The sequence below is a fragment of the Phyllobates terribilis genome, unplaced genomic scaffold (genome assembly GCF_046119375.1).
Source record: "Phyllobates terribilis strain yellow unplaced genomic scaffold, ASM4611937v1 Scaffold_11__3_contigs__length_659146591, whole genome shotgun sequence".
NCBI lineage: Eukaryota > Metazoa > Chordata > Amphibia > Anura > Dendrobatidae > Phyllobates > Phyllobates terribilis.
In genome coordinates this window covers 165,996,508-166,068,596 of record NW_027362771.1, presented here as the reverse complement: position 1 = coordinate 166,068,596, position 72,089 = coordinate 165,996,508, and positions in this window count along the sequence as shown.

Sequence of the window (72,089 nt, the reverse complement as noted above, 5' to 3'; positions counted from 1 at the left end):
ACCTCCATCAGGTTGCAAACTGAATATAATTTTTTTCTGCATATAGCTCTGAAAAAATATTTGGCCTTCTAGCAGTGTGTGGGACTTTCTCTATTAGTCCATCTATACTGACCTCCATCAGGTTGCAAATTAAAAATAATTTTTTGTCTGCATCTAGCTCTGAAAAAATATTTGGCCTTCTAGCAGTGTGTGGGACTTTCTCTATTAGTCCATCTATACTGACCTCCATCAGGTTGCAAACTGAATATATTTTTTTTCTGCATCTACCTCTGAAAAAATATTGGGCTTCTAGCTGTGTGTGGGACTTGTTCTATTAATCCATCTATACAGACCTCCATCAGGTTGCAAACTGAATATAATTTTTTTCTGCATCTACCTCTGAAAAAATATTTGGGCTTCTAGCTGTGTGTGGGACTTGTTCTATTAGTCCATCTATACTGACCTCCATCAGGTTTCAAACTGAATATAATTTTTTTCTGCATCTAGCTCTGAAAAAATATTTGGCCTTCTAGCAGTGTGTGGGACTTTCTCTATTAGTCCATCTATACTGACCTCCATCAGGTTGCAAATTAAAAATAATTTATATCTGAATCTAGCTCTGAAAAAATATTTGGCCTTCTAGCAGTGTGTGGGACTTTCTATATTAGTCCATCTATACTGACCTCCATCAGGTTGCAAATTAAAAATAATTTTTTGTCTGCATCTAGCTCTGAAAAAATATTTGGCCTTCTAGCAGTGTGTGGGACTTTCTCTATTAGTCCATCTATACTGACCTCCATCAGGTTGCAAACTGAATATATTTTTTTTCTGCATCTACCTCTGAAAAAATATTGGGCTTCTAGCTGTGTGTGGGACTTGTTCTATTAATCCATCTATACAGACCTCCATCAGGTTGCAAACTGAATATAATTTTTTTCTGCATCTACCCCTGAAAAAATATTTGGGCTTCTAGCTGTGTGTGGGACTTGTTCTATTAGTCCATCTATACTGACCTCCATCAGGTTGCAAACTGAATATAATTTTTTTCTGCATCTAGCTCTGAAAAAATATTTGGCCTTCTAGCAGTGTGTGGGACTTTCTCTATTAGTCCATCTATACTGACCTCCATCAGGTTGCAAATTAAAAATAATTTTTTGTCTGCATCTAGCTCTGAAAAAATATTTGGCCTTCTAGCAGTGTGTGGGACTTTCTCTATTAGTCCATCTATACTGACCTCCATCAGGTTGCAAACTGAATATAATTTTTTTCTGCATCTAGCTCTGAAAAAATATTTGGCCTTCTAGCAGTGTGTGGGACTTTCTCTATTAGTCCATCTATACTGACCTCCATCAGGTTGCAAATTAAAAATAATTTATATCTGCATCTAGCTCTGAAAAAATATTTGGCCTTCTAGCAGTGTGTGGGACTTTCTCTATTAGTCCATCTATACTGACCTCCATCAGGTTGCAAATTAAAAATAATTTTTTGTCTGCATCTAGCTCTGAAAAAATATTTGGCCTTCTAGCAGTGTGTGGGACTTTCTCTATTAGTCCATCTATACTGACCTCCATCAGGTTGCAAACTGAATATAATTTTTTTCTGCATCTACCTCTGAAAAAATATTTGGGCTTCTAGCTGTGTGTGGGACTTGTTCTATTAATCCATCTATACAGACCTCCATCAGGTTGCAAACTGAATATAATTTTTTTCTGCATCTACCTCTGAAAAAATATTTGGGCTTCTAGCTGTGTGTAGGACTTGTTCTATTAGTCCATCTATACTGACCTCCATCAGGTTGCTAACTGAATACAATTTTTTTCTGCATCTACCTCTGAAAAAATATTTGGGCTTCTAGCTGTGTGTGGGACTTGTTCTATTAGTCCATCTATACTGACCTCCATCAGGTTGCCAACTGAATATAATTTTTTTCTGCATCTACCTCTGAAAAAATATTTGGGCTTCTAGCTGTGTGTGGGACTTGTTCTATTAATCCATCTATAAAGACCTCCATCAGGTTGCAAACTGAATATAATTTTTTTCTGCATCTACCTCTGAAAAAATATTTGGGCTTCTAGCTGTGTGTGGGACTTGTTCTATTAGTCCATCTATACTGACCTCCATCAGGTTGCCAACTGAATATAATTTTTTTCTGCATCTAGCTCTGAAAAAATATTTGGCCTTCTAGCAGTGTGTGGGACTTACTCTATTAGTCCATCTATACTGACCTCCATCAGGTTGCAAATTAAAAATAATTTTTATCTGCATCTAGCTCTGAAAAAATATTTGGCCTTCTAGCAGTGTGTGGGACTTTCTCTATTAGTCCATCTATACTGACCTCCATCAGGTTGCAAATTAAAAATAATTTTTTGTCTGCATCTAGCTCTGAAAAAATATTTGGCCTTCTAGCAGTGTGTGGGACTTTCTCTATTAGTCCATCTATACTGACCTCCATCAGGTTGCAAATTAAAAATAATTTTTTGTCTGCATCTAGCTCTGAAAAAATATTTGGCCTTCTAGCAGTGTGTGGGACTTTCTCTATTAGTCCATCTATACTGACCTCCATCAGGTTGCAAACTGAATATATTTTTTTTCTGCATCTACCTCTGAAAAAATATTTGGGCTTCTAGCTGTGTGTAGGACTTGTTCTATTAGTCCATCTATACTGACCTCCATCAGGTTGCTAACTGAATACAATTTTTTTCTGCATCTACCTCTGAAAAAATATTTGGGCTTCTAGCTGTGTGTGGGACTTGTTCTATTAGTCCATCTATACTGACCTCCATCAGGTTGCCAACTGAATATAATTTTTTTCTGCATCTAGCTCTGAAAAAATATTTGGCCTTCTAGCAGTGTGTGGGACTTTCTCTATTAGTCCATCTATACTGACCTCCATCAGGTTGCAAATTAAAAATAATTTTTATCTGCATCTAGCTCTGAAAAAATATTTGGCCTTCTAGCAGTGTGTGGGACTTTCTCTATTAGTCCATCTATACTGACCTCCATCAGGTTGCAAATTCAAAATAATTTTTTGTCTGCATCTAGCTCTGAAAAAATATTTGGCCTTCTAGCAGTGTGTGGGACTTTCTCTATTAGTCCATCTATACTGACCTCCATCAGGTTGCAAACTGAATATAATTTTTTTCTGCATCTAGCTCTGAAAAAATATTTGGCCTTCTAGCAGTGTGTGGGACTTTCTCTATTAGTCCATCTATACTGACCTCCATCAGGTTGCAAATTCAAAATAATTTTTTGTCTGCATCTAGCTCTGAAAAAATATTTGGCCTTCTAGCAGTGTGTGGGACTTTCTCTATTAGTCCATCTATACTGACCTCCATCAGGTTGCAAATTCAAAATAATTTTTTGTCTGCATCTAGCTCTGAAAAAATATTTGGCCTTCTAGCAGTGTGTGGGACTTTCTCTATTAGTCCATCTATACTGACCTCCATCAGGTTGCAAACTGAATATATTTTTTTTCTGCATCTACCTCTGAAAAAATATTTGGGCTTCTAGCTGTGTGTAGGACTTGTTCTATTAGTCCATCTATACTGACCTCCATCAGGCTGCAAACTGAATACAATTTTTTTCTGCATCTACCGCTGAAAAAATATTTGGGCTTCTAGCTGTGTGTGGGACTTGTTCTATTAGTCCATCTATACTGACCTCCATCAGGTTGCCAACTGAATATAATTTTTTTCTGCATCTAGCTCTGAAAAAATATTTGGCCTTCTAGCAGTGTGTGGGACTTTCTCTATTAGTCCATCTATACTGACCTCCAACAGGTTGCAAATTAAAAATAATTTTTATCTGCATCTAGCTCTGAAAAAATATTTGGCCTTCTAGCAGTGTGTGGGACTTTCTCTATTAGTCCATCTATACTGACCTCCATCAGGTTGCAAATTCAAAATAATTTTTTGTCTGCATCTAGCTCTGAAAAAATATTTGGCCTTCTAGCAGTGTGTGGGACTTTCTCTATTAGTCCATCTATACTGACCTCCATCAGGTTGCAAACTGAATATAATTTTTTTCTGCATCTAGCTCTGAAAAAATATTTGGCCCTCTAGCAGTGTGTGGGACTTTCTCTATTAGTCCATCTATACTGACCTCCATCAGGTTGCAAATTAAAAATAATTTATATCTGCATCTAGCTCTGAAAAAATATTTGGCCTTCTAGCAGTGTGTGGGACTTTCTCTATTAGTCCATCTATACTGACCTCCATAAGGTTGCAAATTAAAAATAATTTTTTGTCTGAATCTAGCTCTGAAAAAATATTTGGCCTTCTAGCAGTGTGTGGGACTTTCTCTATTAGTCCATCTATACTGACCTCCATCAGGTTGCAAATTAAAAATAATTTTTTGTCTGCATCTAGCTCTGAAAAAATATTTGGCCTTCTAGCAGTGTGTGGGACTTTCTCTATTAGTCCATCTATACTGACCTCCATCAGGTTGCAAATTCAAAATAATTTTTTGTCTGCATCTAGCTCTGAAAAAATATTTGGCCTTCTAGCAGTGTGTGGGACTTTCCCTATTAGTCCATCTATACTGACCTCCATCAGGCTGCAAATTAAAAATAATTTTTATCTGCATCTACCTCTGAAAAAATATTTGGCCTTCTAGCTGTGTGTGGGACTTGTTCTATTAGTCCATCTATACTGACCTCCATCAGGTTGCAAACTGAATATAATTTTTTTCTGCATCTAGCTCTGAAAAAATATTTGGCCTTCTAGCAGTGTGTGGGACTTTCTCTATTAGTCCATCTATACTGACCTCCATCAGGTTGCAAATTAAAAATAATTTATATCTGCATCTAGCTCTGAAAAAATATTTGGCCTTCTAGCAGTGTGTGGGACTTTCTCTATTAGTCCATCTATACTGACCTCCATCAGGTTGCAAATTAAAAAAAATTTTTTGTCTGCATCTAGCTCTGAAAAAATATTTGGCCTTCTAGCAGTGTGTGGGACTTTCTCTATTAGTCCATCTATACTGACCTCCATCAGGTTGCAAACTGAATATATTTTTTTTCTGCATCTACCTCTGAAAAAATATTGGGCTTCTAGCTGTGTGTGGGACTTGTTCTATTAATCCATCTATACAGACCTCCATCAGGTTGCAAACTGAATATAATTTTTTTCTGCATCTACCTCTGAAAAAATATTTGGGCTTCTAGCTGTGTGTGGGACTTGTTCTATTAGTCCATCTATACTGACCTCCATCAGGTTGCAAACTGAATATAATTTTTTTCTGCATCTGGCTCTGAAAAAATATTTGGCCTTCTAGCAGTGTGTGGGACTTTCTCTATTAGTCCATCTATACTGACCTCCATCAGGTTGCAAATTAAAAATAATTTTTATCTGCATCTAGCTCTGAAAAAATATTTGGCCTTCTAGCAGTGTGTGGGACTATCTCTATTAGTCCATCTATACTGACCTCCAACAGGTCGCAAATTCAAAATAATTTTTTTCTGCATCTAGCTCTGAAAAAATATTTGGCCTTCTAGCAGTGTGTGGGACTTTCTCTATTAGTCCATCTATACTGACCTCCATCAGGCTGCAAATTAAGAATAATTTTTATCTGCATCTACCTCTGAAAAAATATTTGGCCTTCTAGCTGTTTGTGCGACTTGTTCTATTAGTCCATCTATACTGACCTCCATCAGGTTGCAAACTGAATATAATTTTTTTCTGCATATAGCTCTGAAAAAATATTTGGCCTTCTAGCAGTGTGTGGGACTTTCTCTATTAGTCCATCTATACTGACCTCCATCAGGTTGCAAATTAAAAATAATTTTTTATCTGCATCTAGCTCTGAAAAAATATTTGGCCTTCTAGCAGTGTGTGGGACTTTCTCTATTAGTCCATCTATACTGACCTCCATCAGGTTGCAAACTGAATATATTTTTTTTCTGCATCTACCTCTGAAAAAATATTGGGCTTCTAGCTGTGTGTGGGACTTGTTCTATTAATCCATCTATACAGACCTCCATCAGGTTGCAAACTGAATATAATTATTTTCTGCATCTACCTCTGAAAAAATATTTGGGCTTCTAGCTGTGTGTGGGACTTGTTCTATTAGTCCATCTATACTGACCTCCATCAGGTTGCAAACTGAATATAATTTTTTTCTGCATCTAGCTCTGAAAAAATATTTGGCCTTCTAGCAGTGTGTGGGACTTTATCTATTAGTCCATCTATACTGACCTCCATCAGATTGCAAATTAAAAATAATTTTTTGTCTGCATCTAGCTCTGAAAAAATATTTGGCCTTCTAGCAGTGTGTGGGACTTTCTCTATTAGTCCATCTATACTGACCTCCATCAGGTTGCAAACTGAATATAATTTTTTTCTGCATCTAGCTCTGAAAAAATATTTGGCCTTCTAGCAGTGTGTGGGACTTTCTCTATTAGTCCATCTATACTGACCTCCATCAGGTTGCAAATTAAAAATAATTTATATCTGCATCTAGCTCTGAAAAAATATTTGGCCTTCTAGCAGTGTGTGGGACTTTCTCTATTAGTCCATCTATACTGACCTCCATCAGGTTGCAAATTAAAAATAATTTTTTGTCTGCATCTAGCTCTGAAAAAATATTTGGCCTTCTAGCAGTGTGTGGGACTTTCTCTATTAGTCCATCTATACTGACCTCCAACAGGTTGCAAATTCAAAATAATTTTTTTCTGCATCTAGCTCTGAAAAAATATTTGGCCTTCTAGCAGTGTGTGGGACTTTCTCTATTAGTCCATCTATACTGACCTCCATCAGGCTGCAAATTAAGAATAATTTTTATCTGCATCTACCTCTGAAAAAATATTTGGCCTTCTAGCTGTTTGTGCGACTTGTTCTATTAGTCCATCTATACTGACCTCCATCAGGTTGCAAACTGAACATAATTTTTTTCTGCATATAGCTCTGAAAAAATATTTGGCCTTCTAGCAGTGTGTGGGACTTTCTCTATTAGTCCATCTATACTGACCTCCATCAGGTTGCAAATTAAAAATAATTTTTTATCTGCATCTAGCTCTGAAAAAATATTTGGCCTTCTAGCAGTGTGTGGGACTTTCTCTATTAGTCCATCTATACTGACCTCCATCAGGTTGCAAACTGAATATATTTTTTTTCTGCATCTACCTCTGAAAAAATATTGGGCTTCTAGCTGTGTGTGGGACTTGTTCTATTAATCCATCTATACAGACCTCCATCAGGTTGCAAACTGAATATAATTATTTTCTGCATCTACCTCTGAAAAAATATTTGGGCTTCTAGCTGTGTGTGGGACTTGTTCTATTAGTCCATCTATACTGACCTCCATCAGGTTGCAAACTGAATATAATTTTTTTCTGCATCTAGCTCTGAAAAAATATTTGGCCTTCTAGCAGTGTGTGGGACTTTCTCTATTAGTCCATCTATACTGACCTCCATCAGATTGCAAATTAAAAATAATTTTTTGTCTGCATCTAGCTCTGAAAAAATATTTGGCCTTCTAGCAGTGTGTGGGACTTTCTCTATTAGTCCATCTATACTGACCTCCATCAGGTTGCAAACTGAATATAATTTTTTTCTGCATCTAGCTCTGAAAAAATATTTTTACCTTCTAGCAGTGTGTGGGACTTTCTCTATTAGTCCATCTATACTGACCTCCATCAGGTTGCAAATTAAAAATAATTTATATCTGCATCTAGCTCTGAAAAAATATTTGGCCTTCTAGCAGTGTGTGGGACTTTCTCTATTAGTCCATCTATACTGACCTCCATCAGGTTGCAAATTAAAAATAATTTTTTGTCTGCATCTAGCTCTGAAAAAATATTTGGCCTTCTAGCAGTGTGTGGGACTTTCTCTATTAGTCCATCTATACTGACCTCCATCAGGTTGCAAACTGAATATATTTTTTTTCTGCATCTACCTCTGAAAAAATATTGGGCTTCTAGCTGTGTGTGGGACTTGTTCTATTAATCCATCTATACAGACCTCCATCAGGTTGCAAACTGAATATAATTTTTTTCTGCATCTACCTCTGAAAAAATATTTGGGCTTCTAGCTGTGTGTGGGACTTGTTCTATTAGTCCATCTATACTGACCTCCATCAGGTTGCAAACTGAATATAATTTTTTTCTGCATCTAGCTCTGAAAAAATATTTGGCCTTCTAGCAGTGTGTGGGACTTTCTCTATTAGTCCATCTATACTGACCTCCATCAGGTTGCAAATTAAAAATAATTTTTTGTCTGCATCTAGCTCTGAAAAAATATTTGGCCTTCTAGCAGTGTGTGGGACTTTCTCTATTAGTCCATCTATACTGACCTCCATCAGGTTGCAAACTGAATATAATTTTTTTCTGCATCTAGCTCTGAAAAAATATTTGGCCTTCTAGCAGTGTGTGGGACTTTCTCTATTAGTCCATCTATACTGACCTCCATCAGGTTGCAAATTAAAAATAATTTATATCTGCATCTAGCTCTGAAAAAATATTTGGCCTTCTAGCAGTGTGTGGGCCTTTCTCTATTAGTCCATCTATACTGACCTCCATCAGGTTGCAAATTAAAAATAATTTTTTGTCTGCATCTAGCTCTGAAAAAATATTTGGCCTTCTAGCAGTGTGTGGGACTTTCTCTATTAGTCCATCTATACTGACCTCCATCAGGTTGCAAACTGAATATATTTTTTTTCTGCATCTACCTCTGAAAAAATATTGGGCTTCTAGCTGTGTGTGGGACTTGTTCTATTAATCCATCTATACAGACCTCCATCAGGTTGCAAACTGAATATAATTTTTTTCTGCATCTACCTCTGAAAAACTATTTGGGCTTCTAGCTGTGTGTGGGACTTGTTCTATTAATCCATCTATACAGACCTCCATCAGGTTGAAAACTGAATATAATTTTTTTCTGCATCTACCTCTGAAAAAATATTTGGGCTTCTAGCTGTGTGTGGGACTTGTTCTATTAGTCCATCTATACTGACCTCCATCAGGTTGCCAACTGAATATAATTTTTTTCTGCATCTAGCTCTGAAAAAATATTTGGCCTTCTAGCAGTGTGTGGGACTTTCTCTATTAGTCCATCTATACTGACCTCCATCAGGTTGCAAATTAAAAATAATTTTTATCTGCATCTAGCTCTGAAAAAATATTTGGCCTTCTAGCAGTGTGTGGGACTTTCTCTATTAGTCCATCTATACTGACCTCCATCAGGTTGCAAATTAAAAATAATTTTTTGTCTGCATCTAGCTCTGAAAAAATATTTGGCCTTCTAGCAGTGTGTGGGACTTTCTGTATTAGTCCATCTATACTGACCTCCATCAGATTGCAAATTAAAAATAATTTTTTGTCTGCATCTAGCTCTGAAAAAATATTTGGCCTTCTAGCAGTGTGTGGGACTTTCTCTATTAGTCCATCTATACTGACCTACATCAGGTTGCAAACTGAATATAATTTTTTTCTGCATCTAGCTCTGAAAAAATATTTGGCCTTCTAGCAGTGTGTGGGACTTTCTCTATTAGTCCATCTATACTGACCTCCATCAGATTGCAAATTAAAAATAATTTTTTGTCTGCATCTAGCTCTGAAAAAATATTTGGCCTTCTAGCAGTGTGTGGGACTTTCTCTATTAGTCCATCTATACTGACCTCCATCAGGTTGCAAACTGAATATAATTTTTTTCTGCATCTAGCTCTGAAAAAATATTTGGCCTTCTAGCAGTGTGTGGGACTTTCTCTATTAGTCCATCTATACTGACCTCCATCAGGTTGCAAATTAAAAATAATTTATATCTGCATCTAGCTCTGAAAAAATATTTGGCCTTCTAGCAGTGTGTGGGACTTTCTCTATTAGTCCATCTATACTGACCTCCATCAGGTTGCAAATTAAAAATAATTTTTTGTCTGCATCTAGCTCTGAAAAAATATTTGGCCTTCTAGCAGTGTGTGGGACTTTCTCTATTAGTCCATCTATACTGACCTCCATCAGGTTGCAAACTGAATATATTTTTTTTCTGCATCTACCTCTGAAAAAATATTGGGCTTCTAGCTGTGTGTGGGACTTGTTCTATTAATCCATCTATACAGACCTCCATCAGGTTGCAAACTGAATATAATTTTTTTCTGCATCTACCTCTGAAAAAATATTTGGGCTTCTAGCTGTGTGTGGGACTTGTTCTATTAGTCCATCTATACTGACCTCCATCAGGTTGCAAACTGAATATAATTTTTTTCTGCATCTAGCTCTGAAAAAATATTTGGCCTTCTAGCAGTGTGTGGGACTTTCTCTATTAGTCCATCTATACTGACCTCCATCAGGTTGCAAATTAAAAATAATTTTTATCTGCATCTAGCTCTGAAAAAATATTTGGCCTTCTAGCAGTGTGTGGGACTTTCTCTATTAGTCCATCTATACTGACCTCCATCAGGTTGCAAATTAAAAATAATTTTTATCTGCATCTAGCTCTGAAAAAATATTTGGCCTTCTAGCAGTGTGTGGGACTATCTCTATTAGTCCATCTATACTGACCTCCATCAGGTTGCAAATTCAAAATAATTTTTTTCTGCATCTAGCTCTGAAAAAATATTTGGCCTTCTAGCAGTGTGTGGGACTTTCTCTATTAGTCCATCTATACTGACCTCCATCAGGCTGCAAATTAAGAATAATTTTTATCTGCATCTACCTCTGAAAAAATATTTGGCCTTCTAGCTGTTTGTGCGACTTGTTCTATTAGTCCATCTATACTGACCTCCATCAGGTTGCAAACTGAATATAATTTTTTTCTGCATATAGCTCTGAAAAAATATTTGGCCTTCTAGCAGTGTGTGGGACTTTCTCTATTAGTCCATCTATACTGACCTCCATCAGGTTGCAAATTAAAAATAATTTTTTATCTGCATCTAGCTCTGAAAAAATATTTGGCCTTCTAGCAGTGTGTGGGACTTTCTCTATTAGTCCATCTATACTGACCTCCATCAGGTTGCAAACTGAATATATTTTTTTTCTGCATCTACCTCTGAAAAAATATTGGGCTTCTAGCTGTGTGTGGGACTTGTTCTATTAATCCATCTATACAGACCTCCATCAGGTTGCAAACTGAATATAATTATTTTCTGCATCTACCTCTGAAAAAATATTTGGGCTTCTAGCTGTGTGTGGGACTTGTTCTATTAGTCCATCTATACTGACCTCCATCAGGTTGCAAACTGAATATAATTTTTTTCTGCATCTAGCTCTGAAAAAATATTTGGCCTTCTAGCAGTGTGTGGGACTTTCTCTATTAGTCCATCTATACTGACCTCCATCAGATTGCAAATTAAAAATAATTTTTTGTCTGCATCTAGCTCTGAAAAAATATTTGGCCTTCTAGCAGTGTGTGGGACTTTCTCTATTAGTCCATCTATACTGACCTCCATCAGGTTGCAAACTGAATATAATTTTTTTCTGCATCTAGCTCTGAAAAAATATTTGGCCTTCTAGCAGTGTGTGGGACTTTCTCTATTAGTCCATCTATACTGACCTCCATCAGGTTGCAAATTAAAAATAATTTATATCTGCATCTAGCTCTGAAAAAATATTTGGCCTTCTAGCAGTGTGTGGGACTTTCTCTATTAGTCCATCTATACTGACCTCCATCAGGTTGCAAATTAAAAATAATTTTTTGTCTGCATCTAGCTCTGAAAAAATATTTGGCCTTCTAGCAGTGTGTGGAACTTTCTCTATTAGTCCATCTATACTGACCTCCATCAGGTTGCAAACTGAATATATTTTTTTTCTGCATCTACCTCTGAAAAAATATTGGGCTTCTAGCTGTGTGTGGGACTTATTCTATTAATCCATCTATACAGACCTCCATCAGGTTGCAAACTGAATATAATTTTTTTCTGCATCTACCTCTGAAAAAATATTTGGGCTTCTAGCTGTGTGTGGGACTTGTTCTATTAGTCCATCTATACTGACCTCCATCAGGTTGCAAACTGAATATAATTTTTTTCTGCATCTAGCTCTGAAAAAATATTTGGCCTTCTAGCAGTGTGTGGGACTTTCTCTATTAGTCCATCTATACTGACCTCCATCAGGTTGCAAATTAAAAATAATTTATATCTGCATCTAGCTCTGAAAAAATATTTGGCCTTCTAGCAGTGTGTGGGCCTTTCTCTATTAGTCCATCTATACTGACCTCCATCAGGTTGCAAATTAAAAATAATTTTTTGTCTGCATCTAGCTCTGAAAAAATATTTGGCCTTCTAGCAGTGTGTGGGACTTTCTCTATTAGTCCATCTATACTGACCTCCATCAGGTTGCAAACTGAATATATTTTTTTTCTGCATCTACCTCTGAAAAAATATTGGGCTTCTAGCTGTGTGTGGGACTTGTTCTATTAATCCATCTATACAGACCTCCATCAGGTTGCAAACTGAATATAATTTTTTTCTGCATCTACCTCTGAAAAAATATTTGGGCTTCTAGCTGTGTGTGGGACTTGTTCTATTAGTCCATCTATACTGACCTCCATCAGGTTGCCAACTGAATATAATTTTTTTCTGCATCTAGCTCTGAAAAAATATTTGGCCTTCTAGCAGTGTGTGGGACTTTCTCTATTAGTCCATCTATACTGACCTCCATCAGGTTGCAAATTAAAAATAATTTTTATCTGCATCTAGCTCTGAAAAAATATTTGGCCTTCTAGCAGTGTGTGGGACTTTCTCTATTAGTCCATCTATACTGACCTCCATCAGGTTGCAAATTAAAAATAATTTTTTGTCTGCATCTAGCTCTGAAAAAATATTTGGCCTTCTAGCAGTGTGTGGGACTTTCTCTATTAGTCCATCTATACTGACCTCCATCAGATTGCAAATTAAAAATAATTTTTTGTCTGCATCTAGCTCTGAAAAAATATTTGGCCTTCTAGCAGTGTGTGGGACTTTCTCTATTAGTCCATCTATACTGACCTCCATCAGGTTGCAAACTGAATATAATTTTTTTCTGCATCTAGCTCTGAAAAAATATTTGGCCTTCTAGCAGTGTGTGGGACTTTCTCTATTAGTCCATCTATACTGACCTCCATCAGGTTGCAAATTAAAAATAATTTATATCTGCATCTAGCTCTGAAAAAATATTTGGCCTTCTAGCAGTGTGTGGGACTTTCTCTATTAGTCCATCTATACTGACCTCCATCAGGTTGCAAATTAAAAATAATTTTTTGTCTGCATCTAGCTCTGAAAAAATATTTGGCCTTCTAGCAGTGTGTGGGACTTTCTCTATTAGTCCATCTATACTGACCTCCATCAGGTTGCAAACTGAATATATTTTTTTTCTGCATCTACCTCTGAAAAATATTGGGCTTCTAGTTGTGTGTGGGACTTGTTCTATTAATCCATCTATACAGACCTCCATCAGGTTGCAAACTGAATATAATTTTTTTCTGCATCTACCTCTGAAAAAATATTTGGGCTTCTAGCTGTGTGTGGGACTTGTTCTATTAGTCCATCTATACTGACCTCCATCAGGTTGCAAACTGAATATAATTTTTTTCTGCATCTAGCTCTGAAAAAATATTTGGCCTTCTAGCAGTGTGTGGGACTTTCTCTATTAGTCCATCTATACTGACCTCCATCAGGTTGCAAATTAAAAATAATTTTTTGTCTGCATCTAGCTCTGAAAAAATATTTGGCCTTCTAGCAGTGTGTGGGACTTTCTCTATTAGTCCATCTATACTGACCTCCATCAGGTTGCAAACTGAATATAATTTTTTTCTGCATCTAGCTCTGAAAAAATATTTGGCCTTCTAGCAGTGTGTGGGACTTTCTCTATTAGTCCATCTATACTGACCTCCATCAGGTTGCAAATTAAAAATAATTTATATCTGCATCTAGCTCTGAAAAAATATTTGGCCTTCTAGCAGTGTGTGGGACTTTCTCTATTAGTCCATCTATACTGACCTCCATCAGGTTGCAAATTAAAAATAATTTTTTGTCTGCATCTAGCTCTGAAAAAATATTTGGCCTTCTAGCAGTGTGTGGGACTTTCTCTATTAGTCCATCTATACTGACCTCCATCAGGTTGCAAACTGAATATATTTTTTTTCTGCATCTACCTCTGAAAAAATATTGGGCTTCTAGCTGTGTGTGGGACTTGTTCTATTAATCCATCTATACAGACCTCCATCAGGTTGCAAACTGAATATAATTTTTTTCTGCATCTACCTCTGAAAAAATATTTGGGCTTCTAGCTGTGTGTTGGACTTGTTCTATTAATCCATCTATACAGACCTCCATCAGGTTGCAAACTGAATATAATTTTTTTCTGCATCTACCTCTGAAAAAATATTTGGGCTTCTAGCTGTGTGTGGGACTTGTTCTATTAGTCCATCTATACTGACCTCCATCAGGTTGCCAACTGAATATAATTTTTTTCTGCATCTAGCTCTGAAAAAATATTTGGCCTTCTAGCAGTGTGTGGGACTTTCTCTATTAGTCCATCTATACTGACCTCCATCAGGTTGCAAATTAAAAATAATTTTTATCTGCATCTAGCTCTGAAAAAATATTTGGCCTTCTAGCAGTGTGTGGGACTTTCTCTATTAGTCCATCTATACTGACCTCCATCAGGTTGCAAATTAAAAATAATTTTTTGTCTGCATCTAGCTCTGAAAAAATATTTGGCCTTCTAGCAGTGTGTGGGACTTTCTCTATTAGTCCATCTATACTGACCTCCATCAGGTTGCAAATTCAAAATAATTTTTTGTCTGCATCTAGCTCTGAAAAAATATTTGGCCTTCTAGCAGTGTGTGGGACTTTCTCTATTAGTCCATCTATACTGACCTCCATCAGGTTGCAAACTGAATATATTTTTTTTCTGCATCTACCTCTGAAAAAATATTTGGGCTTCTAGCTGTGTGTAGGACTTGTTCTATTAGTCCATCTATACTGACCTCCATCAGGTTGCAAACTGAATACAATTTTTTTCTGCATCTACCTCTGAAAAAATATTGGGGCTTCTAGCTGTGTGTGGGACTTGTTCTATTAGTCCATCTATACTGACCTCCATCAGGTTGCCAACTGAATATAATTTTTTTCTGCATCTAGCTCTGAAAAAATATTTGGCCTTCTAGCAGTGTGTGGGACTTTCTCTATTAGTCCATCTATACTGACCTCCATCAGGTTGCAAATTAAAAATAATTTTTTATCTGCATCTAGCTCTGAAAAAATATTTGGCCTTCTAGCAGTGTGTGGGACTTTCTCTATTAGTCCATCTATACTGACCTCCATCAGGTTGCAAACTGAATATATTTTTTTTCTGCATCTACCTCTGAAAAAATATTGGGCTTCTAGCTGTGTGTGGGACTTGTTCTATTAATCCATCTATACAGACCTCCATCAGGTTGCAAACTGAATATAATTATTTTCTGCATCTACCTCTGAAAAAATATTTGGGCTTCTAGCTGTGTGTGGGACTTGTTCTATTAGTCCATCTATACTGACCTCCATCAGGTTGCAAACTGAATATAATTTTTTTCTGCATCTAGCTCTGAAAAAATATTTGGCCTTCTAGCAGTGTGTGGGACTTTCTCTATTAGTCCATCTATACTGACCTCCATCAGATTGCAAATTAAAAATAATTTTTTGTCTGCATCTAGCTCTGAAAAAATATTTGGCCTTCTAGCAGTGTGTGGGACTTTCTCTATTAGTCCATCTATACTGACCTCCATCAGGTTGCAAACTGAATATAATTTTTTTCTGCATCTAGCTCTGAAAAAATATTTGGCCTTCTAGCAGTGTGTGGGACTTTCTCTATTAGTCCATCTATACTGACCTCCATCAGGTTGCAAATTAAAAATAATTTATATCTGCATCTAGCTCTGAAAAAATATTTGGCCTTCTAGCAGTGTGTGGGACTTTCTCTATTAGTCCATCTATACTGACCTCCATCAGGTTGCAAATTAAAAATAATTTTTTGTCTGCATCTAGCTCTGAAAAAATATTTGGCCTTCTAGCAGTGTGTGGGACTTTCTCTATTAGTCCATCTATACTGACCTCCATCAGGTTGCAAACTGAATATATTTTTTTTCTGCATCTACCTCTGAAAAAATATTGGGCTTCTAGCTGTGTGTGGGACTTGTTCTATTAATCCATCTATACAGACCTCCATCAGGTTGCAAACTGAATATAATTTTTTTCTGCATCTACCTCTGAAAAAATATTTGGGCTTCTAGCTGTGTGTGGGACTTGTTCTATTAGTCCATCTATACTGACCTCCATCAGGTTGCAAACTGAATATAATTTTTTTCTGCATCTAGCTCTGAAAAAATATTTGGCCTTCTAGCAGTGTGTGGGACTTTCTCTATTAGTCCATCTATACTGACCTCCATCAGGTTGCAAATTAAAAATAATTTATATCTGCATCTAGCTCTGAAAAAATATTTGGCCTTCTAGCAGTGTGTGGGCCTTTCTCTATTAGTCCATCTATACTGACCTCCATCAGGTTGCAAATTAAAAATAATTTTTTGTCTGCATCTAGCTCTGAAAAAATATTTGGCCTTCTAGCAGTGTGTGGGACTTTCTCTATTAGTCCATCTATACTGACCTCCATCAGGTTGCAAACTGAATATATTTTTTTTCTGCATCTACCTCTGAAAAAATATTGGGCTTCTAGCTGTGTGTGGGACTTGTTCTATTAATCCATCTATACAGACCTCCATCAGGTTGCAAACTGAATATAATTTTTTTCTGCATCTACCTCTGAAAAAATATTTGGGCTTCTAGCTGTGTGTGGGACTTGTTCTATTAGTCCATCTATACTGACCTCCATCAGGTTGCCAACTGAATATAATTTTTTTCTGCATCTAGCTCTGAAAAAATATTTGGCCTTCTAGCAGTGTGTGGGACTTTCTCTATTAGTCCATCTATACTGACCTCCATCAGGTTGCAAATTAAAAATAATTTTTATCTGCATCTAGCTCTGAAAAAATATTTGGCCTTCTAGCAGTGTGTGGGACTTTCTCTATTAGTCCATCTATACTGACCTCCATCAGGTTGCAAATTAAAAATAATTTTTTGTCTGCATCTAGCTCTGAAAAAATATTTGGCCTTCTAGCAGTGTGTGGGACTTTCTCTATTAGTCCATCTATACTGACCTCCATCAGATTGCAAATTAAAAATAATTTTTTGTCTGCATCTAGCTCTGAAAAAATATTTGGCCTTCTAGCAGTGTGTGGGACTTTCTCTATTAGTCCATCTATACTGACCTCCATCAGGTTGCAAACTGAATATAATTTTTTTCTGCATCTAGCTCTGAAAAAATATTTGGCCTTCTAGCAGTGTGTGGGACTTTCTCTATTAGTCCATCTATACTGACCTCCATCAGGTTGCAAATTAAAAATAATTTATATCTGCATCTAGCTCTGAAAAAATATTTGGCCTTCTAGCAGTGTGTGGGACTTTCTCTATTAGTCCATCTATACTGACCTCCATCAGGTTGCAAATTAAAAATAATTTTTTGTCTGCATCTAGCTCTGAAAAAATATTTGGCCTTCTAGCAGTGTGTGGGACTTTCTCTATTAGTCCATCTATACTGACCTCCATCAGGTTGCAAACTGAATATATTTTTTTTCTGCATCTACCTCTGAAAAATATTGGGCTTCTAGTTGTGTGTGGGACTTGTTCTATTAATCCATCTATACAGACCTCCATCAGGTTGCAAACTGAATATAATTTTTTTCTGCATCTACCTCTGAAAAAATATTTGGGCTTCTAGCTGTGTGTGGGACTTGTTCTATTAGTCCATCTATACTGACCTCCATCAGGTTGCAAACTGAATATAATTTTTTTCTGCATCTAGCTCTGAAAAAATATTTGGCCTTCTAGCAGTGTGTGGGACTTTCTCTATTAGTCCATCTATACTGACCTCCATCAGGTTGCAAATTAAAAATAATTTTTTGTCTGCATCTAGCTCTGAAAAAATATTTGGCCTTCTAGCAGTGTGTGGGACTTTCTCTATTAGTCCATCTATACTGACCTCCATCAGGTTGCAAACTGAATATAATTTTTTTCTGCATCTAGCTCTGAAAAAATATTTGGCCTTCTAGCAGTGTGTGGGACTTTCTCTATTAGTCCATCTATACTGACCTCCATCAGGTTGCAAATTAAAAATAATTTATATCTGCATCTAGCTCTGAAAAAATATTTGGCCTTCTAGCAGTGTGTGGGACTTTCTCTATTAGTCCATCTATACTGACCTCCATCAGGTTGCAAATTAAAAATAATTTTTTGTCTGCATCTAGCTCTGAAAAAATATTTGGCCTTCTAGCAGTGTGTGGGACTTTCTCTATTAGTCCATCTATACTGACCTCCATCAGGTTGCAAACTGAATATATTTTTTTTCTGCATCTACCTCTGAAAAAATATTGGGCTTCTAGCTGTGTGTGGGACTTGTTCTATTAATCCATCTATACAGACCTCCATCAGGTTGCAAACTGAATATAATTTTTTTCTGCATCTACCTCTGAAAAAATATTTGGGCTTCTAGCTGTGTGTTGGACTTGTTCTATTAATCCATCTATACAGACCTCCATCAGGTTGCAAACTGAATATAATTTTTTTCTGCATCTACCTCTGAAAAAATATTTGGGCTTCTAGCTGTGTGTGGGACTTGTTCTATTAGTCCATCTATACTGACCTCCATCAGGTTGCCAACTGAATATAATTTTTTTCTGCATCTAGCTCTGAAAAAATATTTGGCCTTCTAGCAGTGTGTGGGACTTTCTCTATTAGTCCATCTATACTGACCTCCATCAGGTTGCAAATTAAAAATAATTTTTATCTGCATCTAGCTCTGAAAAAATATTTGGCCTTCTAGCAGTGTGTGGGACTTTCTCTATTAGTCCATCTATACTGACCTCCATCAGGTTGCAAATTAAAAATAATTTTTTGTCTGCATCTAGCTCTGAAAAAATATTTGGCCTTCTAGCAGTGTGTGGGACTTTCTCTATTAGTCCATCTATACTGACCTCCATCAGGTTGCAAATTCAAAATAATTTTTTGTCTGCATCTAGCTCTGAAAAAATATTTGGCCTTCTAGCAGTGTGTGGGACTTTCTCTATTTGTCCATCTATACTGACCTCCATCAGGTTGCAAACTGAATATATTTTTTTTCTGCATCTACCTCTGAAAAAATATTTGGGCTTCTAGCTGTGTGTAGGACTTGTTCTATTAGTCCATCTATACTGACCTCCATCAGGTTGCAAACTGAATACAATTTTTTTCTGCATCTACCTCTGAAAAAATATTGGGGCTTCTAGCTGTGTGTGGGACTTGTTCTATTAGTCCATCTATACTGACCTCCATCAGGTTGCCAACTGAATATAATTTTTTTCTGCATCTAGCTCTGAAAAAATATTTGGCCTTCTAGCAGTGTGTGGGACTTTCTCTATTAGTCCATCTATACTGACCTCCATCAGGTTGCAAATTAAAAATAATTTTTATCTGCATCTAGCTCTGAAAAAATATTTGGCCTTCTAGCAGTGTGTGGGACTTTCTCTATTAGTCCATCTATACTGACCTCCATCAGGTTGCAAATTCAAAATAATTTTTTGTCTGCATCTAGCTCTGAAAAAATATTTGGCCTTCTAGCAGTGTGTGGGACTTTCTCTATTAGTCCATCTATACTGACCTCCATCAGGTTGCAAACTGAATATAATTTTTTTCTGCATCTAGCTCTGAAAAAATATTTGGCCTTCTAGCAGTGTGTGGGACTTTCTCTATTAGTCCATCTATACTGACCTCCATCAGGTTGCAAATTAAAAATAATTTTTTGTCTGCATCTAGCTCTGAAAAAATATTTGGCCTTCTAGCAGTGTGTGGGACTTTCTCTATTAGTCCATCTATACTGACCTCCATCAGGTTGCAAATTCAAAATAATTTTTTGTCTGCATCTAGCTCTGAAAAAATATTTGGCCTTCTAGCAGTGTGTGGGACTTTCTCTATTAGTCCATCTATACTGACCTCCATCAGGTTGCAAACTGAATATATTTTTTTTCTGCATCTACCTCTGAAAAAATATTTGGGCTTCTAGCTGTGTGTAGGACTTGTTCTATTAGTCCATCTATACTGACCTCCATCAGGTTGCAAACTGAATACAATTTTTTTCTGCATCTACCTCTGAAAAAATATTTGGGCTTCTAGCTGTGTGTGGGACTTGTTCTATTAGTCCATCTATACTGACCTCCATCAGGTTGCCAACTGAATATAATTTTTTTCTGCATCTAGCTCTGAAAAAATATTTGGCCTTCTAGCAGTGTGTGGGACTTTCTCTATTAGTCCATCTATACTGACCTCCATCAGGTTGCAAATTAAAAATAATTTTTATCTGCATCTAGCTCTGAAAAAATATTTGGCCTTCTAGCAGTGTGTGGGACTTTCTCTATTAGTCCATCTATTCTGACCTCCATCAGGTTGCAAATTCAAAATAATTTTTTGTCTGCATCTAGCTCTGAAAAAATATTTGGCCTTCTAGCAGTGTGTGGGACTTTCTCTATTAGTCCATCTATACTGACCTCCATCAGGTTGCAAACTGAATATAATTTTTTTCTGCATCTAGCTCTGAAAAAATATTTGGCCTTCTAGCAGTGTGTGGGACTTTCTCTATTAGTCCATCTATACTGACCTCCATCAGGTTGCAAATTAAAAATAATTTATATCTGCATCTAGCTCTGAAAAAATATTTGGCCTTCTAGCAGTGTGTGGGACTTTCTCTATTAGTCCATCTATACTGACCTCCATAAGGTTGCAAATTAAAAATAATTTTTTGTCTGCATCTAGCTCTGAAAATATATTTGGCCTTCTAGCAGTGTGTGGGACTTTCTCTATTAGTCCATCTATACTGACCTCCATCAGGTTGCAAATTTAAAATAATTTTTTTGTCTGCATCTAGCTCTGAAAAAATATTTGGCCTTCTAGCAGTGTGTGGGACTTTCTCTATTAGTCCATCTATACTGACCTCCATCAGGCTGCAAATTAAAAATAATTTTTATCTGCATCTACCTCTGAAAAAATATTTGGCCTTCTAGCTGTGTGTGGGACTTGTTCTATTAGTCCATCTATACTGACCTCCATCAGGTTGCAAACTGAATATAATTTTTTTCTGCATCTAGCTCTGAAAAAATATTTGGCCTTCTAGCAGTGTGTGGGACTTTCTCTATTAGTCCATCTATACTGACCTCCATCAGGTTGCAAATTAAAAATAATTTATATCTGCATCTAGCTCTGAAAAAATATTTGGCCTTCTAGCAGTGTGTGGGACTTTCTCTATTAGTCCATCTATACTGACCTCCATCAGGTTGCAAATTAAAAATAATTTTTTGTCTGCATCTAGCTCTGAAAAAATATTTGGCCTTCTAGCAGTGTGTGGGACTTTCTCTATTAGTCCATCTATACTGACCTCCATCAGGTTGCAAACTGAATATATTTTTTTTCTGCATCTACCTCTGAAAAAATATTGGGCTTCTAGCTGTGTGTGGGACTTGTTCTATGAATCCATCTATACAGACCTCCATCAGGTTGCAAACTGAATATAATTTTTTTCTGCATCTACCTCTGAAAAAATATTTGGGCTTCTAGCTGTGTGTGGGACTTGTTCTATTAGTCCATCTATACTGACCTCCATCAGGTTGCAAACTGAATATAATTTTTTTCTGCATCTAGCTCTGAAAAAATATTTGGCCTTCTAGCAGTGTGTGGGACTTTCTCTATTAGTCCATCTATACTGACCTCCATCAGGTTGCAAATTAAAAATAATTTTTATCTGCATCTAGCTCTGAAAAAATATTTGGCCTTCTAGCAGTGTGTGGGACTTTCTCTATTAGTCCATCTATACTGACCTCCATCAGGTTGCAAATTAAAAATAATTTTTATCTGCATCTAGCTCTGAAAAAATATTTGGCCTTCTAGCAGTGTGTGGGACTATCTCTATTAGTCCATCTATACTGACCTCCATCAGGTTGCAAATTCAAAATAATTTTTTTCTGCATCTAGCTCTGAAAAAATATTTGGCCTTCTAGCAGTGTGTGGGACTTTCTCTATTAGTCCATCTATACTGACCTCCATCAGGTTGCAAACTGAATATAATTTTTTTCTGCATCTAGCTCTGAAAAAATATTTGGCCTTCTAGCAGTGTGTGGGACTTTCTCTATTAGTCCATCTATACTGACCTCCATCAGGTTGCAAATTAAAAATAATTTATATCTGCATCTAGCTCTGAAAAAATATTTGGCCTTCTAGCAGTGTGTGGGACTTTCTCTATTAGTCCATCTATACTGACCTCCATCAGGTTGCAAATTCAAAATAATTTTTTGTCTGCATCTAGCTCTGAAAAAATATTTGGCCTTCTAGCAGTGTGTGGGACTTTCTCTATTAGTCCATCTATACTGACCTCCATCAGGTTGCAAACTGAATATAATTTTTTTCTGCATGTAGCTCTGAAAAAATATTTGGCCTTCTAGCAGTGTGTGGGACTTTCTCTATTAGTCCATCTATACTGACCTCCATCAGGTTGCAAATTAAAAATAATTTTTTGTCTGCATCTAGCTCTGAAAAAATATTTGGCCTTCTAGCAGTGTGTGGGACTTTCTCTATTAGTCCATCTATACTGACCTCCATCAGGTTGCAAATTCAAAATAATTTTTTGTCTGCATCTAGCTCTGAAAAAATATTTGGCCTTCTAGCAGTGTGTGGGACTTTCTCTATTAGTCCATCTATACTGACCTCCATCAGGTTGCAAACTGAATATATTTTTTTTCTGCATCTACCTCTGAAAAAATATTTGGGCTTCTAGCTGTGTGTAGGACTTGTTCTATTAGTCCATCTATACTGACCTCCATCAGGTTGCAAACTGAATACAATTTTTTTCTGCATCTACCTCTGAAAAAATATTTGGGCTTCTAGCTGTGTGTGGGACTTGTTCTATTAGTCCATCTATACTGACCTCCATCAGGTTGCCAACTGAATATAATTTTTTTCTGCATCTAGCTCTGAAAAAATATTTGGCCTTCTAGCAGTGTGTGGGACTTTCTCTATTAGTCCATCTATACTGACCTCCATCAGGTTGCAAATTAAAAATAATTTTTATCTGCATCTAGCTCTGAAAAAATATTTGGCCTTCTAGCAGTGTGTGGGACTTTCTCTATTAGTCCATCTATTCTGACCTCCATCAGGTTGCAAATTCAAAATAATTTTTTGTCTGCATCTAGCTCTGAAAAAATATTTGGCCTTCTAGCAGTGTGTGGGACTTTCTCTATTAGTCCATCTATACTGACCTCCATCAGGTTGCAAACTGAATATAATTTTTTTCTGCATCTAGCTCTGAAAAAATATTTGGCCTTCTAGCAGTGTGTGGGACTTTCTCTATTAGTCCATCTATACTGACCTCCATCAGGTTGCAAATTAAAAATAATTTATATCTGCATCTAGCTCTGAAAAAATATTTGGCCTTCTAGCAGTGTGTGGGACTTTCTCTATTAGTCCATCTATACTGACCTCCATAAGGTTGCAAATTAAAAATAATTTTTTGTCTGCATCTAGCTCTGAAAATATATTTGGCCTTCTAGCAGTGTGTGGGACTTTCTCTATTAGTCCATCTATACTGACCTCCATCAGGTTGCAAATTTAAAATAATTTTTTTGTCTGCATCTAGCTCTGAAAAAATATTTGGCCTTCTAGCAGTGTGTGGGACTTTCTCTATTAGTCCATCTATACTGACCTCCATCAGGCTGCAAATTAAAAATAATTTTTATCTGCATCTACCTCTGAAAAAATATTTGGCCTTCTAGCTGTGTGTGGGACTTGTTCTATTAGTCCATCTATACTGACCTCCATCAGGTTGCAAACTGAATATAATTTTTTTCTGCATCTAGCTCTGAAAAAATATTTGGCCTTCTAGCAGTGTGTGGGACTTTCTCTATTAGTCCATCTATACTGACCTCCATCAGGTTGCAAATTAAAAATAATTTATATCTGCATCTAGCTCTGAAAAAATATTTGGCCTTCTAGCAGTGTGTGGGACTTTCTCTATTAGTCCATCTATACTGACCTCCATCAGGTTGCAAATTAAAAATAATTTTTTGTCTGCATCTAGCTCTGAAAAAATATTTGGCCTTCTAGCAGTGTGTGGGACTTTCTCTATTAGTCCATCTATACTGACCTCCATCAGGTTGCAAACTGAATATATTTTTTTTCTGCATCTACCTCTGAAAAAATATTGGGCTTCTAGCTGTGTGTGGGACTTGTTCTATGAATCCATCTATACAGACCTCCATCAGGTTGCAAACTGAATATAATTTTTTTCTGCATCTACCTCTGAAAAAATATTTGGGCTTCTAGCTGTGTGTGGGACTTGTTCTATTAGTCCATCTATACTGACCTCCATCAGGTTGCAAACTGAATATAATTTTTTTCTGCATCTAGCTCTGAAAAAATATTTGGCCTTCTAGCAGTGTGTGGGACTTTCTCTATTAGTCCATCTATACTGACCTCCATCAGGTTGCAAATTAAAAATAATTTTTATCTGCATCTAGCTCTGAAAAAATATTTGGCCTTCTAGCAGTGTGTGGGACTTTCTCTATTAGTCCATCTATACTGACCTCCATCAGGTTGCAAATTAAAAATAATTTTTATCTGCATCTAGCTCTGAAAAAATATTTGGCCTTCTAGCAGTGTGTGGGACTATCTCTATTAGTCCATCTATACTGACCTCCATCAGGTTGCAAATTCAAAATAATTTTTTTCTGCATCTAGCTCTGAAAAAATATTTGGCCTTCTAGCAGTGTGTGGGACTTTCTCTATTAGTCCATCTATACTGACCTCCATCAGGTTGCAAACTGAATATAATTTTTTTCTGCATCTAGCTCTGAAAAAATATTTGGCCTTCTAGCAGTGTGTGGGACTTTCTCTATTAGTCCATCTATACTGACCTCCATCAGGTTGCAAATTAAAAATAATTTATATCTGCATCTAGCTCTGAAAAAATATTTGGCCTTCTAGCAGTGTGTGGGACTTTCTCTATTAGTCCATCTATGCTGACCTCCATAAGGTTGCAAATTAAAAATAATTTTTTGTCTGCATCTAGCTCTGAAAAAATATTTGGCCTTCTAGCAGTGTGTGGGACTTTCTCTATTAGTCCATCTATACTGACCTCCATCAGGTTGCAAAGTTAAAATAATTTTTTGTCTGCATCTAGCTCTGAAAAAATATTTGGCCTTCTAGCAGTGTGTGGGACTTTCTCTATTAGTCCATCTATACTGACCTCCATCAGGCTGCAAATTAAAAATAATTTTTATCTGCATCTACCTCTGAAAAAATATTTGGCCTTCTAGCTGTGTGTGGGACTTGTTCTATTAGTCCATCTATACTGACCTCCATCAGGTTGCAAACTGAATATAATTTTTTTCTGCATCTAGCTCTGAAAAAATATTTGGCCTTCTAGCAGTGTGTGGGACTTTCTCTATTAGTCCATCTATACTGACCTCCATCAGGTTGCAAATTAAAAATAATTTATATCTGCATCTAGCTCTGAAAAAATATTTGGCCTTCTAGCAGTGTGTGGGACTTTCTCTATTAGTCCATCTATACTGACCTCCATCAGGTTGCAAATTAAAAATAATTTTTTGTCTGCATCTAGCTCTGAAAAAATATTTGGCCTTCTAGCAGTGTGTGGGACTTTCTCTATTAGTCCATCTATACTGACCTCCATCAGGTTGCAAACTGAATATATTTTTTTTCTGCATCTACCTCTGAAAAAATATTGGGCTTCTAGCTGTGTGTGGGACTTGTTCTATGAATCCATCTATACAGACCTCCATCAGGTTGCAAACTGAATATAATGTTTTTCTGCATCTACCTCTGAAAAAATATTTGGGCTTCTAGCTGTGTGTGGGACTTGTTCTATTAGTCCATCTATACTGACCTCCATCAGGTTGCAAACTGAATATAATTTTTTTCTGCATCTAGCTCTGAAAAAATATTTGGCCTTCTAGCAGTGTGTGGGACTTTCTTTATTAGTCCATCTATACTGACCTCCATCAGGTTGCAAATTAAAAATAATTTTTATCTGCATCTAGCTCTGAAAAAATATTTGGCCTTCTAGCAGTGTGTGGGACTTTCTCTATTAGTCCATCTATACTGACCTCCATCAGGTTGCAAATTAAAAATAATTTTTATCTGCATCTAGCTCTGAAAAAATATTTGGCCTTCTAGCAGTGTGTGGGACTATCTCTATTAGTCCATCTATACTGACCTCCATCAGGTTGCAAATTCAAAATAATTTTTTTCTGCATCTAGCTCTGAAAAAATATTTGGCCTTCTAGCAGTGTGTGGGACTTTCTCTATTAGTCCATCTATACTGACCTCCATCAGGCTGCAAATTAAGAATAATTTTTATCTGCATCTACCTCTGAAAAAATATTTGGCCTTCTAGCTGTGTGTGCGACTTGTTCTATTAGTACATCTATACTGACATCCATCAGGTTGCAAACTGAATATAATTTTTTTCTGCATATAGCTCTGAAAAAATATTTGGCCTTCTAGCAGTGTGTGGGACTTTCTCTATTAGTCCATCTATACTGACCTCCATCAGGTTGCAAATTAAAAATAATTTTTTGTCTGCATCTAGCTCTGAAAAAATATTTGGCCTTCTAGCAGTGTGTGGGACTTTCTCTATTAGTCCATCTATACTGACCTCCATCAGGTTGCAAACTGAATATATTTTTTTTCTGCATCTACCTCTGAAAAAATATTGGGCTTCTAGCTGTGTATGGGACTTGTTCTATGAATCCATCTATACAGACCTCCATCAGGTTGCAAACTGAATATAATTTTTTTCTGCATCTACCTCTGAAAAAATATTTGGGCTTCTAGCTGTGTGTGGGACTTGTTCTATTAGTCCATCTATACTGACCTCCATCAGGTTGCAAACTGAATATAATTTTTTTCTGCATCTAGCTCTGAAAAAATATTTGGCCTTCTAGCAGTGTGTGGGACTTTCTCTATTAGTCCATCTATACTGACCTCCATCAGGTTGCAAATTAAAAATAATTTTTATCTGCATCTAGCTCTGAAAAAATATTTGGCCTTCTAGCAGTGTGTGGGACTTTCTCTATTAGTCCATCTATACTGACCTCCATCAGGTTGCAAATTAAAAATAATTTTTATCTGCATCTAGCTCTGAAAAAATATTTGGCCTTCTAGCAGTGTGTGGGACTATCTCTATTAGTCCATCTATACTGACCTCCATCAGGTTGCAAATTCAAAATAATTTTTTTCTGCATCTAGCTCTGAAAAAATATTTGGCCTTCTAGCAGTGTGTGGGACTTTCTCTATTAGTCCATCTATACTGACCTCCATCAGGCTGCAAATTAAGAATAATTTTTATCTGCATCTACCTCTGAAAAAATATTTGGCCTTCTAGCTGTGTGTGCGACTTGTTCTATTAGTACATCTATACTGACCTCCATCAGGTTGCAAACTGAATATAATTTTTTTCTGCATATAGCTCTGAAAAAATATTTGGCCTTCTAGCAGTGTGTGGGACTTTCTCTATTAGTCCATCTATACTGACCTCCATCAGGTTGCAAATTAAAAATAATTTTTATCTGCATCTAGCTCTGAAAAAATATTTGGCCTTCTAGCAGTGTGTGGGACTATCTCTATTAGTCCATCTATACTGACCTCCATCAGGTTGCAAATTCAAAATAATTTTTTTCTGCATCTAGCTCTGAAAAAATATTTGGCCTTCTAGCAGTGTGTGGGACTTTCTCTATTAGTCCATCTATACTGACCTCCATCAGGTTGCAAACTGAATATAATTTTTTTCTGCATCTAGCTCTGAAAAAATATTTGGCCTTCTAGCAGTGTGTGGGACTTTCTCTATTAGTCCATCTATACTGACCTCCATCAGGTTGCAAATTAAAAATAATTTATATCTGCATCTAGCTCTGAAAAAATATTTGGCCTTCTAGCAGTGTGTGGGACTTTCTCTATTAGTCCATCTATGCTGACCTCCATAAGGTTGCAAATTAAAAATAATTTTTTGTCTGCATCTAGCTCTGAAAAAATATTTGGCCTTCTAGCAGTGTGTGGGACTTTCTCTATTAGTCCATCTATACTGACCTCCATCAGGTTGCAAAGTTAAAATAATTTTTTGTCTGCATCTAGCTCTGAAAAAATATTTGGCCTTCTAGCAGTGTGTGGGACTTTCTCTATTAGTCCATCTATACTGACCTCCATCAGGCTGCAAATTAAAAATAATTTTTATCTGCATCTACCTCTGAAAAAATATTTGGCCTTCTAGCTGTGTGTGGGACTTGTTCTATTAGTCCATCTATACTGACCTCCATCAGGTTGCAAACTGAATATAATTTTTTTCTGCATCTAGCTCTGAAAAAATATTTGGCCTTCTAGCAGTGTGTGGGACTTTCTCTATTAGTCCATCTATACTGACCTCCATCAGGTTGCAAATTAAAAATAATTTATATCTGCATCTAGCTCTGAAAAAATATTTGGCCTTCTAGCAGTGTGTGGGACTTTCTCTATTAGTCCATCTATACTGACCTCCATCAGGTTGCAAATTAAAAATAATTTTTTGTCTGCATCTAGCTCTGAAAAAATATTTGGCCTTCTAGCAGTGTGTGGGACTTTCTCTATTAGTCCATCTATACTGACCTCCATCAGGTTGCAAACTGAATATATTTTTTTTCTGCATCTACCTCTGAAAAAATATTGGGCTTCTAGCTGTGTGTGGGACTTGTTCTATGAATCCATCTATACAGACCTCCATCAGGTTGCAAACTGAATATAATGTTTTTCTGCATCTACCTCTGAAAAAATATTTGGGCTTCTAGCTGTGTGTGGGACTTGTTCTATTAGTCCATCTATACTGACCTCCATCAGGTTGCAAACTGAATATAATTTTTTTCTGCATCTAGCTCTGAAAAAATATTTGGCCTTCTAGCAGTGTGTGGGACTTTCTTTATTAGTCCATCTATACTGACCTCCATCAGGTTGCAAATTAAAAATAATTTTTATCTGCATCTAGCTCTGAAAAAATATTTGGCCTTCTAGCAGTGTGTGGGACTTTCTCTATTAGTCCATCTATACTGACCTCCATCAGGTTGCAAATTAAAAATAATTTTTATCTGCATCTAGCTCTGAAAAAATATTTGGCCTTCTAGCAGTGTGTGGGACTATCTCTATTAGTCCATCTATACTGACCTCCATCAGGTTGCAAATTCAAAATAATTTTTTTCTGCATCTAGCTCTGAAAAAATATTTGGCCTTCTAGCAGTGTGTGGGACTTTCTCTATTAGTCCATCTATACTGACCTCCATCAGGCTGCAAATTAAGAATAATTTTTATCTGCATCTACCTCTGAAAAAATATTTGGCCTTCTAGCTGTGTGTGCGACTTGTTCTATTAGTACATCTATACTGACATCCATCAGGTTGCAAACTGAATATAATTTTTTTCTGCATATAGCTCTGAAAAAATATTTGGCCTTCTAGCAGTGTGTGGGACTTTCTCTATTAGTCCATCTATACTGACCTCCATCAGGTTGCAAATTAAAAATAATTTTTTGTCTGCATCTAGCTCTGAAAAAATATTTGGCCTTCTAGCAGTGTGTGGGACTTTCTCTATTAGTCCATCTATACTGACCTCCATCAGGTTGCAAACTGAATATATTTTTTTTCTGCATCTACCTCTGAAAAAATATTGGGCTTCTAGCTGTGTATGGGACTTGTTCTATGAATCCATCTATACAGACCTCCATCAGGTTGCAAACTGAATATAATTTTTTTCTGCATCTACCTCTGAAAAAATATTTGGGCTTCTAGCTGTGTGTGGGACTTGTTCTATTAGTCCATCTATACTGACCTCCATCAGGTTGCAAACTGAATATAATTTTTTTCTGCATCTAGCTCTGAAAAAATATTTGGCCTTCTAGCAGTGTGTGGGACTTTCTCTATTAGTCCATCTATACTGACCTCCATCAGGTTGCAAATTAAAAATAATTTTTATCTGCATCTAGCTCTGAAAAAATATTTGGCCTTCTAGCAGTGTGTGGGACTTTCTCTATTAGTCCATCTATACTGACCTCCATCAGGTTGCAAATTAAAAATAATTTTTATCTGCATCTAGCTCTGAAAAAATATTTGGCCTTCTAGCAGTGTGTGGGACTATCTCTATTAGTCCATCTATACTGACCTCCATCAGGTTGCAAATTCAAAATAATTTTTTTCTGCATCTAGCTCTGAAAAAATATTTGGCCTTCTAGCAGTGTGTGGGACTTTCTCTATTAGTCCATCTATACTGACCTCCATCAGGCTGCAAATTAAGAATAATTTTTATCTGCATCTACCTCTGAAAAAATATTTGGCCTTCTAGCTGTGTGTGCGACTTGTTCTATTAGTACATCTATACTGACCTCCATCAGGTTGCAAACTGAATATAATTTTTTTCTGCATATAGCTCTGAAAAAATATTTGGCCTTCTAGCAGTGTGTGGGACTTTCTCTATTAGTCCATCTATACTGACCTCCATCAGGTTGCAAATTAAAAATAATTTATATCTGCATCTAGCTCTGAAAAAATATTTGGCCTTCTAGCAGTGTGTGGGACTTTCTCTATTAGTCCATCTATACTGACCTCCATCAGGTTGCAAATTAAAAATAATTTTTTGTCTGCATCTAGCTCTGAAAAAATATTTGGCCTTCTAGCAGTGTGTGGGACTTTCTCTATTAGTCCATCTATACTGACCTCCATCAGGTTGCAAACTGAATATATTTTTTTTCTGCATCTACCTCTGAAAAAATATTGGGCTTCTAGCTGTGTGTGGGACTTGTTCTATGAATCCATCTATACAGACCTCCATCAGGTTGCAAACTGAATATAATTTTTTTCTGCATCTACCTCTGAAAAAATATTTGGGCTTCTAGCTGTGTGTGGGACTTGTTCTATTAGTCCATCTATACTGACCTCCATCAGGTTGCAAACTGAATATAATTTTTTTCTGCATCTAGCTCTGAAAAAATATTTGGCCTTCTAGCAGTGTGTGGGACTTTCTTTATTAGTCCATCTATACTGACCTCCATCAGGTTGCAAATTAAAAATAATTTTTATCTGCATCTAGCTCTGAAAAAATATTTGGCCTTCTAGCAGTGTGTGGGACTTTCTCTATTAGTCCATCTATACTGACCTCCATCAGGTTGCAAATTAAAAATAATTTTTATCTGCATCTAGCTCTGAAAAAATATTTGGCCTTCTAGCAGTGTGTGGGACTATCTCTATTAGTCCATCTATACTGACCTCCATCAGGTTGCAAATTCAAAATAATTTTTTTCTGCATCTAGCTCTGAAAAAATATTTGGCCTTCTAGCAGTGTGTGGGACTTTCTCTATTAGTCCATCTATACTGACCTCCATCAGGCTGCAAATTAAGAATAATTTTTATCTGCATCTACCTCTGAAAAAATATTTGGCCTTCTAGCTGTGTGTGCGACTTGTTCTATTAGTACATCTATACTGACATCCATCAGGTTGCAAACTGAATATAATTTTTTTCTGCATATAGCTCTGAAAAAATATTTGGCCTTCTAGCAGTGTGTGGGACTTTCTCTATTAGTCCATCTATACTGACCTCCATCAGGTTGCAAATTAAAAATAATTTTTTGTCTGCATCTAGCTCTGAAAAAATATTTGGCCTTCTAGCAGTGTGTGGGACTTTCTCTATTAGTCCATCTATACTGACCTCCATCAGGTTGCAAACTGAATATATTTTTTTTCTGCATCTACCTCTGAAAAAATATTGGGCTTCTAGCTGTGTGTGGGACTTGTTCTATGAATCCATCTATACAGACCTCCATCAGGTTGCAAACTGAATATAATTTTTTTCTGCATCTACCTCTGAAAAAATATTTGGGCTTCTAGCTGTGTGTGGGACTTGTTCTATTAGTCCATCTATACTGACCTCCATCAGGTTGCAAACTGAATATAATTTTTTTCTGCATCTAGCTCTGAAAAAATATTTGGCCTTCTAGCAGTGTGTGGGACTTTCTCTATTAGTCCATCTATACTGACCTCCATCAGGTTGCAAATTAAAAATAATTTTTATCTGCATCTAGCTCTGAAAAAATATTTGGCCTTCTAGCAGTGTGTGGGACTTTCTCTATTAGTCCATCTATACTGACCTCCATCAGGTTGCAAATTAAAAATAATTTTTATCTGCATCTAGCTCTGAAAAAATATTTGGCCTTCTAGCAGTGTGTGGGACTATCTCTATTAGTCCATCTATACTGACCTCCATCAGGTTGCAAATTCAAAATAATTTTTTTCTGCATCTAGCTCTGAAAAAATATTTGGCCTTCTAGCAGTGTGTGGGACTTTCTCTATTAGTCCATCTATACTGACCTCCATCAGGCTGCAAATTAAGAATAATTTTTATCTGCATCTACCTCTGAAAAAATATTTGGCCTTCTAGCTGTGTGTGCGACTTGTTCTATTAGTACATCTATACTGACCTCCATCAGGTTGCAAACTGAATATAATTTTTTTCTGCATATAGCTCTGAAAAAATATTTGGCCTTCTAGCAGTGTGTGGGACTTTCTCTATTAGTCCATCTATACTGACCTCCATCAGGTTGCAAATTAAAAATAATTTTTTGTCTGCATCTAGCTCTGAAAAAATATTTGGCCTTCTAGCAGTGTGTGGGACTTTCTCTATTAGTCCATCTATACTGACCTCCATCAGGTTGCAAACTGAATATATTTTTTTTCTGCATCTACCTCTGAAAAAATATTGGGCTTCTAGCTGTGTGTGGGACTGGTTCTATTAATCCATCTATACAGACCTCCATCAGGTTGCAAACTGAATATAATTATTTTCTGCATCTACCTCTGAAAAAATATTTGGGCTTCTAGCTGTGTGTGGGACTTGTTCTATTAGTCCATCTATACTGACCTCCATCAGGTTGCAAACTGAATATAATTTTTTTCTGCATCTAGCTCTGAAAAAATATTTGGCCTTCTAGCAGTATGTGGGACTTTCTCTATTAGTCCATCTATACTGACCTCCATCAGGTTGCAAATTAAAAATAATTTTTTGTCTGCATCTAGCTCTGAAAAAATATTTGGCCTTCTAGCAGTGTGTGGGACTTTCTCTATTAGTCCATCTATACTGACCTCCATCACGTTGCAAACTGAATATAATTTTTTTCTGCATCTAGCTCTGAAAAAATATTTGGCCTTCTAGCAGTGTGTGGGACTTTCTCTATTAGTCCATCTATACTGACCTCCATCAGGTTGCAAATTAAAAATAATTTATATCTGCATCTAGCTCTGAAAAAATATTTGGCCTTCTAGCAGTGTGTGGGACTTTCTCTATTAGTCCATCTATACTGACCTCCATCAGGTTGCAAATTAAAAATAATTTTTTGTCTGCATCTAGCTCTGAAAAAATATTTGGCCTTCTAGCAGTGTGTGGGACTTTCTCTATTAGTCCATCTATACTGACCTCCATCAGGTTGCAAACTGAATATATTTTTTTTCTGCATCTACCTCTGAAAAAATATTGGGCTTCTAGCTGTGTGTGGGACTTGTTCTATTAATCCATCTATACAGACCTCCATCAGGTTGCAAACTGAATATAATTTTTTTCTGCATCTACCTCTGAAAAAATATTTCGGCTTCTAGCTGTGTGTGGGACTTGTTCTATTAATCCATCTATACAGACCTCCATCAGGTTGCAAACTGAATATAATTTTTTTCTGCATCTACCTCTGAAAAAATATTTGGGCTTCTAGCTGTGTGTGGGACTTGTTCTATTAGTCCATCTATACTGACCTCTATCAGGTTGCCAACTGAATATAATTTTTTTCTGCATCTAGCTCTGAAAAAATATTTGGCCTTCTAGCAGTGTGTGGGACTTTCTCTATTAGTCCATCTATACTGACCTCCATCAGGTTGCAAATTAAAAATAATTTTTATCTGCATCTAGCTCTGAAAAAATATTTGGCCTTCTAGCAGTGTGTGGGACTTTCTCTATTAGTCCATCTATACTGACCTCCATCAGGTTGCAAATTAAAAATAATTTTTTGTCTGCATCTAGCTCTGAAAAAATATTTGGCCTTCTAGCAGTGTGTGGGACTTTCTCTATTAGTCCATCTATACTGACCTCCATCAGGTTGCAAATTCAAAATAATTTTTTGTCTGCATCTAGCTCTGAAAAAATATTTGGCCTTCTAGCAGTGTGTGGGACTTTCTCTATTAGTCCATCTATACTGACCTCCATCAGGTTGCAAACTGAATATATTTTTTTTCTGCATCTACCTCTGAAAAAATATTTGGGCTTCTAGCTGTGTGTAGGACTTGTTCTATTAGTCCATCTATACTGACCTCCATCAGGTTGCAAACTGAATACAATTTTTTTCTGCATCTACCTCTGAAAAAATATTGGGGCTTCTAGCTGTGTGTGGGACTTGTTCTATTAGTCCATCTATACTGACCTCCATCAGGTTGCCAACTGAATATAATTTTTTTCTGCATCTAGCTCTGAAAAAATATTTGGCCTTCTAGCAGTGTGTGGGACTTTCTCTATTAGTCCATCTATACTGACCTCCATCAGGTTGCAAATTAAAAATAATTTTTATCTGCATCTAGCTCTGAAAAAATATTTGGCCTTCTAGCAGTGTGTGGGACTTTCTCTATTAGTCCATCTATACTGACCTCCATCAGGTTGCAAATTCAAAATAATTTTTTGTCTGCATCTAGCTCTGAAAAAATATTTGGCCTTCTAGCAGTGTGTGGGACTTTCTCTATTAGTCCATCTATACTGACCTCCATCAGGTTGCAAACTGAATATAATTTTTTTCTGCATCTAGCTCTGAAAAAATATTTGGCCTTCTAGCAGTGTGTGGGACTTTCTCTATTAGTCCATCTATACTGACCTCCATCAGGTTGCAAATTAAAAATAATTTTTTGTCTGCATCTAGCTCTGAAAAAATATTTGGCCTTCTAGCAGTGTGTGGGACTTTCTCTATTAGTCCATCTATACTGACCTCCATCAGGTTGCAAATTCAAAATAATTTTTTGTCTGCATCTAGCTCTGAAAAAATATTTGGCCTTCTAGCAGTGTGTGGGACTTTCTCTATTAGTCCATCTATACTGACCTCCATCAGGTTGCAAACTGAATATATTTTTTTTCTGCATCTACCTCTGAAAAAATATTTGGGCTTCTAGCTGTGTGTAGGACTTGTTCTATTAGTCCATCTATACTGACCTCCATCAGGTTGCAAACTGAATACAATTTTTTTCTGCATCTACCTCTGAAAAAATATTTGGGCTTCTAGCTGTGTGTGGGACTTTCTCTATTAGTCCATCTATACTGACCTCCATCAGGTTGCAAATTAAAAATAATTTTTATCTGCATCTAGCTCTGAAAAAATATTTGGCCTTCTAGCAGTGTGTGGGACTTTCTCTATTAGTCCATCTATACTGACCTCCATCAGGTTGCAAATTAAAAATAATTTTTTGTCTGCATCTAGCTCTGAAAAAATATTTGGCCTTCTAGCAGTGTGTGGGACTTTCTCTATTAGTCCATCTATACTGACCTGCATCAGGTTGCAAATTCAAAATAATTTTTTGTCTGCATCTAGCTCTGAAAAAATATTTGGCCTTCTAGCAGTGTGTGGGACTTTCTCTATTAGTCCATCTATACTGACCTCCATCAGGTTGCAAACTGAATATATTTTTTCTGCATCTACCTCTGAAAAAATATTTGGGCTTCTAGCTGTGTGTAGGACTTGTTCTATTAGTCCATCTATACTGACCTCCATCAGGTTGCAAACTGAATACAATTTTTTTCTGCATCTACCTCTGAAAAAATATTGGGGCTTCTAGCTGTGTGTGGGACTTGTTCTATTAGTCCATCTATACTGACCTCCATCAGGTTGCCAACTGAATATAATTTTTTTCTGCATCTAGCTCTGAAAAAATATTTGGCCTTCTAGCAGTGTGTGGGACTTTCTCTATTAGTCCATCTATACTGACCTCCATCAGGTTGCAAATTAAAAATAATTTTTATCTGCATCTAGCTCTGAAAAAATATTTGGCCTTCTAGCAGTGTGTGGGACTTTCTCTATTAGTCCATCTATACTGACCTCCATCAGGTTGCAAATTCAAAATAATTTTTTGTCTGCATCTAGCTCTGAAAAAATATTTGGCCTTCTAGCAGTGTGTGGGACTTTCTCTATTAGTCCATCTATACTGACCTCCATCAGGTTGCAAACTGAATATAATTTTTTTCTGCATCTAGCTCTGAAAAAATATTTGGCCTTCTAGCAGTGTGTGGGACTTTCTCTATTAGTCCATCTATACTGACCTCCATCAGGTTGCAAATTAAAAATAATTTTTTGTCTGCATCTAGCTCTGAAAAAATATTTGGCCTTCTAGCAGTGTGTGGGACTTTCTCTATTAGTCCATCTATACTGACCTCCATCAGGTTGCAAATTCAAAATAATTTTTTGTCTGCATCTAGCTCTGAAAAAATATTTGGCCTTCTAGCAGTGTGTGGGACTTTCTCTATTAGTCCATCTATACTGACCTCCATCAGGTTGCAAACTGAATATATTTTTTTTCTGCATCTACCTCTAAAAAAATATTTGGGCTTCTAGCTGTGTGTAGGACTTGTTCTATTAGTCCATCTATACTGACCTCCATCAGGTTGCAAACTGAATACAATTTTTTTCTGCATCTACCTCTGAAAAAATATTTGGGCTTCTAGCTGTGTGTGGTACTTGTTCTATTAGTCCATCTATACTGACCTCCATCAGGTTGCCAACTGAATATAATTTTTTTCTGCATCTAGCTCTGAAAAAATATTTGGCCTTCTAGCAGTGTGTGGGACTTTCTCTATTAGTCCATCTATACTGACCTCCATCAGGTTGCAAATTAAAAATAATTTTTATCTGCATCTAGCTCTGAAAAAATATTTGGCCTTCTAGCAGTGTGTGGGACTTTCTCTATTAGTCCATCTATTCTGACCTCCATCAGGTTGCAAATTCAAAATAATTTTTTGTCTGCATCTAGCTCTGAAAAAATATTTGGCCTTCTAGCAGTGTGTGGGACTTTCTCTATTAGTCCATCTATACTGACCTCCATCAGGTTGCAAACTGAATATAATTTTTTTCTGAATCTAGCTCTGAAAAAATATTTGGCCTTCTAGCAGTGTGTGGGACTTTCTCTATTAGTCCATCTATACTGACCTCCATCAGGTTGCAAATTAAAAATAATTTATATCTGCATCTAGCTCTGAAAAAATATTTGGCCTTCTAGCAGTGTGTGGGACTTTCTCTATTAGTCCATCTATACTGACCTCCATAAGGTTGCAAATTAAAAATAATTTTTTGTCTGCATCTAGCTCTGAAAAAATATTTGGCCTTCTAGCAGTGTGTGGGACTTTCTCTATTAGTCCATCTATACTGACCTCCATCAGGTTGCAAATTCAAAATAATTTTTTGTCTGCATCTAGCTCTGAAAAAATATTTGGCCTTCTAGCAGTGTGTGGGACTTTCTCTATTAGTCCATCTATACTGACCTCCATCAGGCTGCAAATTAAAAATAATTTTTATCTGCATCTACCTCTGAAAAAATATTTGGCCTTCTAGCTGTGTGTGGGACTTGTTCTATTAGTCCATCTATACTGACCTCCATCAGGTTGCAAACTGAATATAATTTTTTTCTGCATCTAGCTCTGAAAAAATATTTGGCCTTCTAGCAGTGTGTGGGACTTTCTCTATTAGTCCATCTATACTGACCTCCATCAGGTTGCAAATTAAAAATAATTTATATCTGCATCTAGCTCTGAAAAAATATTTGGCCTTCTAGCAGTGTGTGGGACTTTCTCTATTAGTCCATCTATACTGACCTCCATCAGGTTGCAAATTAAAAATAATTTTTTGTCTGCATCTAGCTCTGAAAAAATATTTGGCCTTCTAGCAGTGTGTGGGACTTTCTCTATTAGTCCATCTATACTGACCTCCATCAGGTTGCAAACTGAATATATTTTTTTTCTGCATCTACCTCTGAAAAAATATTGGGCTTCTAGCTGTGTGTGGGACTTGTTCTATGAATCCATCTATACAGACCTCCATCAGGTTGCAAACTGAATATAATTTTTTTCTGCATCTACCTCTGAAAAAATATTTGGGCTTCTAGCTGTGTGTGGGACTTGTTCTATTAGTCCATCTATACTGACCTCCATCAGGTTGCAAACTGAATATAATTTTTTTCTGCATCTAGCTCTGAAAAAATATTTGGCCTTCTAGCAGTGTGTGGGACTTTCTCTATTAGTCCATCTATACTGACCTCCATCAGGTTGCAAATTAAAAATAATTTTTATCTGCATCTAGCTCTGAAAAAATATTTGGCCTTCTAGCAGTGTGTGGGACTTTCTCTATTAGTCCATCTATACTGACCTCCATCAGGTTGCAAATTAAAAATAATTTTTATCTGCATCTAGCTCTGAAAAAATATTTGGCCTTCTAGCAGTGTGTGGGACTATCTCTATTAGTCCATCTATACTGACCTCCATCAGGTTGCAAATTCAAAATCATTTTTTTCTGCATCTAGCTCTGAAAAAATATTTGGCCTTCTAGCAGTGTGTGGGACTTTCTCTATTAGTCCATCTATACTGACCTCCATCAGGCTGCAAATTAAGAATAATTTTTATCTGCATCTACCTCTGAAAAAATATTTGGCCTTCTAGCTGTGTGTGCGACTTGTTCTATTAGTACATCTATACTGACCTCCATCAGGTTGCAAACTGAATATAATTTTTTTCTGCATATAGCTCTGAAAAAATATTTGGCCTTCTAGCAGTGTGTGGGACTTTCTCTATTAGTCCATCTATACTGACCTCCATCAGGTTGCAAATTAAAAATAATTTTTTGTCTGCATCTAGCTCTGAAAAAATATTTGGCCTTCTAGCAGTGTGTGGGACTTTCTCTATTAGTCCATCTATACTGACCTCCATCAGGTTGCAAACTGAATATATTTTTTTTCTGCATCTACCTCTGAAAAAATATTGGGCTTCTAGCTGTGTGTGGGACTTGTTCTATGAATCCATCTATACAGACCTCCATCAGGTTGCAAACTGAATATAATTTTTTTCTGCATCTACCTCTGAAAAAATATTTGGGCTTCTAGCTGTGTGTGGGACTTGTTCTATTAGTCCATCTATACTGACCTCCATCAGGTTGCAAACTGAATATAATTTTTTTCTGCATCTAGCTCTGAAAAAATATTTGGCCTTCTAGCAGTGTGTGGGACTTTCTCTATTAGTCCATCTATACTGACCTCCATCAGGTTGCAAATTAAAAATAATTTTTATCTGCATCTAGCTCTGAAAAAATATTTGGCCTTCCAGCAGTGTGTGGGACTTTCTCTATTAGTCCATCTATACTGACCTCCATCAGGTTGCAAATTAAAAATAATTTTTATCTGCATCTAGCTCTGAAAAAATATTTGGCCTTCTAGCAGTGTGTGGGACTATCTCTATTAGTCCATCTATACTGACCTCCATCAGGTTGCAAATTCAAAATAATTTTTTTCTGCATCTAGCTCTGAAAAAATATTTGGCCTTCTAGCAGTGTGTGGGACTTTCTCTATTAGTCCATCTATACTGACCTCCATCAGGCTGCAAATTAAGAATAATTTTTATCTGCATCTACCTCTGAAAAAATATTTGGCCTTCTAGCTGTGTGTGCGACTTGTTCTATTAGTACATCTATACTGACCTCCATCAGGTTGCAAACTGAATATAATTTTTTTCTGCATATAGCTCTGAAAAAATATTTGGCCTTCTAGCAGTGTGTGGGACTTTCTCTATTAGTCCATCTATACTGACCTCCATCAGGTTGCAAATTAAAAATAATTTTTTGTCTGCATCTAGCTCTGAAAAAATATTTGGCCTTCTAGCAGTGTGTGGGACTTTCTCTATTAGTCCATCTATACTGACCTCCATCAGGTTGCAAACTGAATATATTTTTTTTCTGCATCTACCTCTGAAAAAATATTGGGCTTCTAGCTGTGTGTGGGACTGGTTCTATTAATCCATCTATACAGACCTCCATCAGGTTGCAAACTGAATATAATTATTTTCTGCATCTACCTCTGAAAAAATATTTGGGCTTCTAGCTGTGTGTGGGACTTGTTCTATTAGTCCATCTATACTGACCTCCATCAGGTTGCAAACTGAATATAATTTTTTTCTGCATCTAGCTCTGAAAAAATATTTGGCCTTCTAGCAGTATGTGGGACTTTCTCTATTAGTCCATCTATACTGACCTCCATCAGGTTGCAAATTAAAAATAATTTTTTGTCTGCATCTAGCTCTGAAAAAATATTTGGCCTTCTAGCAGTGTGTGGGACTTTCTCTATTAGTCCATCTATACTGACCTCCATCACGTTGCAAACTGAATATAATTTTTTTCTGCATCTAGCTCTGAAAAAATATTTGGCCTTCTAGCAGTGTGTGGGACTTTCTCTATTAGTCCATCTATACTGACCTCCATCAGGTTGCAAATTAAAAATAATTTATATCTGCATCTAGCTCTGAAAAAATATTTGGCCTTCTAGCAGTGTGTGGGACTTTCTCTATTAGTCCATCTATACTGACCTCCATCAGGTTGCAAATTAAAAATAATTTTTTGTCTGCATCTAGCTCTGAAAAAATATTTGGCCTTCTAGCAGTGTGTGGGACTTTCTCTATTAGTCCATCTATACTGACCTCCATCAGGTTGCAAACTGAATATATATTTTTTCTGCATCTACCTCTGAAAAAATATTGGGCTTCTAGCTGTGTGTGGGACTTGTTCTATTAATCCATCTATACAGACCTCCATCAGGTTGCAAACTGAATATAATTTTTTTCTGCATCTACCTCTGAAAAAATATTTGGGCTTCTAGCTGTGTGTGGGACTTGTTCTATTAGTCCATCTATACTGACCTCCATCAGGTTGCAAACTGAATATAATTTTTTTCTGCATCTAGCTCTGAAAAAATATTTGGCCTTCTAGCAGTGTGTGGGACTTTCTCTATTAGTCCATCTATACTGACCTCCATCAGGTTGCAAATTAAAAATAATTTTTTGTCTGCATCTAGCTCTGAAAAAATATTTGGCCTTTTAGCAGTGTGTGGGACTTTCTCTATTAGTCCATCTATACTGACCTCCATCAGGTTGCAAACTGAATATAATTTTTTTCTGCATCTAGCTCTGAAAAAATATTTGGCCTTCTAGCAGTGTGTGGGACTTTCTCTATTAGTCCATCTATACTGACCTCCATCAGGTTGCAAACTGAATATATTTTTTTTCTGCATCTACCTCTGAAAAAATATTGGGCTTCTAGCTGTGTGTGGGACTTGTTCTATTAATCCATCTATACAGACCTCCATCAGGTTGCAAACTGAATATAATTTTTTTCTGCATCTACCTCTGAAAAAATATTTGGGCTTCTAGCTGTGTGTGGGACTTGTTCTATTAATCCATCTATACAGACCTCCATCAGGTTGCAAACTGAATATAATTTTTTTCTGCATCTACCTCTGAAAATATATTTGGGCTTCTAGCTGTGTGTGGGACTTGTTCTATTAGTCCATCTATACTGACCTCCATCAGGTTGCCAACTGAATATAATTTTTTTCTGCATCTAGCTCTGAAAAAATATTTGGCCTTCTAGCAGTGTGTGGGACTTTCTCTATTAGTCCATCTATACTGACCTCCATCAGGTTGCAAATTAAAAATAATTTTTTGTCTGCATCTAGCTCTGAAAAAATATTTGGCCTTCTAGCAGTGTGTGGGACTTTCTCTATTAGTCCATCTATACTGACCTCCATCAGGTTGCAAACTGAATATATTTTTTTTCTGCATCTACCTCTGAAAAAATATTGGGCTTCTAGCTGTGTGTGGGACTTGTTCTATTAGTCCATCTATACTGACCTCCATCAGGTTGCAAACTGAATATAATTTTTTTCTGCATCTAGCTCTGAAAAAATATTTGGCCTTCTAGCAGTGTGTGGGACTTTCTCTATTAGTCCATCTATACTGACCTCCATCAGGTTGCAAATTAAAAATAATTTTTTGTCTGCATCTAGCTCTGAAAAAATATTTGGCCTTTTAGCAGTGTGTGGGACTTTCTCTATTAGTCCATCTATACTGACCTCCATCAGGTTGCAAACTGAATATAATTTTTTTCTGCATCTAGCTCTGAAAAAATATTTGGCCTTCTAGCAGTGTGTGGGACTTTCTCTATTAGTCCATCTATACTGACCTCCATCAGGTTGCAAATTAAAAATAATTTATATCTGCATCTAGCTCTGAAAAAATATTTGGCCTTCTAGCAGTGTGTGGGACTTTCTCTATTAGTCCATCTATACTGACCTCCATCAGGTTGCAAATTAAAAATAATTTTTTGTCTGCATCTAGCTCTGAAAAAATATTTGGCCTTCTAGCAGTGTGTGGGACTTTCTCTATTAGTCCATCTATACTGACCTCCATCAGGTTGCAAACTGAATATATTTTTTTTCTGCATCTACCTCTGAAAAAATATTGGGCTTCTAGCTGTGTGTGGGACTTGTTCTATTAATCCATCTATACAGACCTCCATCAGGTTGCAAACTGAATATAATTTTTTTCTGCATCTACCTCTGAAAAAATATTTGGGCTTCTAGCTGTGTGTGGGACTTGTTCTATTAATCCATCTATACAGACCTCCATCAGGTTGCAAACTGAATATAATTTTTTTCTGCATCTACCTCTGAAAATATATTTGGGCTTCTAGCTGTGTGTGGGACTTGTTCTATTAGTCCATCTATACTGACCTCCATCAGGTTGCCAACTGAATATAATTTTTTTCTGCATCTAGCTCTGAAAAAATATTTGGCCTTCTAGCAGTGTGTGGGACTTTCTCTATTAGTCCATCTATACTGACCTCCATCAGGTTGCAAATTAAAAATAATTTTTATCTGCATCTAGCTCTGAAAAAATATTTGGCCTTCTAGCAGTGTGTGGGACTTTCTCTATTAGTCCATCTATACTGACCTCCATCAGGTTGCAAATTAAAAATAATTTTTTGTCTGCATCTAGCTCTGAAAAAATATTTGGCCTTCTAGCAGTGTGTGGGACTTTCTCTATTAGTCCATCTATACTGACCTCCATCAGGTTGCAAATTCAACATAATTTTTTGTCTGCATCTAGCTCTGAAAAAATATTTGGCCTTCTAGCAGTGTGTGGGACTTTCTCTATTAGTCCATCTATACTGACCTCCATCAGGTTGCAAACTGAATATATTTTTTTTCTGCATCTACCTCTGAAAAAATATTTGGGCTTCTAGCTGTGTGTAGGACTTGTTCTATTAGTCCATCTATACTGACCTCCATCAGGTTGCAAACTGAATACAATTTTTTTCTGCATCTACCTCTGAAAAAATATTTGGGCTTCTAGCTGTGTGTGGGACTTGTTCTATTAGTCCATCTATACTGACCTCCATCAGGTTGCCAACTGAATATAATGTTTTTCTGCATCTAGCTCTGAAAAAATATTTGGCCTTCTAGCAGTGTGTGGGACTTTCTCTATTAGTCCATCTATACTGACCTCCATCAGGTTGCAAATTAAAAATAATTTTTATCTGCATCTAGCTCTGAAAAAATATTTGGCCTTCTAGCAGTGTGTGGGACTTTCTCTATTAGTCCATCTATACTGACCTCCATCAGGTTGCAAATTCAAAATAATTTTTTGTCTGCATCTAGCTCTGAAAAAATATTTGGCCTTCTAGCAGTGTGTGGGACTTTCTCTATTAGTCCATCTATACTGACCTCCATCAGGTTGCAAACTGAATATATTTTTTTTCTGCATCTACCTCTGAAAAAATATTTGGGCTTCTAGCTGTGTGTAGGACTTGTTCTATTAGTCCATCTATACTGACCTCCATCAGGTTGCAAACTGAATACAATTTTTTTCTGCATCTACCTCTGAAAAAATATTTGGGCTTCTAGCTGTGTGTGGGACTTGTTCTATTAGTCCATCTATACTGACCTCCATCAGGTTGCAAATTGAATATAATTTTTTTCTGCATCTAACCCAGCCAATAGTTTTGGCCTAATACCACAGTTTGGCCACTCAGCTCTGCTCGGTTCCCATCCATTGTTTTTTTGTGCAAACAACTCCAGAGTTGTGAATTAGTTAACCACCAAAATGAGTGGAAAAAGGCCTGCTGCTGGTGGAAAGGGGAATAGGCGTGTTGGGAAGGGGAAAAAAGGTTGTGTCCGTGGAGTAGGTGTTAAAGCAACAGTAACATCTGCAGAAGAAAGACCATCTTCCAGCCAAACTAAAATGTCTCCTTCTTTTAGCGGACAATGTGATAAGATCCCTTTCTTACGGCCACGCCAATCGCTACAAATTCCAGATAAGGCACAAAAACAGCAGGTGCTTCAACGGATATCAAGTGCTCCTTTAAGTGGGCCCTCATCCACATCAACTTCAACATCACAAATACTCCAGTCCTCAAAGGTGTCACCCCAATCGCACTTGCTTCCTCACAGCTCCCAAATCTCCAGCTGCCCGTCTGAGTATGAGGTAGAACAGATGGTTGAGTCTGCAGAGCTGTTTACTCATACTATAGCCTGGGAATCAGAGGTCGACTCCAGCGCTTCTGTGAATCCAGACGAGGAAATAATCTGCACTGATGCCCAGAATCTTTATGAGTCAGATCCAGGACCAGACGCAGAAGGTTCTGACCATAATGTAGACCCTCATTCCCTAACTGTAACTCCTGTTGGTGGAGACAATGAGGAAGACGATGATGAGACTCAAATACCTGATTGGAGCGACAACTTTAGTTTTTTGTCAGGGCAGGAACAGGTTGGCTCTGAGGACGACGGGTGTGATAACGCACAGGGTGATGATGATGAGGTTGGAGATCCCACTTACTGTCAACCCACAGTCAGCCAAGAGATGAGGTCAGCAGAGGAGGTGGAGGAAGATGCTAGTGACGACGAGGTCAGGTTGCGCCTTCCTGGACAGAGACGTAGTACTGGAAGCACGTCAACAACTGCATCCTCAAACACAACTCTGCCTCTCACCACAAGTCGTGGTGGCTCTTCAGGTCGCATGGGTGCTAAGCCTTGCATAGCCTGGGCATTTTTTCAGATCGATAAAGATGACCCAACTCGTGTTATCTGTAACATTTGTCAGCAAAAGCTAAGTAGAGGCCAAAAAATACATAGTTTGAGTACTTCATGCATGAACCGGCACATGGACATGAAGCATAAGTTGCAGTGGGAAGCTCAGTGTGCTACAATGCGGCCTAGCCGGCCGGGCCAACCACCGTCTGCCATATCTTGTGCATCCGCGGCCTCTTCATCCTCTGTGACTGGGGGGACAGCAGTCACACCTGTTTTGGGGCGCAGACCTGCCACCTCTTTACCCGCAACAGCCAGCGTGATTGGCAGGTCATCATTTTCTATGGAGGTGGTAACACCAGCTGGTGTTGAGCGCTGTCCGACATCGATAGCACCACCTTTGGATCAAGGCAACCTAACATGTCCGCCTGCATCTTCCTCACAGACCGGCAGTTTGCCGGGGACACCCTTATCAACCCCGTCTAAGCACAATAGCCAGCCCTCGGTCCCTCAGATGTGGACAAGTAAAAGACCATTTCCTCCTAGCCATGAGAAAGCTAAGAGGTTGAATTTCACCATCTGCAAGCTCTTGGCTACAGAAATGCTGCCTTTCCGCCTGGTGGACACAGAGGATTTTCGAGACCTTATGTCCGTCGCAGTGCCCCAGTACCAGATGCCCAGTCGGCACTACTTCTCAAAGAAAGGTGTGCCTGCGCTCCACCAGCATGTCGCACACAACATCACCGCTTCTTTGAGAAACTCTGTGTGTGACAGGGTGATTTCACCACAGACACTTGGACGAGTAGGCATGGACAGGGGCGTTACATGTCGCTGACTGGGCACTGGATAACTATGGTGACAGCAGGACAAGGGGCTGCTGTCCAAGTCTTGCCGTCCCCACGAGTTGTGCGTCAATCCTCTTTATGTCAAAGTTCCTCCACTGCTTCTGCCTCCTCAACCTCCTCTCGGTCTTCCACCTGCACCCAAAGCCTGTCTGGTCATGTCACAAGCTTTCTAACTGCGCAGAAGGGATCCTGCACACCTCCTTACTATGCTGGCAGTAGGGCTCAACGTCATCAGGCGGTTTTTACTTTGAAATGTCTGGGAAATGTGAGTCACACAGCTGAGGAGTTGTGGTCAGCTCTGGAGAACCAATTTCATGAATGGTTGTCTCCACTGGACCTGAAACCAGGGAAGGCCGTGTGCGACAATGCTGCAAACCTGGGTGCGGCCCTTCGCCGGGGCAATGTCACACACGTGCCTTGTATGGCTCACGTGTTGAACCTGGTTGTCCAGCAATTTTTAGCCCACTATCCCAGACTAGATGGCCTTCTGCAGAGGGCACGTTCGCTGTGTGCTCACTTCCGCCGTTCGCATCCCGCAGCTCAGCGACTTACATCTCTACAGAAGTCGTTGGGCCTGCCACTTCACCGGCTAAAATGCGATGTGCCCACCCGGTGGAATTCAACTCTACACATGTTGCAGCGACTGTGGCAGCACCGACAAGCCCTGGTGCAATACGTTCTGACGTATAGCCTGGGCCAACGAGATCCAGAGGTGGGGCAAATCACGCTGGAGGAGTGGTCTCAGATCAGGGACCTATGCACCCTTCTGCACAGTTTTGAAATGACGACGAAGATGTTTAGTGCTGGCGATGCCATTATCAGCATGACTATTCCGGTGATTTACATGCTGGAGCACATGTTAAACAGAATTCGGAGTCAGGTGGTGGCACAAGAGGAGGTGGAGGAAGTAGAGGAGGAGGAGTTGTATACGGAAGGGCTAACATCTGCAAGGTCCAGACGGTCGGCAGCACCAAGGCGGCAGACATGTGAGGGTGGGGGAGATGGTTTTACCAGGGCGCATGGTAGCAGCCAAACTAGTGAGGAAGGTGCAGGAGCCCAGGAAGAAGTGGAGGACGAACTGATGGAAGACTCATCAGATGAGGGAGACCTTGATCACATTTCTGTTGTGCGAGGTTGGGGGGAGAGGACAGAGGAAGGAAGCATGATTGTTACCTCGCCACCAACACAACAGGGACTTGGTGCTCCTGGATGCGCAACACACATGAGTGCCTTCTTGCTGCACTACCTGCAACATGACCCTCGAATTGTGAGAATTAGAAATAATCCTGACTACTGGGTTGCCACACTGTTAGATCCCCGGTACAAAAGTAAATTTGCAGAAATTATTCCTGCCATAGAAAGGGATGCACGCATGCAGGAGTATCAGCAGAGACTGTTGCAGAATCTTACATGTGCTTTTCCACAAAACACCAGTGGTGCACGTAGTGAATCTCACAGTTCCAACTTGCCAACCGTGGGACCGTCAAGTGTTCAGCACTCAAACCGTAACAGAACCACAGTATCTGCTGGTAACATCAATTTTGCGGAATCATTTCACCACTTTTTTAGCCCATCCTTTGCAAGGCCACAGGAGACAAGAAGTCTGACACATAGTCAACGCCTAGAGACGATGGTACAGGAGTATCTCCAAGTAAACATTGAAGCCATGACTGTGTCACTGGACCCTTGCTCTTTTTGGGCTTCCAATCTGGATAAATGGCCGGAGCTAGCCACTTACGCCTTGGAGATCTTGTCATGCCCCGCAGCCAGCGTTCTGTCTGAACGTGTGTTCAGCGCTGCTGGTGGTGTGCTGACAGATAAGCGCACGCGGCTCTCCACTGATAATGTAGACAGACTCACGTTCATAAAGATGAACAAATCATGGATCCGAAACGACTTTTCTACCCCTGTGTCATCCTGGGGAGAGTAAAAGCTTGATGATTGGTTAAAATCACCCTACCAACCGTTTTAAGCTTTCAAATTACTAATCATGTTTATCTGTATCTTGGCTGGAAAATGATTTGGGCTTTGTAGCAGTGTGCAGCACTGATTCTATTAGGCCATCTATAATAAGCTTCACCAGATTTAAAATTACTAATCATGTTTATCTGTATCTTGACTGGAAAATAATTTGGGCTTTGTAGCAGTGTGCAGAACTGATCCTATTAGGCCATCTATACTAAGCTCCACCAGATTTAAAATTAATAATAATTTTTAGCTGCATCTAGCCCGGGAAATAATTTTGGGGCTCCGAGATGCGCAAGACACATAAGTGCCTTCTTGCTGCACTACCTGCAACATGACCCTCATATTGTCAGAATTCGAAGTAATCATGACTACTGGGTTGCCACACTCTTAGATCCCCCAAACTTTTTGATCAACCTTTTCATTTTAATAAAGACCAAAAAAATGGTCATTTTTGAAATTATAAGCATTAGCAGGTTATTAGAAACTGAAATCAAACAGTTTTCAACTCAAAACTTTATTCTAGGTGATGTTACATTTTCACATAGGACCCCTTGTTCGAAAGGAGCTTCTGAACTCTCTCGTCCATTGAATTTGTCAGGTTTTGGATGGTTTCTGCTTCAATTGTTTTGCATGAGGACAGAATACCCTCCCAGAGCTGTTGCTTAGATGTGAACTGCCTCCCGCCATCATAGACACTCCTTTTGATGATGCTCCAGAGGTTCTGAATGGGGTAGAGGTCAGGGGAGCATGGGGGTCACACCATAAGTTTGTCCCCTTTTATGCCCATATCAGCCAGAGATGCAGATGTATTATGTGCAGCATGAGATGGTGCATTATCATGCAAAAAAATGATCTTGCTGTGAAATACACGGTTCTTCTTCTTGAACCATGGCAGGAAGTGCTGTTTGAGAAAATCCACATACATTATGGAGTTCATCTTTAGCGCCTTCAGGGATCCTAAAGGGGCCGACAATCTCTCTCCCCATGATTCCAGCCCAAAACATTACTCCACCTCCTCCTTGTTGGCGCTGTAGCCGTGTTTGCGTGGGGTGTCCATCAACCAGCCATCCTCCACTCCATCCATCTGGACCATCGAGCGCTGCACGGCACTCATCCGTGAACGAAACAGTTTTGAAATCAGTCTTCATGTAATGTTTGGCCCACTGGAGCCGTTTCTGCTTGTGTGAAGTGGATAGAGGAGGTCGACAGGATGGCGTATGCACAGCTGCAAACCTCTGAAGGACCCTGCATCTTGTTGTTCGGGGGACGTTGGAGGCACCAGCAGCTTCAAAAACTTGTCTGCTGCTATGACAAGGCTTTTTTGCCGCTGCTCTTTTAACCTGACGTAATTGCCTGTAGGAAAGAGTCCTCAATTTGCCCTTATCAGCACACACACGTGTGTACTGTGAATCAGCTACATACTTCTTGATTGCCAAGACACTTCATCCTGATCATCGCACAATGTTGATTGTAGTCATGCCTTGACCTAAACACTCCACAATTTGTTGCTTCTCAGCAGCCGACACATCCTTTTTCTTTCCCATTTTGGCAGAAAATGTAGGCTGCTTAATAATGTGAGACAGCCTTCTTAAGCAGTCTTGCCTTTCATTGGACACACCTGCCAAACTAATTAGCACAGGTGTCTGCAATTGCTTACAGTGATATAAAGAGCCCTGACACACATCACCATCAATGAGTTTAACTGACAAACAAACAAATTCTTCCCTTATCACTCCTAAACACTTTTTGCATAATAATTTGGAACACAGTGTACATGTGCTTTTCCACAAAACACCAGTGGTTCACGTAGTGAATCTTACAGTTCTAACTTGCCAACCGTGGTCTGTATGGAGTTGTTCAATAAAGGGCCCAAAATTAAGATAACATAGATGGGAGAGGTCTCTATGAATAGGAATTCCTAAGTATTTGATACCCTGTGAGGGCCAGGCAAAGGGAAAGTTGGACTGGATGGAATCCTATATGGATTTGGGGAGGGAGACATCGAGGGCCTCAGACTTCGCTGCATTGATTTTAAAATTTGACCATGTAACAAAGTGATCTATTTCAGCCATAACAGCATGGATGGATATATGTGATTGAGTGATATATACTAGGACATCATCAGCAAATAGAGAGCACTTGTACTCGGTGCCTCCCACCTCAATCCACCTAATATTGGGGTTATGACGAATTGATGAGAGCAGGTGCTCCGTCACTAGGATGTATAAGAGAGGGGACAGAGGACATCCCTGCCTTGTCCCATTGGTGATTGTGAAAGGTGATGAAAATGTTCTGATGCACCCCCTGGGCCTTGGGACACCCGGAGCCGGACCCTTTTTGGTGGATGCTGGTGGTTGTAGTCTTCGTGGCGGCGACCCGGTTCCGTGGCTCAGGGTGGTCAAACCAGTGGCGGAACTATTTATGTGGTTTTGATGTTAAAATGTCCGACTACGCCACCCGTGGATTGCGGTCAGAGTGAACCGCCGCTGCAGGGCAGACCGCTGAGGCTGGTGTTGTGGGTGCAGCAGAGCGTAGCATAACTCCCCACGGGAGGAGTATAGCCTCAGGGCAGTGTATGCGGAGGATGGGGGTGATGGTGCAGGGCCGCAGCAGTAACGACACGGAGTCAGTGATGCAGTCCAGGGCCTTTACTCACAGTTCTTATTATCCAGACCACGTCTGCAGGTAACGGCTGCCCACGTCGTACTGTGCTCACCAGGTGAGGGGCTCAGACAACTCCCAGATAACTTTGGAGCGCTTCACAGGACCCCCTTTGTGTGTCCTTTGTCTGGCCTTTCTTACCAACCCTTCTGTCCGGCTGCCTTGGGCCTCCTCTTGGTAAACTTGGCGCCAGTTTCCCTGACCCTATGTGGTGCCTTCCTAGCGGGTGTAGCGAGGGGCTGCGCCACATAAAATGTCACAGCCTCCGGTTTCTAGCTGAGGGTCGTTTCCTGCCTCCACTAGTTTCGGGGACCGGTCTCACCCTTTGGCCTGACCCCTCCACGCAGGTGGATTCGGGCGTGCGGTGGCGACTCGCCCGTCCGCACCCCTGGGATCCCTTCATTCCTCGTTCCTGGAGCCTTCTCCGCTCCTCTTCCTTCCTTCTCCCTCTTCCAGGCCTGGGCCTCTGTTACTAGGCCCGCCTCCGGAGCAGAGCTCATGCAGAGCCCCTGCTCCCTGCCACTTCTGCTCAGACTTCTCTGCACTGAACTAAGATGGTGCCCACCTTTTATACTCCCTTCTCAATGCACCCAGGAACTGCTTCCTCCCTGCTCCTGCACTACAGGGTTCCCCTTCCTCAGTGTTCCTCAGTGTTCCCTCCCCCCCACTCCAGCCAGGGACAGGGACTGTCGTGCCCATCTCAGAGGCATATTGGTCGCCCTGCCCCACGGCAATGTGGTGTAATGCATGCAGGTGTCGGGTCCTGATCCACACTCCATCCTTACCTGAGAGTGAGATATCACACCTCTGGGTGAGGTGCAATACCTCTGTAGCAACCGAGCCCTCAGGGTGCTACAGTTCCATTTATCTTCAGCCTAGGTGACGTATTGTGATACAGGGCCGTGATTTTGGCTATAAAAGGGTCCCCTAGACCCCTACCCCAAGCTTTTTAAGAGAATCATATATGGCGTGCCAGGAGACTCTATGGAATGCTTTCTCAGCATCCAACGAGAGTATCTAATTACAAATTTTTAACTGCATCTAGCCCAGGAAATACTTTGTGCCTAGTAGCAGTGTCTGCTAGTCAGCGGATTATCCCGGCTGTTAAGCAAGCTACACCACCTGTAGTTTGGACACTTAATTTTTTCAAAGGAAATGCTTCGGGACCACAGGATACTCAGTGAAGAGCATCAGGAGGCACCCCAAGGCATAGGGGCTGGGACTGGCAGTAGGATGCCTTGCGGTGGACAGCCGAGCTCGATCCTTATAAAAGCTTTTTAACTGCAGCAGCTTTAGTGGACGCTACTGGAGCTGGAATTACGCGGCTGCTGGCATGAGACTTGCCCTCCAATAGATCCTTGTAAATGGATTTAAAGTGTATTCATTCAAATTAGAGAGACAATTTAAATTAAAAAGCTTAGAGCTGCCTCCACCACAGGGGGGCTCGCTCGACCCACCAGCGGACAGGCACCAGTATTGGGAGAGGGGGGCTGGCCGTCAGGGTTCACCGCGGCTCTGGCACAAACCCGGCGACACGGAGGTGGCACGGGCAGGAGCGGACTGAACGTGTCGGCTTCTCACTTTTTGGATTTTAGAAGGGCATGACATGCCTATATCTGTGTCTCCCCCTCCTTTTACTCCTCCACCTTTTTTCTTTTCACATGACTATATGTACTTGTCACTTTTCCATGTGTTAGTTGTGTCTTCTGAGCAGTTTGTCAGCTTTTTCTATGTGTTTCTATGTGTTTTTGTTTGCCTGCCATTGGTTTTAACGGTGTTCGAAGGTGTTCGACGAACAGTTCGACGAACAGTTTGGCGAACACACGGGTGTTCGATGAACCGAACCGAACTCGAACACTACGGGGGTGGCTCAACACTAGTCGTGACTAGACTACGGACGCCATGTCGCACTAGAAGAGCCCCTGTGGGGACAAAACAGCAGAAGCTCCCCACAAATTACCCCATTTTATAAACTAAACCACTCTAGGAATTCATCTAGGTGTGAATTGACCTTTTTGGACCGAAAGGTGCTTCACAATTTTTTTTAACATTGGGACGTAAAAATGAATAATTGCATTTTTTTTCACAAAAATATAGTTTTAGCCCCAACTTTTTTTATTTTCACAAGGTTAGTAGGAGAGAATGGGCTGCACAAATTATAACACAATTCCTCTTGAGTATGCTGAAACCCATATGTGGGTTTGGATACACAGCAGGGATCGGAAGGGAAGGAGAACTATTTGACTATTTGAGTGCAATTTTGGCTGGACTTGACTGCGGAAACCATGTCGCATTTGATGAGCCCCTTAAGTGACAAAACAACAGCAACTGTAAGGAAGTGGACAAGAGAGAAGAAGAGTACAGTTGAAGTTGATGCCTAGCTGAGTAGTTACAAGTGAACACCGCCATCTAATGGTCAAAGATGAAAGTGAAAATAAAGAGAGATTTACAGTAGTAGGAACCTAATAGTGAGAACCTATGTTCCCAGAGGAGGAGATTAAGGATGATACCAGGTCAGGTGACGCCTGTGTCACAGCTGCTAATTATAAAAGGCCTGGCCAGGCCAAGAAGAGGGAGTTGGCGCAAGAACCTGTACCAGGACAGGTCGTGTGGCTGCTAGGTGGGCTCACAGCTACCATCGCATCAGAAGGGTCCGGGAGTGGTCATATTCAAACAACCTGCTTACACAACCACCAACAAGTAACCCCATTTTGGAAAGTACACCCCTCTCGAAATTCATCCAGGGATGTAGTGACATTTTTGGACCCAAAGATCCAACTTTACAAAAGTTTATAACATTGAGAAATAAAAATGAAAAATTATGTTTATCCCACAAAAATATGAATTCAGCTTCAAATTTTTCATTTTAACAAGGATAATAGGAGAAAATGAATCCCACAATTTATTATCCACATTTTCCTTATTACACCAATACCCCAATATGTGGTTGGAAACTAGTATTCAGGCACACTGCCGAGCTCAGAAAGGAAGAAGTATCATCTTGGAATGCAGATTCTGCAACATGGTAACTGGGTGCTATGTCACATTATCAGAGGCTTGGAGGTCCTAAAATAGCAGAAACCCTCCCAAACGAGAATCCATTTTACAAACTACACCCCTTTAGAAATTAATTTAAGGGTTTAATGAGCATTTTCAGTTTGGGATATGAAAATGAAACATATTTCTAAATGGTGCTTTAGCCCCAAATTTTTCATTTTCACAAGAGGGAGTAGAATAAAATGGACCCCAAAATGTGTTACCCAAATTCTCCTGACTATGCAAGTTCCCAAATATGTGGTTAGGAGTTAGTATTCGGGCACATTGCAGCTCTCAGAAATAAAGAAGCACCATCTTACAATGCCAATTTTACTGGAATGGTATACAGGTGCTACGTCACAACTGCAGAAACCTAAGGGTGTCAGAATAGCAGAAACCCCCCCATAAGTGAGACCATTTTACAAACTATATACCATAAGGAATTAATCTATGGGCATAATGAGTTATGCTTGGGGTTTTGCTGCTGTATGAATTTATCATGTGGTGGCATATATAAGTTGTATGGAGTACATCAGTCTATAAAAGGGTGTTGTGTTAACAGGGTAAATCTGAATTGTAATAATTCATGGACATGTGGTATGCTGTACAGCAAAGGCCAGGTTTCTCAAGGCAGGTTTCACAATGGTCAATTATGCTCTTTCACATTCCCCTTTTGGAGCATACTCTGCACCTTCCTTGCAGTTTGGTGGACATCACCAAGAAAATGTAGTCCTGATACAATACGGGCACGTTCAGTTTCAGAAGTGCTGGGACTGTCACTTTCCTGACTTCCAAACTTTAGTGCCTTAATATCTACAGAAAACTAAAGGAAGGTTCCCGTATTGCCTGCACATCGAAACAGCACAGAAGCATTTTAAAATGTCATCTGCACAATGGTTACGGCCAGCTTTTTGTACTATATTTTTGTTTCTCTCATGGCACTGTATGATTTCAGGACCTGATCTGAGAGATTTATAATTTGGCTTTGGGACTTCTGTTGTGTTATCTTGTAGAGTGACAGTAGTGTTGTTGCCTCAGTGCCTTCTATTTGACCACCAGCAGGTTGTTGTTACATTGGGAACTGCTCTCAGCCTTTCTGGGTAGTTGCCCAGTTAGCAACCTAGGGAAGCCTCTCTGAATTTTGAGCATAGTGCCTCATGAAACAGTACCTCTGGCAGTAGGGACTTGAAGAGTGGGATGCTAGTGTTGAAGTTATTCATATAAATGTGGTAACCATGGTCTAGCAATGGGTGCACCAATTCCCACACAATGTTCCCACTCACTCAAAGGACAGTGGTACTTCCAGGGGGTCAATCCCTTCGTAGACTCTAAATCTCTGGAAGCCACTTGATTTACTCTTGCACAGATTGTACATTTTTATTCTGTAACTTGCTCTCCTACTAGGCAGGTTTTGCTGAAATTTAAGTCCCCCTCTCCCCGAATATGGCCATACGGAAAGCTAGGGTGTTGCACAAAATATCAGAACTTCAGTATTCCTGAATCTCTGTTTCTTTACTATGCCCATGCTATGCCCAAGATGTCTTCATTTCTACTGTATTTACAGGGATCCTTCTGGCAAATGATGACATCTGATTTTGGGTGAAAAACTGATGGGTATATACATTTTTCTGGGCTATCATGAGATTTTTAACATCTTTAGTAAAGAAAACTTTTAAAAAGTAAATTTTGGGTAAGGCCTGTCACGTCGAATTGAATTTCTGAGTTGGCCATAAAATCCTTAATAATAGGCAGGGGTCTGAGAAAATTGGGTCGATTATGTTAATGACACTACGATCAAACTCTGATCAGAGTGTCAGTATAGTGTCATTTGATTCTCTTGAATGCAAGAATCGTAGCACACTGTGAGGAGAAGATGGAGAACAAAATTCCTCCATCTTATTCATTCAGTGAGTCAGCGGAAATTGGACTGCACTCGGATGTCATGGTGCAGTGAGTGAACCAATAGGCTCATAATTCTTGGGGGGTGACGCCTATATGGGATCAATTGCTGTAGGTTTACCTCAGCTGCAGTCCTGAGGCACCATGCTGTAGGGCCCTCTTGACTGAATGAGAGAAAAATGTGGCATTTTTCTCACTGCCCAGGCCACGTTCACACGTTCAGTATTTGGTCAGTATTTTACATCAGTATTTGTAAGCCAAAACCAGGAGTGGGTGATAAATACAGAAGTGGTGACGTGTTTCTATTATACTTTTCCTCTGATTGTTCCACTCCTGGTTTTCCCCTACAGATACTGAAGTAAAATACTGACCAAATACTGAATGTGTGCACGTGGCCTAAATCAGTATAAAGGCAGGGAAAGAGGGAAAGCGTAGTCCTCCTCTGCTGAATGATGAAAAGTGTCTTTGAAACAAGTGGGACATTTTTATTTTAGCCTACTAGACACGGGCGGGGCATTGGGGGGATGGTGAGTGCTGCTATTATAAATGTATTTTATGAAAAGTAGAAAAAAAAAAACAGAAAAAGAAGTAGAAAAAAAGTTGAAAAGTACCAGAGAAAATTTTAGTAGAAACACATAAAATAAAGAATTGAAAAAAAATGTAAAGAAAATTAATAAAAAAAATTGGAATCAGTAAAAATGAAAAAAAAAAAAACTTTTTGTGTAGAATGTAGAAGATGGAGAAATTATTTTCTCTTCTACTCTCCCACACCTGAGAAAATTGGATCATACTCTAATCAAACTCAGAGTATGATTAGCATAATTGGACAACATTTTTGGCATAAGAGAAAAATGGTGGTATGACCCTAGCCTTTCACTGAAAATGCCAGAGTGTTCCAGAGAAAAATATATCGGCTTCAATCTTGCAGCTAGGCTTTGATTTATGTTACTTGTGGCAGCATGAATCAACTGACAGGTTCTCTTTAAAAAGTACACTTATTTTTTTATTTCCACATGCTGTATGTAGTGACTCAAAATATAACATTATCAATTTATTTAGCCCGCTTGCTGTAAGCTGTAAAAATTTTAAAAAAACAATGACACATTAGCATTTTCTTGCTCATCCATCCAAGAATTGCATAAAATCTAAAGCAGTAAAAAAAAAATATGTATCTTAAAATTTTACCAATGGAAATGTCAAGTCATCTAGCAAAAGAAAGTCCTCAAAGACAGAAAAAAGAAAACATTTATAGGTCCCAAAATAAGGTAATAGAAATGTATTTTTATAAAGAAAAGTATTTTATTTTGCAAAAGTAGTAAAATATAAAAAAAGTAAGCTTAGTATTGTTGTAATCATGCTGACATGTAGAATAAAGGTAACATTTTTAAATCGGCTATTAAAAATATATTGTCAGAATTGGTAATTTTTCCCTTCACCCAGAAAGGGTTAATAAAAGTCAATCAATATGTTATATGTATTTCACTATGGTAGTATTGAAACTTACACTTTGTACTGCAAAAGCAAACTTTGCAATGACAAATTATTATTACTTTTTGAATAAATTATATTATTTTAAGTTGTATCTTCTAGTCCTCTTCCTCTCTCTTAAGAGAGAGGCTCAGGACCCTAACACCTGCATTCACTACACCACATTTCCGGGGGACAGGGCGAGATTGCTCCTACGGGAGAGCACAGTCCCTGATCCCTGGCTGGAGTGGGGAGGAACCACCTAGAGAGGGGGAACTATGTAGTGGATGGGGTGGAGGACGTAGATCCTGGGAGCACTTGAGTAGGAGGTATAAAAACTAGACACCATCTTAGATGAGTGTGGAGTTCCAGTCAGAGAGTGAGAGGAGGAGAAGTGACAGGAGCAGAGGCTCTGCACGAGCTCTGCTCCGGAGGCGGGCCTAGCACAGAGGCCCAAGCCTGAGAGGAGAGGGAGCAGGACGGCTCCAGGAATGAGGAGTGAAGGGACCCTAGGGGTACGGGCTGTGCAGCAAGCCACCCGTTCGCCCGCTGCTACCAGGAGGTAGAGGGGTCAGGCCTGATAAGGGGAACCGGTCCCTCAACTAGTGGAGAAAACTACTAAGGCTCAACTAGGAAACCGGAGACTGCAGCACTTAAAGTACCGCAGGCCACAAGTCCACACCAGTACACTAAGAAGGTAGCCACATAGGACCCAGCGGACGGAACACACGTCGCCCGCCAAGGCCCAAGGGTACTGGATAGAAGTGCCACTAGGTGTGAGGTGCAGGGAGCAGACCAGAGAGAGGACACACAGAAGGGGGTCCAGCTAAATACTCCAGAGATACCTGAGGGTGGACTGAGCCCCTCACTGAGTACGTGCAGCACGACGTGGGAAGTTACTTGGACGTCTGTAATTTGAACTGCAATAACTGTGAGTAAAGACCCTGGGACTGCACTATCTGACTCTGTGTCATTACTGACTACCTGCACCATAACCACCATCATCCATTCACGCTGCCATGAAGCTACACTCTTCCTGTGGGGAGTTACACTACCTTAGCTGCTATACCACCAGCTTCAGAGGACTGTTCTGCAGTGGCGGTTCCTATTGACCGCATTCCACAGGTGGCGTAGTCGGACATTATAAACCTATATATAAACTACCCTTAGATTGATCACCTGGGTCACGGACCGGGTCACCGCCACGGTGACTACAACCCCCAGCATCTACAGGCCCTGCTCCGGGTACCCCACGGCCCAGGGGGCGCGTCAGATCCAAGGGGTAATGTTTCTCCTTGCGGAAAGTGACATGTTAAGCATGTTAAGGTGAAGGCACTTTAAAGCCGCAATGCTCCTCTGGCAAATATGCAAATTGTCTCTTCAGAGAGGAAGAGGACTAGAACTCTATTGCCTCTTAGAGGAAGTAGCAATCCTAAAAGTTAATATTGACTCTCTAATGAGCCTTGTCACATGGCTTAAGATAAAAGCATTTTAAAGTATTTTAAAATTGTTATAGCTTACGGAATATGATATTGTAAAACAAACAATTTTGTGCTCTTACGGTTCAACCTAAGGGTTAAAAATTTCTAAGTTCATTTTTCCACCTAATGCAAATACTGCATTTTTTTCATATTCTTCTTTGTGTGAAAGAACCGTATTTAAGGCTATGTTCCCATGATGAGCTTTTGGTGAGTTTTTGATGTTGCAGAATTTATGCACCAGTTCTGCACCTATTATTTCAATTAGGTTACTTGCACTTTTTCATTGAGTTATTGAGTGCATTTTTTATGTGTTTTTATCTCATTTTTGATGCTCTTCTTTTTTTTTGTTATAACATGTTTTAAATAAAGCTGACTTGTTCTTGATTCTACCTGTTATGTGGCTTTGACAACATTTTATGGATACAATAATGTGTGGATTAAATGCACTTTTAGTGTGTTTTCGCAGCTGAAATGCACTTAAAGAGCATGTATGTTTTTTACATGAAGATTTTCCTCATCTAATGCAATTCTCTGGAGAAAGCCTGCACATTAAACTCAGCATACTCACAATAGAAATTGTCATGTGTAATTGTAAAGTGTTAGGGAATGCTGTATGTTGGCGATACATAAATAAAATTATTAATTAATTTTACTTTGTGGATTTAGAACACGCACCACAGTTTACGCTGTGTAAAAAGAAGCACAGTGAGCGTGAGATTTCTATAAATCCCATCCACTTTGCTGGATCTGTAAGACGCTGCATTTTTGACTCAACAAAAGCGTCAAAACCTCATCACGAGAACGTAACCTTATATTCTGAGTAATAAGGATGTGATTATGATTTCTTAATAACTCATGCTCACCATGCATTTAAAGATGCTGTGGAACTGCAGGTTTTTGGGCTTTTCTATCCTTCAGACTTCTGAGAGAGCCTAAAAAAAAATCACAACTCTGCCTTTAAATGTGGAATAACAGCATTTCTGCACTAAAAATCACATTAAGGCTGTGTGCTCACAGTACATTTTTGATGAGTTTTTGATGCTGTTCAAAAATGTAGCATCTTACAGTTCCAGTAAAGTGGAATCCACAACATGTCAATTTCTCTTGTAGGTACGATGAGTTTTTTGTGCGGATTTTTCCCATAGACTTGCATTAGATGCAGAAAATCTGCGCATGCGTTTTTAGTGCATTCCCTCAATGGGAACACATCAAAAATGCATATTCCACATATGACTGTATCAATAAAGTTTTGTCGAAGCCAAATACCAGGAAGCATAAAAAAAAAAGCAGCTTTTTTTTAAAACATGACATATCCACAAGAGCCAAAAAACCCAGCATCAAATAGCGATAAAAACGCATGTAAAAAAATATTCAAAAATGCAATGAAGAACCGCAAGTAACATAATTTACTTAAAAGGTGCAGAAAATCTGCAACATCAAAAAGTCACCAAAAGCTCATCGTGGGAGCGTAGCCTAGAAAAGCTGCACACCAAAAAACATATGCATAAAAAACAAATGCAAGAAATAGTATTGCATATATTGGGATGAATACATGCGATAAATATGCGGAAAAAAAACGTGTTTCCCAGAGGAGCATTTCGGCTTTAACCGCTTTCCGACCGCCCACTGTACATAAACATCGGCGCTTGCTGGGCTCTGTGCAGCGCCGACGTTTATAAACGGTCAGTGGTCCCGCAGCCCTCAAGACCCCCAGGGTCCTGCAAGCGCTGCGGGTGCGGTGCAGAGCGACAGCTCTGACAGGGGACATCATCGGGACCTGATTGGATCAGGTCCCAATCCCAATAATGTTAACCCTTTGCTATCTTCTATATGCCGCGATCTATATTGATCGCGGCATTTAGAAGATAGTGAGAAGATAGGGGGTCGTCCGCTTACCTCTCTGATGGCTCCCTGATGTCTGACAGGACCGGCCATTGTCATGGCAGCCAGAGGTCACATGACCACCTCCGGATCTGCCATGTACGGTGTCCTGCTAGACTCAGCCTGCAGCTGAAGTCTAGCAGGAGATCTGACAGTGTAAGGTTAAGTGCCCACATAGCGTTTTTGTAGTGTTTTTGTGGCGTTTTTACGTCTGCGAAAACGCTTGTAAAACAGTCTGCCATGCAAAGCAATGTGAATTCGGATGTGCTGTGCACATGATGCGCTAATTTGCGCGCCGAATTCGCATTGCATTGCAAAAAGCAGCATGACCATTTCTACCGCGATTACGCTGCAAATTTGCGGCCATTGAGGAACATTGAAACGCAGCAAACCTGCAGGTATATGTGGATTTGCAGCGTTTCAATTAAATTCAATGGCCGCGAATTTGCAGCGTAATCGCAGTGCGTGTGGTACCCAGGATGAAGAGGAGACTACAACTCCTCTTCATCCCGGCTACCAGGTGGTGAAAAATAGAAATAAAAAAGTTAAAAATAAACAAAACCTGTATATTCACCTCTCCAGCGGCCCCCGGTCTGCTCCCGGCCACGTCCTCTCTGCTTAGCGTCCCGCGGTGTACTGTCAGGACCTGCGGTGACGTCATTTAGTCACCTGATGGTCACGCGACCGCTGACGTCGGCGGTCAGGTGATGGTCGCGTGACCATCAGCTGACTAAATGACATCACCGCAGGTCCTGACAGTACACTGCGGGATGCCGAGGAGAGTGGACGCCGCCTGGAGCAGACTGGAGGAGACTGGAGAGGTGAGTATACAGGTTTTTTTTTATTTTTAACGTTTTAATTCTCTTTTTTTTACTATAGATGCTGCATTTAAAGCATCAGTTGTTCACACATTATAAATCCATGCCGGTTGCATGGATTTATATTGTGTGATCAACTTGTCAAGCACTTTTCCAAGTGATGCTCAAAATCACTTGGAAAACTGCGTGAAAAAACGCATGCGAAAATGCATGTAAAAACGCTGAAAAAACGCTTCTCTCTGGCAGAAAAAACGCATGTAAATCTGCATGCATTTTTTTCTGCCAGAGAGAGGCAAAAACACTCTGCATCAAATCTGCTACGTGGGCACATAGCCTAAAACTGTCAGCAGAGCTCTCATGCAATGCAATACATGTCTATAGCATTGCATGAGAATAGTGATTAGACAAATAAAAATTAATGTCCCTTACAGGGACTAAGTAAAAATGTAAAAAAAAGTCAAAAAAATGTTTTCAAACTGTTAAAAAAAATCACAAAATAAATAAAAATTAATAAATAAAATACTAAACCAATAAATCCGTATATTTATGCAAAAAAAAAGTACACATATTTGGTATCTCCGCTTCCGAAACAACCCGATATATAAAACTATCACACTAATTAACTCCTTCTGTGCACACCGTAAAAAAATAAATAAAAAACGGAGCAAAAAACTATGCTCTTTCATCATATCGCCAAACAAAAAGTGGAATAAAATGCGATCAAAAAGCAAAATGGAAATAAGAATGGTACCGCTGAAAACGTCATCTTGTTCCGCAAAAAAAAAGCCGCAATACAGCTCCATCAGCAGAAAAATAAAAAAGTTATAGCTCTCAGAATAAAGCGATGTAAAAAAAATATTTTTTCTATAAAATTGTTTTGTGTAAAAGCGCCAAAACCTAACAAAAAAAAAATATACAGTAAGTGTAGTATCGCTGTAAACGTACTGACCCGAAGAATAACGCTGCCTTATCACTTTTACCACACGCAGAACGGCATAAAAAACCCCTCAAAAAACAATTCCTGAATTGTTGTTTTTTGTTCATTTTACCTCCCAAAAAACGGAATAGAAAGCGATCAAAAAATGTCACGTACCAAAAAATGGTACCAATAAAAACGTCAACTCGTCCCGCAAAAAACAAGCCGTCACATGACTGTCGGCCGAAATATGGAAAAATTATAGCTCTCAAAATATGGTGATGCAAAAACTAGATTTTGCAAAAAAAAGCGTCTTTTAGTGTGTGACAGCTGTCAATCATAAAATGCCGATATAAATCTGGTATCGCTGTAATCGCACCGATCCGAAGAATAAAGTAATCTTATCAGCTGTACCACATGAGGAGCAGCGTAAAAAATAAATAAAATAAATAAAACCATTTCTTCACCTGCTACTGATTTGTTTATTATGTCTCCCAAAGATCGCAGTATGGCTCTGTGCTGAGCACTTACACCAGAGTTTCCGTGTAAATCTCTGAAATACATGATTCAGATGGAACCCATGATGGAAGATTCCCTGTAATGAGAAATTGCACAACAAATTTCATGGTGCAATTTCTCCTGTTACCCTTATGATAATGCAAAATTAGGGGATGAAAAACATTTTTTGTGGGGAAAATGTGAAAATTTTATTTTTCGACTCAATATTATAAACTTCTGTGAAGCACCTGGGGGTGCAAGGTGCTCACCACACATCTAGATAAGTTCCCTAGGGGGTCTAGTTTCCAAAATGGTGTCACTTGTGGGGTGTTTCCACTGTTTAGGCACATCAGGGGCTCCCCAAATGCGACATGGCGTCCGCTAATTATTCGAACAAATTTTACATTCAAAAAGTCTAATGGCGCTCCTTCCCTTCCGAACCCTGCAGTGCGCCCAAACAGTGGTTTTCCCTCACATATGGGGTATCAGCGTGCTCAGGAGAAATTGCACTACAAATTGTGTAGTCCATTTTTTCCTGTTACCCTTGTGAAAATAAAAAAATTGTGTCTAAAGTAACATTTTTGTGAAAAAAAGTTAAATGTTCATTGTTTTCTTCCACATTCCAAAAATTCCCGTGAAGCACCTGAAGGGTTATTAAACTTCTTGAATGTGGTTTTGAGCACCTTGAGGGGTGCAGTTTTTAGAATGGTGTCACTTTTGCGTATTTTCTGTCATAAAGGCCCCTCAAAGTCACTTCAAATATGATGTGGTCCCTAAAAAAATGTTTTTGCAAATTTTGTTGGAAAAATGAGAAATCGCTGGTCAACTTTTAACCCTTAGAACTTCCTAACAAAAAAAAATTTTGGTTCCAAAATTGTGCTGATGCAAAGTAGACATGTGGGAAATGTTATTATTAACTATTTTGTGTGACATATCTCTCTGATGAGCATGAAAATTCAAAGTTTGAAAATTGCAAAATTTTCAAAATTTTCGCCAAATTTCTGATTTTTTCACAAATAAACGCAAGTGATATCAAAGAAATGTTACTACTATCATGAAGTACAATATGTCACGAAAAAACAATCTCAGAATCAGGGGAATCTGTTGAAGCGTTCCAGAGTAATTACTTCATAAAGTGACAGTGGTCAGAATTGTAAAAATTGGCCTGGTCACAAAGGCGAAAACAGGCTCTGGCACGAAGTGGTTAAAAGTCTCCTCACCATGACATGCTTAACATGTCGCTCTCATGAAGTACAATATGTCACGAAAAAACATTCTCAGAATCAGGGGAATCTGTTGAAGCGTTCCAGAGTAATTACTTCATAAAGTGACAGTGGTCAGAATTGTAAAAATTGGCCTGGTCACGAAGGCGAAAACAGGCTCTGGCACGAAGTGGTTAAAAGTCTCCTCACCATGACATGCTTAACATGTCGCTCTCCGCAAGCAGAAATGTTACCCCTTAGATACCGGTCTGACGCCTCTCTCCTAGCCAAACCAGAACTCACACTTCGCACTGACGAGGGGCAGTACCCCGAAACACAGTGTCTGCAAATGGAGTTTTTGGCTTATATCCTAAGTCATGTGACAAGGCTCGTTAAAGGGTCACTATTGACTTTTAGGATTGCTACTTCCTATAGGTGGCACTAGAATTCTAGTTCTCTTCCTCTCTGAAGAGACAATCTGTAAGTGAGAGCATGGCCTAAATATTATCTAGTAGTTAATAGAAACCAGGTTTGTTTCACTAATGTGATGAAACTTTCATAGCATTAAAAATATACAATAATCTTAGTATTTCTTCTTTGGAGGTGGTTACATACATAAGCCTTTTATCTACATATATTCACATTTTTGGCATTTACGTGAATACATTTTAACCTAATGATAACATAGGAATAGTACTTTATCCAATTATTTGGCTTTTAAACATCTCTTAAAAACATTAGACTTTTTATTTTTATTGTTACCCCATGTGCTCTTTGTAAAGTCTTTTACTATCCCCTGCTGGGCTACATAGTCTTTAAGTTGTCTAGTTTTATGATCTTTCCAAATATTTAATACAACTAAATGGATTCCAACCAAACCTCACAAGAACGTAAAACACAAGATTAGTGTTTTATCCTTCAAGAATAAAAATAAAGGCCCCCGATATCATCATTTTGTGCTGCATCAAAGAAAAAGCATAGTTGTAATGAGTTATTGATAATGTTAAACTTTCATCATTCCCTATGTTCTTAGAGGAATCCATATGATGAAGACCATGTCCCGTTTTAGTTTATACAATTTAATAAGTGTCCTCTTCATATCAACTAATGATGCACTTCAGCAGCAGCATACATTTCATGTATAGTCATTCATCTCAAGTTCTGCACGTCTATTCAGACACATGTTGTGATATGGAGGTCAGATATAGAGAAATATGTGGTGTGAATAATGTATAACCTACTGGCCCCATCAGTAGTGCGAGATAGACTAGCTGCTATGGATGTGGCAGGCTAAATATCCCATTTTTAAGGGCGTATCTGTCCAGCCGTGTATTCCTGGCAAACAGGGACTCAGCTGTTTAGATCAAAGCCGGATTCGCACTATACTGACAACTGAGAAACGGTATAGCAACTTAGCAGCATCAAAGCCAAGCCATTGATTTATAGTGGAACTGACTTTTCATGTTCTATAGAGTAACAATACTGAATCCCCTCTTTGCTGTGAAGGATTTGCAAGCGATCGTGGTATAATCTAGACCTTCAGCCGCAGATTGGAAAAGCTGAGAGGAAGCTCACATTATAGTTCTCTGGGAATATGACACCTTTGTCAATCTGTGCAGAGCCCCGAAAAGTAAGGGGGGCACTAGTAAGAAAGGCTATCAACAAACCTATGATAGGTTTCTATGGCAGGCGAGGGAGAGACTGTACATTGATGAGAAAAAAAATTAGGTTTCCATCTATAAAAGAGAATATGTCACCAGCAGAGATGAGCGAACTCGAACTGTAAAGTTTGGGGTTCATACTGGACACCTACTGTCCGGTGCTGAACTCCGAACACGGACTTCTCCCAGAGTCTGTTTTAGGTTTGGATTTCGGATGGAGACAGAGAGAGACTCTGTGGAGATACTTTGCTTCCTTTGGCAGCCCCCTAGCCCTTACTACGACCATTTTACAGCACCAAAGTTCGGGTCCCCATTGACTTCAATGGGTTTCGGGTTCAAGTTCGGGTACAGCTCTGGTACCCAAACTAAACTTTGGAAGGTTGAATCCGATGAACCCGAATATCGTAGGGTCCGCTGATCCCCAGTCACCAGGTTCTTGCAATGTAATCTGAGAGCAGCATGATGTAGGGCTAGAGACTGATTCCAACAATGTGTCACTTACCAGGCAGTTTGCTGACATCTGCTGCACATCTAACAGTCATCTAAATGCTGAGCTCTGTATAACCGTGACGCGCCCCTGGGCCTGAGTCGTGCAGCATCGCGCGCACGGGGGCTTACCCGGAGCCGGATCAGATAGGGGTAGTAGTCTCGTGGCGGTGACCCGGTCCGTGCCCAGGGAGTCAAACTGAGTGGCAGTATTTAGCAGTAGATGTTAGAATGTTCGACTACGCCACCCGTGGATTGCGGTTATGAAACCGCTGCTGCAGGACAGACCGCTGAGGCTGGTGTTGTTTGTGCAGCTGAAGATGGGATGACTCCCCACGGGAAGAGTATTGCCTCAGGGCAGCTATTGTAGAGTTGATGATGGGGGTGATGGTGCGGATGTCCCAGTACTGGTGGTGCAGGTGCGACGACGAAACACGGAGTCTGGTAGTGCAGTTTCAAAAGCTTTACTCACAGTTGTTGCTCCGGTCACTTTGGCCAGCAGTGACCACCCGAGCCGTGCTGCGTCCACCAGGTACGGGACTCGGCCAACTCCCAGGCAGTTCCGGAGCGTGGTCCTGAGCTCCCCTCTCCTCCTTCCTACTGGCCGTCCCCACCAGGGATCCACCTTTGTCCGGCTCCCTCGGGCCTTCTGGTGGTGAAACCTTTCCCGGCTTCCCTGACCCTATACGTGGTGTGCCTTCCTGGTGGATGTGGTGAGGGGTCGTGCCAAGACTTGACCACGACCTCCGGTTCCTGGCTAAGGATAATTGGCCTCCACCAGTTTGGGATCCGGTACCCTGTTCTGCCAACCCTTCACCCGTTTTCGTTCTCTTGTGGGATCTCAGGGTTCCCTCTATGCTTGCGTCTCTGGGCCTTTCTTTGTGTTCCTGCTCCTTTCTGTTCCTTCTTCTCTCTCTCTCTGCTGCTTCTGGCCTCCACTCCAGGCCTGCCTCTGGAGCTGGGCCCAGACTGAGCCACAGCTCCCTGTCAGCCCTCTCTGGCTGAGCTCCTCTCTGAACAGACCCTGATCCAAGATGGTGCCCACCTTTTATACTCCCTCTGACACCCGAGCCCTGGTGACAATGCAACCAATGGGCTTCTACCTATGCCCAGAATCCCTCCCCTGTCTGCTCCTACACCACTGGGATGTTCCTCCCCCCCCCCCCACTCCAGCCAGGGACAGACGCTGTCGTACCTGCACAACTATCTGGTGGGAGTACCGTTGTTCTGTCCCCCGGAAATGGGGTGTATGTGGTGCATGCAGCTTACTGAGCTCTGTTCCACACTCCATCCTTACCCGGGAGTGGAATACCACACCTCTGGTTCGAGGTGCAATACCCCTGTAGCAGCCGAGTCCTCGGGGTGCTACAACCGCACCCACACTACTGATTGGCAGCTTTATGTGTACACTGTGCATAGGCAGAAAGCTGTCAATCAGTGGTATGGGTTGGGTTATACAAAGTTCATGAATATGGTGGTTTACCTGACACCAGCAGTTTACTATTCCTGTAGGAATATTCTCCTGATGATGAAACACTGATTTTATTGAAACTGTAACAAGCAGCCCAATAAGTGACACATCACTGGAATCAGGGTCTCTGCCATTACAAGCATGCTGACAGATTACATTTAAAAAAATGAAAAAGTATGTTGAAAAACGACAATAGAGAATATATATATATTGGCACTGCTGAGTCCTGGTGATACTCATGTATGGAGTGGTTCTCATAGACAGGGGTTCCATGTAAACTAGGTGGTGCACAAATCTCTCAGAGAAAACAGTGCACATGAAAATCTTATATGAGAAATAGAGAGGGCACTCCTCATATAATAAATACTTTATTCTGTCTACATTAAAAACGTGCATGATTGAGCTTGCAGGGGAGGTAGCTGGAGCTCAAAGGGGACGGCCAGGCTTTTATGGGAGGCAAGGGATAGGCTGTACATTGATGATACAAAAACTGAGCTTTCTATACATTAAAAAAGGAAAAGTATTACGAAGAACACTTGTGTAGAAGATGGATAAATGAACTACAGTGGAAATACAGGGAAATTATAGAGGTGATCAGGCTGCAGTCTTTTAAAAAATATGGACACCTTCTGGGGCAAATTATTTTGTAACATGAATGTATTTTTGATGAAAAACATTTTTGCAATAGAATTTTAGTATCGAAGTGCTCGATCGAGTAGCGAGCAGAGCCGAGTGTCACGCGGCGCTCGAGTGCTCTGATCCCCGTAAGTGAATTATCTGAGTTGTGGAGGGGGAAAAAGAGAAAGAGAGAGATGCCCATTGCTCCCAACGTGCATATTGATTAAAAAATGTGCTCACTGACTTACAATAGAAAGGAAATTACAAACTTTCTAAATTTTATAATAAAACTCCTTGCAAAGAATATATTATACCATAAATAGACATGATGATAAAGGGTTGAGATTTATTATAGAGGGGGTTTATCATCATTAAGTTTTGATTATACAAGAGAATGATAAATGTTGTATGTCTGTTGGTGTAACAGCTAGAATGGAGAAGATAACCACAGTGAAGTGGAACCATATGACAGTGGCACGTTGTTCTATAATCCTCTATAAAACTCACTTGTATAGATACAGTGAAGTGAGCGAGGTCAGCGGTAATTCTTGCACTTGAGTGTCCTTCACTCACAGAAGTGAGTATGTTTGACCACCACTCAATACAGCTCTTCCTCCCCCTGGCTGAGACGCCATGGGGTAGCCCCTTTCTAGCTATCAATAGGGGATCCCAGTGATTGAGTGACAACCTTTATAACATTTATCACTTATCTTATGGATAGGTATCAAATGTCATTTATGGGAAAACCCTTTTCAAAGATATTGCTAAAATTATTATTTGCTGTAAACCTACATGGCAACAAGGTGACATCAAATTAAAACAATAAAATGTTTCGTTGCGTAACACATACTGTATTTTTATCCTTTTATTTGTGGAACAAAGGGATCCATTCAACCACAGTCTGATTAATTGCTAATATTCATTAGAAGTTATGTTTCCATTATTTCCAGCATTTCTAAATTGCGGGACAAGCATCTTACGCAGTGGTTACTTTTTGCTATGCAGTAATATAGCAACAAGCTAAAGTTACCTAAAATAACCTACAGTGTGAACGTGTAACATTATGCTATGTGTTCAATAAAAAATGGGCATGTTTACATAAGCGGCATAAAACGTGCAAGCTGCTGCTCGCTGTAAAAGGATCTACAGCATAAAACATATTCCATCTAATTGGTTGTGACTGCGGGAACACACAGAAATCCCATTGGTGCTTGACTTTGTAGCTAAGGCATGTCTGTCATATGTTCTGCAGAATGTACCGTTTATAGATTGCTTACACAAATTCTTTCTATTGGCAAAGCATGGCGTCCTCCAGAGCTTTATCTTGTTCTTGTCTTTCATTTGTAGTTAATGTATTGGCAACAAATACAACATATGGTATGTTGCAGTCACCTCAAAGTAACACTCCTGGCAAAAGTGAAGCTTTGCTTATTGAGGGCCTCATGGGCGGGCCATGATACAAGCACTCTCTCTTAGCTGTACACCGGGGTCTGCCATGGTCTGCCATGCACCGACCTCTCAGACCCTTACTGGGCACAGCACAGCTCATATTAGAATCTTCCTTTAAAATTTAACTTAGTTTTTACAAAAATTGCATATTTAATAGTAGAATTATAGGGCAGCAAGAAAACCTTATGGAACCATTTTTAGAATTACTTTATGGTCAGACATTATAACATTCCTCGTGCTGATATTATGACTCAAAACTGGCATCTAATCAAGTGAGAATACTCTTTCTTGTCATTATTAGATCTGCAGGAATGTCTTCTTACCTCCTATACACCAGCAGGTGTGTGAAATGCGTTGTGACATCAATGACTTTTCTGGATAGAAAATGAATTAATTGACATTGTTCCCGGGTTGTCCAATAAATGCAACTTTTTTTTAATTTATAGTAGCTTTTCAGTTGAAATAATACTGAAGAACAAGATTTTTTTATCATGTTTTTTTTAATCAGATGAAGAGTAGATCCCTTTAATTCATGTGACAATACTAAAGAATGGGTAGGAAAAGTACATACTTCACTACATGAAAGAATAATGATTGTCCTTGATTCCCTCAACAATATTCTACACAACTGACTTTTTGATCATACACTGACTTAATGTGGGCAGGAAGATTGAGTAATGCATTTATTGACTTTCCTATGATCATAAAGCACATGCTGCTGACAGTGTATGTTGGGAATCTTGTGCTTCTGTGTATGGCACTCATCATGTATTAGTATATTTGGTTTTTACTGTGTAAAACTTAATTGCAGTTTCCATTAGGCCATGTTCACACGTTCAGTATTTGGTCAGTATTCTACATCAGTAATTATTTGTAAGCCAAAACCAGGAGTGGGTGATAAATACAGAAGTGGTGACGTGTTTCTATTATACTTTTCCTCTGATTGCTCCTCTCCTGGTTTTGGCTTACAAATACTGATGTAAAATACTGACCAAATACTGAACGTGTGAACATGGCCTTAATCTGACTAATTGGTGTTATCTCATCCTTTATGTTCTTGATTACTAAAATAACTGCTGATTATATAGTGCATGTTCTTTGATATGAAGCACCTTTGCATCCCAGTATTCATTACAATTACATGCAAATATATACCAGATCTTGGCACAGATGTAACAAATTTTACAAATGGTGTTTTAAAAAATGCCCATAAGATTACCTGCAATATTCTGCAGAATATTGAGTGTCTGTTTCTTTAATATTTGCTTTGATATGAATGCGAATTTACGGGAAGTTTAAAGCAGCTCAGCATTTTTTATCGCTCTGTGACAAAGATGAAGTGAGAAGCAGATCTGTGATTAACATGGAACCTACAACTTGTAATCATTCTGCTATTTGTCATCTGCCTGTCCCTCTATAGACATAGGTGACAATGACATGCTGTGTACAGGGGAAGGAGAATGACCAAGTAATGCAAAGTATCATCTACAAAATCTCTTCCTCTTTATTTTCTTTTAAAGTTTGCTACTGTTAAATCTAATCCCCGACAGATTCCACAGCAGAAATTCTGTGTGCAGTCTCAGTAACTTTGGATGTGATTTATGCCACCATCTGTTCCCTTTCCTTCATGTCTAAGCGCACAAAGAGTTGTCTAAATTCAGAAAATTCAGAAAAAACCATGACCGAATCCTATAACATTGGATGTTTTATATCAATTTATGTTTCTTCTTATGTGTTTGTTGTTTGCCAAATGTGCTTTATTGAAGAACTGGGCAATAGAAAATAAATCCCAGAGATAAATATGTTACAGGTAAGAGGCAGACGCATGCTTTGATATGTGTATTGTAATGCATGGAGGCTGCTATTATAAAGATTCCTTTATTTTCATTTTATTTTTAATGTTGCTCCTGGGATTGAAAGACATGATTGAGTGATTTGGATCCTTTGAAATGCTTTTGGCCATGTCTTTCTTTGTTATCATAGAATTGTGCATCCTGACTTAGTTACAAAACACAGTCTTAAAAGAAAATAGAAGACATAAGTTTTCTCAATGTATCTATCTATTAAATATTTATCTATCTATCTATCTATTATCTATCTATCCATCTATCTCAAAGCCACATTTTTTTCACTTTAATTTTTGGCGTGCTGTCTGTTTTTTTTCTAATTTTTTATTTGTGGAAGGTTTGGACATCACCTTAACAGGTTTTATTGCAGCCGACTTCTTTTGGTAGTGCTGCCAAATTTCTTTAATTATTATCTATATAGTGTCTCTTTGACCCCTTAGTGACCGGACCAATTTTTTTAAATCTGACCAGTGTCACTTTATGTAGTAATAACTCTGGAATGCTTCAACATATCCCATTGATATTGAGAGTTTTTTTTGTGACACATGATACTTTATAATAATGGTAAATTTAGGTTGATATGTTTTGTGTTTATTTATAAAAATATCAGAAATTTGACAAAAATTGCAATTTTCAAACTTTGAATGACTATCCCTTTAATCCCAATAGTCATACCACACAAAAACATTAATAACATTTCCCACATGTCTGCTTTACATCAGCACCATTTGTGA